We start from the raw sequence: 64,036 nt of genomic DNA on the forward strand, positions 1-64,036 counted from the left end.
TTTGTTGTTTCACCGGAGAAGAACTTTCATTAGGATCCACAGATATAAAGATTCCCCAAATGGAACAACCTGAGACAACATTTAACAGAGAGTAAAATGGAAGTTAGATTCTCCAACATACATGGTTAACAGAGTAATATGTATATATGGAAGCTAGATTTTCCAAAACACGTGATTTTCACATACATACAATTCCCACGGCTTAATGCTGCCAACTATTCAAACCCACTCTTCATCCTCTTTGTCCTGCATGGACTGCTTAGCTTTTCTTCTTGGTCTTCATCTATGAAGTTCTGATCTGATACCTCTGCAACAGTGGAAATAGTCCAATCATTTCGGTACAGGAAAAAGAAAAAAAAAATTAAGCAACAAATTACCACAAATAAAGAGCAATGTAAAACCATTACTCGCCATACTTGTATGCCCAATATGGATGAAAAACCTTAATGTTTTGGTTACTATAGGAGAGCAGATCGATTAAGGAATATCTAGTCCGTAGCATGGTGCACTAACTGCCCTACTGTAGGTAACCCTATTTTGGGACATATAATCTGCCGTTTGGGAGCTGATCCAGTATAGAACTTCACTCCAACAAATATAGGAATATATTTTAGATATCCCAGGACCATACGGGAAAGTCTCCACCTTCTCTAACCTCTTTCCATGAAAATGCTAGGAATCCAATAACCATACAAAACATGGATTAATAAGATCGAATAGCTTTGATGAGACAATAAAGAAGAAGGTAATATAATAGTGGAAAAGAAGTTTCATTGCACCGTTGAACTTTAGTCAATCCCTCGGTATCGATATCACAAAACTTACAGACTGCTTGTAATCTATTGATATCACTGCACAAATGCTTTAGATGTGCTCTGGACCTATGAGATAAGGCTGGCACTTGAGGACCCCTCTGCTCCAACACTGGTTCTGCTCCACCTCCCACTTGGATCAAAGATAATTCATGACTGAAAACCATGCTGATGGGTGACATTTACCATCCACTGAGAAGATAAAAACACATCTATTTTAACCCTGATGGAAAAGGTCAACATCGGGTGGTAATGTGTAGGTAGGTTTGACCCCTTGCATTGATTTCTTAGTTTTGTGTTGTCATTCAAGTGGCGTACCAATTGAATGCTCCAAATGCATGCATACACATCCAATTAATTGTAGGGGCCTTGTAAATTTTTCTTGTCCACACAGAAAATGCCTTTATTCCTTCCCTTTGTTACTGTGTGGCAAACCATGAAACATAGGGAGTTTTTTCTATAACTGGTACCATGCAGTAGATAACTAGATGTGGTAATTTCGATCTGCAACCAAGCCAAAGGTGCGCCACATTAAATCTAAGTTTTATCTATTAGAGCTTTTGAGCTAAAAGAAATCTAACAGGAGACTAAAGTGAAGTCCCGTTTATTCTAGGTTTCCCATCTCAAAGCTATAATGCTATGGGGTCCAATCAACAGAAATAAATGACTATAAACGATACTATGGCTCTATTTGTTAGCCAAATCTTAAGCAAGAGGAAGAACCGAGGGAGAGAAGGACAAAGCTATTTCCCACCAGCATTAGCCAATAAGAAAGAGGGTGTAACTCACCCTAAACCATGAAAGACCTTTGCAATGACTTCTTTGCAGCTTGAATCAGTAAATAATTTTTGTATTTTTACCAAAAAAAGAATCAGTAAATAATAAAATGAAATATTCTGCTTACACAAATATATGGGCATGTTTAACAATTCTATTAACCAACATTAAGAAGGGTGGTTGTCTAAAACGCCCTCATGAAAATAAATAAATAAATGATCACTGAGAATGAAAAGTGACATACAAAAACACCTAGAGATTAGAGAATATTTGATTTTAAACATAGTTCGTATGTAAATAAGAGCAAGTATCCTTATAGTGATAAAAAAAAGCAACTATCCTCATTCCACTAGGCTATTCCAAAGAAAATTTATTAGCAGAGAACGGGAAGGGTCTTCCAATAAGGTAATGGATGTATAAAGAAAAAGGGACCTGATGTGACAATAAACAGAAAACAAATAGAGATTAGAGAAAGTAAACTTTGGATAAATTGGAAATAGACAAGGTAGGATACCTAAAGGCTTCTTGCTTCAGAACAAACTTAAACAGACATACAATAGACATGAATTACCACTGATACAGAAACAATTGTCCAAAGAAGTTTCAATTACAGCATCAGATGAACTTATAAAAATGGTAAATGGTCCAGATAGAGATCTTGTTACAGTTACAGGAAGAACCCTAGGCTTGAAAATTCCAGGTTGCAGCTAAAATGGCTGGAATTTAGCACCAAAAAATGCATTATAAATGTTTACACAGGAAAAGTGGTCTTGCTCATTTCATATGCTAAAATAGCTAGTTAGGTTGTGTTACCCCTTGCTTTTCTTGTTAAAAAAATATCCGTTTCAGTAAAAGCTACTTAGGATTTTCATCATGAAGAGTCTGCAACTAATTCAATAAATGAAGATAAAATCCAGTGAAATTAAAAAAAAAGGAAAAAATCCAGTGAAGAGGGCATTATAAATTTTTATAATCTTTATTTTTAGCTTTGGTGGTTTGAAGTCAGTCCCATAGTTTCTTTCACTTCTATTTTTAGGGAAATTTCCTGATTAGTACCCTGTACTTTGGGTCTAGTACCACATTGGTCCCTGAACTTTAAAACGTGACAATCTAGTACCTGCCATTAACAGACCATCAGTCAGCATGCAAAAAGATGCCATTACCCTTTAGCTTTTCAACACAGGTGATTTAACGATTTAGTAACTCTCCATTGAAGAACTTAGCAAGAAGAACACCTTGACAGCTGGTCATGTTTAGTCAAGCAGGGTTCGATGGTGAAATTCTTGGACAACGATGCCGGAAACGCCTCTAGTTTTGCTTGGACATTCAGGGGTTCAGATGCAGATGACAACGATGCTGTCGAGATTCCAAGTGGACAGGAGAAAACTCAAAAGTTGGGCTGGCAATATGGACATGGGCAGGGAAGACAGTGGGCTGCACTTCAATTGGAAGCTAAAGATCAATGGGGACTGGTGGTTTAGCACAGTTAGAAGGAGGCATTGACAATTGCTCCATGGGTTCTTTCAGCAGGGGGTGCTATGTTGAATATTTGCTTACAACGTCATGGCGGCACCAACAGTTGTGTGGATTGGGTTGCAGAAGCGGATTCGATTGCAAAGGAATGATTGGGAAGGAGAATGGGGGGAGAGAAAGAAGAGGATGGGTTCAATTCAGAGAAGAAGAAGATGGAAAGTGGAGGGTTAGAGAGTATCAGTTTTGGGGGAATGAGAGGAGGGAGTTTCAGATCTGGTTTGCTGGACGGTAATGACAGTGAAGAAGAGAATGAATAAGAGGAGAGAGAGAGAGAGAGAGAGAGAGAGAGAGAGGAGCCGAGATGGATGGAGGAGGGAGGTTGCTACCGCCACTGATTTGAGTTGCAGTGGCAGTGGAGGAACAGGGATGACAAGAAAAGAAAAAAAAAAAGAAAAAAGAAAAGGAAGGAGGGAAGGAGAGGGAAAGAAGATGGGAGAATGAGAGAGAGAGAAGGGGGGGGGGAGACGGAATGGATGGAGGAGGGAGGTTGCTACCACCACTGGTTCGAGTTGCAGCGGCGGTGGTGAAACAGGGGCGCCAAGAAGAAAAGAAAAAGAAAAAAGAAAAAAGAAAAGGAGGGAAGGAGATGGAAAGAGGATGGGAGAATGAGAGAGAGAGAGAGAGAGAAAGAGAGAGAGAGAGAGAAAGGAAAAAAAAATTGAGAGTGAGGGAGTTCACTGCTTTTGTTCGCTGTTGCTCTGTTCCGTGTCTCCTTCATTCGTTCAACCCAAATTGAAGAGAAAAAGAACCCTTTCCCTTTCTTTTAACGTTTAAAAGAAAAGGTTAAAATGGTCCAACTAATACCATAAAGGGTAGTTTTGCCATTTTTAAATTATTTAAACCACACATTATGTCACGTGATGGCCTTGACTGACGGTCTGTTAATGGCAGGTACTGGATTGTTGTGTTTTGAATTTGGGTACTGGATTATCATGTTTTAAAGTTCAGGGACAAAAGTGGCACTAGACCCAAAGTACAGGGTACTAATTGGAAATTTTCCCTTATTTTTATGATATGCTTTTTAGTTTCTTTCATTTATTTCCTTTTTTAATTAGCACAAATTTGGTGTAATAGCTAGCAGGTCAAACCAAAGGCATGGGTGGAGCCAGGAATGTTTCCTTCTTTCTTCTTTTGGGGATTTTTTTAGCGGAGGATAGTAATTATATCAAATTATAAAATTCTATTAAGAACTTATACATTTTTATTCACTTAACTCATCATTCATTTCTACTATGCTTTCTCCTCATTTTTAAACCCAAATAGAATATGTAATAAGATCTATAAATTAACTTTCCCTTTCAAATTCAAGGCCTTACAAGAAAAAGTGTAGTGAAGATGGCTATATAGAAAAAGATAAGAGGATAGAAACTGAAGTTGTACATAACATACAAAGGACTTGCAAAACACATTATTAGAAATACTGATATCATGACTGTGATAATAAATAAAATCTAAGACGATTTTGTAAGATCTATGAAATTAAGAAGTCTCAATTAGATATACTAAAAGAAAATAAAAGGGATGCATGTTAAACATATTGCTATAAAGGAAATCATCTTATTTTTTAGGGTAAGAATATAAAAACCACCCTGAAGTTTTGACAATCATAAAGGCCTCTCAGGTTTCATTTTAACAAAAACCTCCCCTGTAGTTTTGAGAAAAAAAAACTGCAGTTACCTCCCTTCCGTCATTGTCCTAGATGGAAAATGTTGAACTAAGGCATTATTTTTTTGAAAATACCCATTTTGACCTAATGTCTATCAATTTGGATGAGGATTTACTAAAATACCCCCAAAAGAACTTTGAACTAAAAAATTTCCTAGGGTCAAATTGAAAAGAGTAAAGTAACTTTACTATGTAAACTCATCAGGTCGAGTGAAGTCCAGAAGGGCAAATCTGGTATTTTTAATTACGTCAAAAGATGCTCTAACAAGTACTAGGGCAACTTAGTAACTTCCAAGTCTGTGTTACTGGGACAATGATGGAAGGGAGGTAAATGGCGGTTTTTTCAAGAGTACAAGGGAGGTAAATGTGGTTTTTTTCAAACTACAAGGGAGGTTTTTGTTAAAGTGAAACTTCAAGGGAGGTTTTTATATTTTACCCTATGTAAAAGGAATTCAATTCTTGTTGATGGGTTATGTTTATTTTTTATTTCTTTTTTTAAAAGGCTAGTGACTGAAGAAGAGGGCCAAGCCCTACAGAAGGAGTCGTGGTTATCTTAAATGTAGATTGCATTCCGCAGAAATTCTAAAACAGAAAAACATGTCAACTCACTTAACTATAGCCTGCATTGGAGTTATGAGTAATGCAAAGATAAAAAGAGTAAGAGAACATGTTGAACAAATGGAAAGATAAAAACAGCTTTTGATAAAAACAGTAACAACGGTAGAAAGAATATAGAAAGCAAAGATAAGCAACAAATATGTAACAATAATTAACAGTATAATAATTGTTGGTGGTTATAGAATTAATTTACTTTCCTGCGGGGGGGGGGGGGGTTGCTCATATGTTGGACTTTATCATTAGCAACCAAGTTCTGTGATTGTCATTCTTTCATTCTGAAGCTGTTCCATAGGGTTGGTTTAACATAGTTTACTAATGCCTAAAAGAGTATTTTTCATATAGAACCGTAGGATTTCTTCCACACTCTAAATGCAAAACTTTTCATATTGAACTAAATACAGTCATTTATTTTTCTTCCTAGATACATTTTAAAACACTAACTAAAAAATTCCTCCTTGGTTTTGATACCCAAAGGGAAGAAAGGTAATACATGCTTATTTCATTCACTGAAAAGCTTACTTCATATAGCCAAACCTCAAACACCCGGAATATATCTAACCCCCTTCCCCCAAAGAAAAGGAAGGGAAAAGAAAATGGATACTGCAAATTCTACATTTTCATCTCATGGTGATCCATGATCTGACTATTGGTGCATCTAAGATTTAGATGTTGTGTTCAGGTTTCATTGGTCATCCAGTGTTGTTTCAAATACCTAAAGGGAGTTCACTGGGTTCAGAATATTTCTTTGGACCTAAATCATATCACTCCACAAGTCTGCCCCATATTTCAATTTAGTCATATCCAGTTCAAGTTCCACATTTCCACTGACTATTGGTGCATCTAAGATTTAGGTTCTATGTTCAGGTTTCATTGGTGCATTGATAATCTAAGTGTAAATATTTTCTCTGGTTTTACTTCATAATTCTACTTGCATGATTCCATTCCAGATTTTGTAGTGCATCTATGATCTGAATATAAAGTTGGAGCTCCTACTGATTTTACCTCATTAATGATTTCCAAAAACATTATTTTCATACTAAACTTTTCAAAACAATGCAAGTGGCTTTCACATTTATCATTTCATTTTTTTTTATTTGGTAAATAAGTAGGCATAATTTCATGGGACTTGTATGGCATACCATAATACTGGTTTCTCTTTCAAGGAGGGAGCAGTTAGTACTCAAGAAAAAACGCACGGTGCATGCATATTGCATAGAAAGGGTAAACAAAGTGGATATGCATCTTAAGCAGTATGTATAATTACGCTGTGGAAATGGCTAAGAATGGACAGTTACAAAATTACAGTTGATAGCTACCTGTACCGTTCCCAACAGATTCCTGATGAAACAAGTGAAACTGACACACTGACAACTGTTTTGAGCTTGTTGTTTTTCCATGAGACGCTGTGTTGTTGCCTCTTATGCCAACTGCAGAAGTATGCAGTGAACCATTTTGTTGTGAAATGGCTGATGTAACTTCTTGGTGTTTCCCAGCAGAACTGAAATATTGGATCTGTGGAATTTCCAGAAAGCCACAACACTCACCTGCATTCCCTGATTGAGGTTTAGCTCTTTCAAAAAATTTCGTCTGCCATGAGCCATCTTGAAGAACTGTGAACTGGAAAAAATATAAGAAAAATGATAAAATACAATAATAAGACATTAGTAAACCAGGTGAACATATTTACCCATTCCTGGAGAACATAGTATATATAATTATGAAAGAAAAATATATTTTGTACCTTGCCAGAGGATATAGGGGTTTCGGAACTTGATTGTCCTGATGAGTTTCGATCTGGCAGGTTTTCTTTCTGTGGGCACCAACCAAGAAAGTCTATGGAATCATACTTGTGGTCATAAAGGTCTTTAACAAACAATTCTTCCATGAAATTGAGGTACAAACTGTGCTTCTCATCTGTCCAGATGGGCTCTTCCATCTGCAAGTCCACACGTGAAATCCAGCAACGAAAAAAAAAAATCTCAAGAAGGAAAATCACGTTGAGTTCCTATTGACAAAGTGATTAAATCTAGGCAGAACAACCTAGAAACTAATATCACCACTCGATCTGGAATAACAGAGTTTCCCATGTTATAATTCTTTTATTGTTTGAGAAACTTATCAACACCTGCACTAGTCATCTACTTTATCAAACTTTGTCATATTAGACAGAAAGAAAGAAGCTCATCCCTCTGCTAACATAAAAGAGATTGACTGTCATGTTGATCAATATCTTTCAGAAAACCTCATTAAATCTTAGAAGCCCATCAAACTGCAAATATTGTCTATCTAAGAAGTGGTCAATTGAAACAAATATCTTCCGTCAAAAGCAACAACCTTAAGATAAATCAGAATAAGGAACTCTTCTGGAAACCGTCAAAAGCGATTCAAAACCAGCTTTAGTCAGTAAGAATGCACCATGAAAAAAAAAAAAAAACAAAATGAAAATAAGGAACTCTTCTAGAAACAGTGAAGCAAATAAATTAGAACTTCAGGCATAAAAAAGATTCATCTAAGAAATCAGCTCCAGAATCATAAAAGATCAAAAACAAGCAATCCATGTTCAGCCTTCTACAGAAACCCCAAAACTACACTCAGTAATAACAACCAAAAGGAATGAACAAAGTAAAAAAGAAAGAAAGAAAGAAATTACGGGGATCTCAACCTCGACATCTCCAAGGAAATGTCTAGAACTGCGACCGGTTAGTTCCGACAGCTCGGAGCCCGTACTACTCTCCCTCCTGTAACCCTGCATTTCTCGATCAGGCAGTCTCGTCGGTGTCGCTTGGCGGAGATTTCCTTCTATTTTTCCTCGAAGTCTAAGAAAAAACGAAGGAAAGAAAGAATAATATTCTCTAAGTAAATAATTTGAATTTTCTGCTGTGTTTCAGTTGGAGGAGAGATTTGGAAGAGAAGAGGGAGATGAAAAAGAGTATGAAATCAAGAGAGGGAGACAGAGGACGGAATCTGGGGACGGTGCTGCTGTTGGGGACGTAAAACGTTCCACGTGGCTTCGCTTTTACACGTGTCATTAAAATGAAAAGGTCGCCATGTCAGCAACTGCTATTAATATCTAATGCAACTCCACCCAGAATCCCAGCTAATAATGTTCGGGGCGGAGGTATCGGAAAAAAAGGGAAAAGAACGATCCGATTACGTGGCTTGCACTTTACGACCACGTCCACTGCCCCTTCTTGCCAACTATGGAAAAGGATAAATACGCCAACTATGGAAATAAAGTTAACACGTGAACTAATTCTTTTAATTTCCATGGGTTCACCGTCGTATCAGTGCCAGTGCCATATAGGAATTCGCATTTGTATGAAAACTTGTTTGGATTCGGTGTTTATCAGATAAATATTAAAAAACATAAACGTTTGGATTTATATGAGATATTTGGGAAAACGTTAAATTCTTTTTTCTTCAAATGTCTATATATTTTTTTAAATGAAATGGTTACGGATCCAACCAAATAATAGAAACAAAAAACATAATTATTTTAGTAAATATTTAAAGCAATTAACGATTCTTTTATAAATAAAATGAATAAAAACAAGAAAAAAATCTACGGTGCATTGCTTCACATGCAAATATAAGATATGATTAATTGAATGTGTTTATAAATATCATAAAAGTATATTTTATAAAATGTAAATTAATATTAATTAAAAGTACACTTTGTAAAATGTAATTCAATGAAAAGTAAATAAATTTTAACATATTGATATCTGAGTCAAAGTACATCCAATATTAATGAATATACCTAATTAAACTCGGCAAGCAAAAGTAAATTTTGATGCTTCAGCTACTGGGCTATAGCGTGGGCGGTTAGGGAAGTGATTCAAGGAATGGAATAGTTGTACTATTAGTAGTAACTCGTCCTATGCATCCGAAAATTGAAAGATTGAATAATTTTATTTACTGTTAATTAATTGTTAAATTAATAATCAAAATTTATTGTTAATTAATTAAAAGTATCCAATGTTATTGTTAATATTTAAAATTTTAATAATTATATTTTTCATTTAATGTTGATTTACAAAAAATAATTATTGTTAATTTAATATGAATAAATATTTTTTAATAAATTTAATTTTATTAATCCTTTGTAGTAATTTTAATAATTGTTATTATTTTCATTATTTTAAATGAACTTTTGACTGACTTTAAATAAATAAAAATAATTACAAAAGCTAACATTTTTATTAATTTCACTAATAATTAACAATTATATAGGAATGGCAACTATGTAGGATCGAGGCAAGCCACCCCACCCTTGTCCATGCCCCATAGTCAAGGCACACTACCCCATCTCCACCCGTTCCCAGTGTTAGGTGAGTTCAAGGTAAGGCACCTATTCCCCATTAGGGATGGGAAATTCTCAAACTTCCTCGCCTCGTCATTAGTGTCAGGAAAATTTAGGGAAAAGCATCCACTACTCATCAAGGATGGGGGGATCCTTTAATTTCCCCCACCCCATCCCTAGTGTCAAGCGGGTTCAAGGCAAGGCATCCGCTCCCCATCAACCCAATATTCAGCTTGATGACAAAAATGATCAAAAGGATAAACTAAGTATCAATCACATAGTAAATTCCTAAAAGTACACTAAATTGTCTTTAATTTTCAAAAATGTAATTTTATGAAAATTTGGAAAATTTATTACATTTATGCAATTTTGGAAGTTTATTCAAATTTATTTTTAAATTGTTATTAAAGAATTTATTTTCTTTTAAAATGGTTTACTTACAAAATTACACTAATTTGTCTAATATTTTCTAATACAAATTAATTAGTAATTTCCTTTTTCCAATATTATACTAATTTATCTTAATAATTTCTGTAATTATTGTTTTAAATTACAATTTTCCCTTTTCCATATTCATTTATCTTTAATAACTTTCAATAATATACAATGGAAATTACATGATTTTTCAATAATATTCCAAAATCTATCAAATATAATAATTTTTCCTAAAATTTCTAAAATATTCTAATAATTTTTAATAATTATTTAATACATTTTAAATAAACTTTCAAAAATTTTATGTCTTTTAATTTCTAAAGTTTTATTTTATGAAAATGTAGTTTTATGAAAAATTTGTTACATTTGTGTAGTTATGGAGATTTATTGAAAATCATTTTAAATTGTTATTAAAGATTTATTTTTATTAGGTAGTTTACTAACAAAATTACACTAATTTATCTTTTATTTTCATTTTCCAACATTATAATATTTTATTCCCCCATCTGCATTTGGTTATTAACTATAATAATAATGATAACTAAAATTTTATACTTTTTGATAAATGTTAAATATAATTCTCAATTTTATAGAAATTAATTAAAGAGTTTTCAATTTCTATAAAATGTTCTTAATTAACATGAATATTACAATATTTACCCAAAATACTTCAAAAAGTCATGATGAGTTAATTAATGACAATATTTATTAATTTTTGGTAATTTACTAGCCATACTAATAAGAACATTTAATTTTTGTTAATTTATTAATTGTATTTATTAACTTTTGGTAATAACATTATTTAATACTCATTGAATATGGGTTGGATTAAATATTAACAATACTTAACTATTTGTTAATTAATAAGAATATTTTAATGAGAGAGAGTGGATATAGATCGGGAGAGAAATTTTAGAAATTGATTAGGGAGTGGGGTAACATGATTCGTTCCTAATGACTTAGAGGAGATACCTTAGGAGAGAGATTATAGTAATACTTTTAGGTAGTGGAGTTGAGAATGGTGACTTGGCTTAATGGGAGTGATGGGAAGGGGAGAGGATAGAGAGTCAAAGGAGAATATAGTGTGGGGGTAATGGAGCAAGGAGAATATAAAACATATATTAACGTGTTGTTTGGCAAGTCTTTTTTAAAAGATCTTCTACCAGACTTGACATCCAAAAGATGATGTGAGCTTTTGCATTAAGTTCTTAACAGCTTGAAGACCGTTTGGTTAAGGCATGTCTTTTCACACAAAAACGAGTTGAAAAAAAGGCAAAAAGCTCCATTTGGAGCTTCCTAAAAATAGCTCGAAATGGCTTCCCGCATCTTTTCGAAACTACGATTTCGACGACTAGATCTTTTCTCAACCAAATGGTAAAAGACCAAAACGTAGGTTGCCAAGTGGTGAGGGCGAATTTGGGCCTCCAATGACCTTATGACACCTGACAGCCTCTTGACAACTAAGTGCAGCCTCTTAACAACTAGGCAGCTCGCCACAGGCACCTCTGAGGGGATGAGAGATCCATCGTATGGACGCCCAAAACTTGCGGAATTAAGGGGGCGAATTTCAAAAATTTTTCTCTCCCTTCAACTGGGAATCGCATTCCCTATTTAGAAAATCATATTTTCAATGATCAATCTTGAACCATAGACTGAACCAGATTTGAACCAAAAAAAGTAGGAAAGAGGTATACCAAATACAGATAAATATTATCTCTCAATGAAGGTGTTCACGCCCAATTTAGGATCCAAAGACTGCTCCCACTAAAGATGGCGCAGTGTAGGATGGAGCAGAATCAGCAGTGTTCTTCTTCAAAAACTCTGTCCTTCGAAAGAAACAACAGGATGGCACGTGAACACAGCTTCCTATCAATCCTTTCACAAAGAACTGATGTCAAGATTGAATATTGACTTCTCCCACAACTGCAGATCAAACTGTCAAACTTGGGCGGCAAGAACAAGGAGGCGACAAGAAAGAATTCTGCAGGGTTGCTTAATTCTTCTTTCTGTGATTTCAGCTTTAAAGAGGATGTGAGTATCTGTCTAAAGGCCACCACCCTTTCCTTCTTTTGTAACCTTAAAGGGATTAGCTCTTAATCCCAATAGGAGTTGCTGATCCAAATAATATTTGGATCAGACATCCCTTTAGGTGATAAGGGCAAACCCTTATCTTATCTGCAGATTAGATCAGCCTTCTCCTAATCTCATTAGGAGGTTTCTAGATTTGAATCACATGTAGATCTGGACTCTCTGAGTGGATAGGGTTAAGACCCTATCCTATCTGCTAATCCATTCCTAAAATTCACCCTTTATTTGATTGATTAAATTAGCCCAGTTCGAAATGAGCTTTAGGCCCATTAAGGTTATGTGCTCATTTAGCCTTCCTAACTACTACTCAGTTGAGCTTCCTTGTATGGCGTGGGATCCAAACATTGATCTACACATTTGCCACATGGGTTCAGCATAGCCTTTGTTACAAGGCTTGGCCGAATACACTGTTATGGACAGTGCACCCTCTGAAACCCATCATATGGGCTCTATGGGCCCAACACTTACCCTAAGTGGTCCCTGGGCCAAGCCACCTTGTAACACCTAGGGACTATGGGCAGATGCAAGATTAGCCCATCAGGTATTATCCTCAATGGTCTTACACTCAACCTCTCAGCCCATAATGATCAAACACCGCCTGACAAGAGAGGACCTCTCCCTCGGCTACAAGGAACAATGTTGCACTCTCTGCTTATATGGATCCCTGGAATTGAAACCTTTTGCAAACATTTTAGAAGCCATAATATATATATATATATACTTTTATATCTCATATAAAATATATTTTGCAAAACAAATCTCAATGATTTAAATCGGCTACCGGCAGTCTTGGTTTTCATCAGTGAGAGTGCATCCCCGATCATTACCTTTGTCCGACAAAGGGGCTGATCCTGTCACTATGATCATCCACTCAGATGAATTCTCAGACTGTCCCAACATACCCAGGTTTTGACCCCCGCTAAGGATCTCAATGATTGGTACATCAAAGACAGCCCAATCCGACACCTAGTATATATCATAATCAAGTCTAGGGGGCGGGTGTAACTTTCCAGTTTTGCCCATTAATCTCCAAGGTCCAGGGCAATACTGGAAATCTGGTCCAGTTCAAAGATTCAATTAATCCTACACTGTATGTGCCTAAGGTTTCACCCTGGTAGATGAGACAGGCCACCCCAACCGACTTGGTGGCACAACAATGTCAGCCTTATCAGGATATGTCTCCTCAAACTGACCCACTCGCTGTAAACATTCTAAACTAACATAAGTCTCATTAGGTGTCTAGTTTAAGGGTATTACACAGAAACATACCAAGGGAACATGAATAAAATATGTACTTTTATTCATTTACAATAAACCCATAATCTACCTCATTATGATTGAAGCTAAGGGCATACAAAACTGTCTAACAAGCTCACCCTCATGTAGCCTGGCACCTCAAAACAACTAGGTGACACCCGAACGACAACTTGCCTTTGCTAAGTTGGTGGTGTCCCACCAAGCAGCCTGGCACAGGCGCGAGTTGGCAGCCTAGTCCTGGCGCGACCTGGCCTTGGCACGAGCTGGTAGCCTGGCCATGGCATGACTAGGCCCTAGCATGTGCTGGCAGCCTAACCCTGGTGCGACCTGGCCCTGGCACAAGCTGGCAGCCTGGCCCTGGCACAAGCTGGCAGCCTGGCCCAGGCACCGACCTGGCGGCCTGACACAGGCGCCCACTTGACAACCTTGAGGAGCTCACCACCGTACCCCGCATTTTACGGGATTGTGACTTGTAATGACTATATTAGGTCACCCACTCCCCGGTTCTGATGAGAAGGGACAATTTTACCGTTTGATGGCATTTCACCCACCTAACACGCAAGCCAGTCCCATCACAACTTGGATCCAGGAATTGCTCCACCTAACCCATGAAGACTCTAGTATATAAAGACCTCACCCCCTAGGGGCAAGAGTATGATGCGAAATGGGATGGGTAACCTCTGCTCTCTAGCTTTCTCATTCTCTTATCATCTTCAAGCTCTCTACTACTATACTACGCTAACTTAGCCATTGGAGTAACCTCACCGGGTAAACACCTCGGGTTCTCTGATTTAGTTCTCGCAGGTCCCTCAGCTCCTACCGCTTACAAAGATGAACAAATCATCGCCAACAAGGAATAGCCAGTTCAGTTCTCGTTGTTACTAGTAGCCAGATCACCTCCTGCCAGTAGCAGTCGGGTTGCACTACACTAGGGAGCTTGCCATCAAGGTAGCTCACCTCCAGGTGGCTCATCAAGGTAGCTCACCTCCAGGCGGCTCATTAAGGTAACTCACCTCTAGTCAACTCATCAAGGTAGCTCACGTCCAAGCAGCCCATCAAGGTAGTTCCCCACTAGGCAGTTCACCACTAGGGAGCTCCACTTTAACCTCTAAGTCACAAACCACTTGGGAGCAGACGTCACTGATGAGGTACTTAGCCAAAAAAAATGATACATCACGAAAAAATGATACGTGACCGGAACCGGTTACATCAATTGGCGTCGTCTGTAGGAAAACGCTACAAAAGCTAAGTTCTCATCCTACCAAACTTAAGTTCTTATCTTACAAAAAGACTAAGTCCTCTTCTCCCTGAAAGTTAAGTCCTCCCCTTTTTAGATACTGAAGCTCTCGTTTTATAGTTTCCATTTTTTATGAACTCAAAGACTGTGCAGGGAAATAATAGACTGAGTAGCTCTAAGGTGCCCCTCTAGTGGCCTGATGCGGCCTGGCAGCCTGGCCATGGCACTGCCTGGCATGGGCGCCGACCTAGCGGCCTGGCCCAGGCGCAAACTGACGAACTGAAAAGGAACCAGTCTTAGAAACAAGTAAGCAAGCTCTAGCTCTCAGATTATGATTTCTAGCTCGCAGTCTACTATGAGAGTACTGACTTAGCCATCGGAGCAACCTCACCGGGTTAGCCACCCCGAGTCCTTTGACATTTAGTTCCTTGCAGGTCTCTAAGGAGCAACGAAGTCCAGGAGTGGACTACAGGTCCCTCCCAAAGCCTAAGGGCCACAAGAAGACCCAGTCGCCTCTACGGCATGGGCAAAAGTTCAAGAGAAGACTACGGGTCCCTCCCAAAGCCTAAGGGCTACACTAATGCTGAAAGACCTAGTCACCTCTACAGCATGGGCAAAAGTTTAGGAGCAGACTACGAGTCCCTCCCAAAGCCTAAGGGCTACACTACTGTTGAAAGACCCAGTCGCCTCTACAGCATGGACAACACTACTGCACGAGACCCAGCCGCCTCGTCGGCATGGGCAAAGTCAAGGAGAGTGGATTATGAGTTGTTCCCAGAGCCTAAGGGCTAAAGTACCGGACTGGCAGAGACATCAACACCTTACGGGCAGCTCGCTTCCAAGCAGCTCCCAGAGCCTAAGAAACTGAATCAGTGCTTACGAGCTTGTTGACTTATGAACCAAAAGGAGAAATCTACTCCCTTCGCCGAGTTACTTTTAGCTCAGGAGTGGAGGGCAAATGATGAGGGCGGATTTGGCCCTCCAATGACCTTATGACACCTGACAACCTCTTGACAACTAGGTAGCTCGCCACAGGCAGCTCGCTAGAGGCAGCTCACCACAGGTAGCTCGCCACAGGCAGCTCACCCTCATGTAGCCTGGCACCTCAGAACAACTAGGTGACACCAGGACGACACCTTGCTTTTGCTAAGTTGGTAGTGTCCCACCAGGCAGCCTAACACAGGCACGACCTAGCATAGGCGCGAGCTAGCAGCCTGGCCCTAGCACGAGCTGGCAGCCTGGCCCTGGCACGAGCTAGCGGCTTGGCCCAGGCACCGACCTGGCAGCCTGACACAGGCGCCCACCTGACAACCTCGAGGAGCTCACCACCGTACCCTACATTTTATGGGATTGTGACTTGTAACGGCTATATTAGGTCACCCACTCCCCGGTTCTGACGAGAAGAGACAGTTTTATCGTTTGATGGCATTTCACCCACCTAACACACAAGCCAGTCCCATCACAGTTGGGATCCAGGAGCTGCTCCACAAAACCCATGAGGACTCCAGTATATAAAGACCTCACCCTCTAGGGGCAAGAGTATGATGCAAAAAGGGATGGGTAACCTCTGCTCTCTAGCTCTCTCATTCTCTTATCATCTTCAAGCTCTCTACTACTATACTGCTCCAACCTAGCCATCGAAGTAACCTCACTGGGTAAACACCCTCGAGTTCTCTAATTTAGTTCTCGCAGGTCCCTCAGCTCCCGTTGCTTACAAAGATGAGTAGATCATCGCCAGCAGGGAATAGCCAGTTCAGTTCTCGTCTTTGCTGGTAGCCAAATCACCTCCTGCCGGTAGCAGTCAGGTTGCACTACACTAGGGAGCTCGTAATCAAGGTAGCTCACTTCCAGGAGGCTCATCAAGGTAGCTCACCTCCAGGTGGCTCATCAAGGTAGCTCACCTCCAATCAGCTCATCAAGGTAGCTCACCTCCAAGCAGCCCAACAAGGTAGTTCCCCACTAGGCAGTTCACCACCAGGGAGCTCCACTTCAGCCTCTGAGTCATAGGCCACTTGAAAGCAGACATCACTAATGAGGTACTTAGCCAAAAAAATTGATACATCATGAAAAATTGATACGTGACCGGAACCCTTTACATCACCAAGCTTCTAAAAATCCGACAGCCCGCACAAAAAGACATGCCAAACATGGCTTAAGCTAATTAAGTAGAGAAGTTAGGTTGTGAAGGGATGAGAGATCCATTGTATGGATGCCCAAATCTTGCAGAATAAGGTGGGCGGATTTCAAAAATTTCTCTCCCTTCAACTGGGAACCGCATTCCCTATTTTAGAAAATCATATTTTCAAGGATCAATCTTGAACCATAAACTAAACCAGATCTGAATAAAAGTAGTAGAGGAGGATTATACCTGATACGGAGAAAATAATCTCCCAATGAAGGTGTTCACGCCCAAGGAAGGATCCAAAGATTGCTCCCACTAAAGATGGCGCAGTGTAGGATGGAGCAGAATCAACAGTGTTCTCTCCAAGAACCTAATCCTTTGCAAGAAATAGCAGGATGGCACGTGAGCACAGTTTCCTATCAGTCCCTTCACAAGGAACTGATATCAAGATCGAATCTTGATTTCTCCCACTGAACTGGAGATCGAACTAGCAAGTGAGGCGGCAACAGGAAGGAGGCAACAAAAAAGAATTTCACAGGGATGCTTAATTCTTCCTTCTGTGTTTTCAGGTCTGAAGATGATGTGAATATGTGTCTTCTAAAGGCTGCCGCCCCCTCCTTCTTTTGTAACCTTAAAGGGATTAGCTCTTAATCCCATTAGGAGTTGCTGATCCAAATCATATTTGGATTAGACATCCCTTTAGGTGATAAGGGCAAACCCTTATCTTATTTGCAGATTAGATCAACATTCTCCTAATCTCATTAGGAGGTTTCCAGATCTGAATCACATGGCGTGGGACCCAAACATTGATTTACACATCAACCACATGGATTCGGCCTAGCCTTTGTTACAAGGCCTAGCCAAATACACTGTTATGGACAGTGCACCCCCTGAAACCCATCATGGGATCTATGGGCCCAACACTTACCCTAAGTGGTCCCTGGGCCAAGCCACCTTATAACACCCAGGGACTATGGGCAGATGCAAGATTAGCCCATCAGGTATTACCCTCAATGGTATTACACTTAACCTCTCTGCCCATAACGATCAAACACTACCTGACAAGAGAGGACCTCTCCCTTGGTTGCAAGGAACAGTATTGCACTCTCTTCTTATATGGATCACGGGAATTAAAACCTTTTGCAAGAACATCTCCCACTGCTCCTGAGCTCTCTTCATCAAGAACTACTTCCTGACAATGGGTGTCCAGGATGTAATCGGTTTCCAAGAATTGTGCATTTTGGCTGCAGAACACCTTCTGATCACTTGGGTCATAAAATAGGTAACCCACAGAGCCTTTTGGGTAGCCTACAAATAGGCAACGACTGGTCTTGGATTCCAACTTGTCTGCACTTGTTCTTTTAACGTGTGTTGGACAACCCGAAATGTTCAAGTGTCTGACACTTGGTTTCTTTTCAATCCAAAGTTCATATGGAGTGTTCGGAACCGATTTGGTTGGAACCCGATTCAACACGTAAATCGCTGTCTCTAATGCATAACCCCAAAAGGATGTGGGTAGCTCTGAGTGTATGAGAAGTGACCAGACCATATCCAATAAGGTCCTATTCCTCCTCTCTAAAACACCGTTAAGTTGTGGTGTAGCAGGAAGAGCCAATTGTGATACTATCCCATTAGCCTTCAAATAGTCCATGAATTCGTCAGAGAGATACTCGCCACCTCGATCTGATCGAAGGGCTTTAATTTCTCTCCCTAACTGTTTCTCGAACTCTCGTCTGAACTCTTTGAACTTTTCAAAGGATTTAGACTTGTGTCTCATTAGGTACACGTAACCATATCGTGAGAAATCATCTATAAATATGATGAAATACACGTGTTGATTCCATGTCCTAACACTCAGGGGACCATATACATCAGTATGTATAAGGTCAAGTGTGCCTGTACATCTTTCAGGCTTACCGTTAAATGGTCGTTTCGTCATCTTACATTGTAGGCAAGGCTCACAAGTGGGAAGATTTTCTACAATTAAACAATCTGAAGGCTTTATAATGCTAGGACAAGAAAATAAAGTATGCAAATTAATTAAATCTTTGTATGATTTAAAATAAGCTCCCAAACAATAGTATGAAAAATTTGATAATGTGTTAGTAACTAATGGATATAATAGTAATGATTCTGATAGATGCATTTATAGTAAGTTTGTAAATGATAAAGGAGTCATGATCTATTTATATGTTGATGATATGCTAATAATGAGAACAAGTTTGGAGGTAGTAAAAAAAAACAAAACAATTTCTAATGTCCAAATTTGATACCAAGGACTTGGGTGAGGCTGATATAATCTTGGGGATTAAAATCTATAAACAACAAGGAAACTTTATTCTCTCCCAGTCACACTGTAGAGAGTATTTTTAAAAAATTTGGACACTATGATTGCGAACCTATTAAAACACCTCTTGACTATAGTATCCACTTAAGGAAATATATAGGAGAACCTGTTTCACGAAAGGAGTATGCAGGTATAATTGGATATGTGTCTTACTTAATGAACTACACAAGACCAAATATAGCTATAGTTGTTGGAAAATTAAGTCATAGGAGGAAAGCACCATAGAGATTCCCATGCATGTAAGGCCCTTATAGGCCCTCAACAATCAAAGTTTTTCTATACATTTTTTAAAGTTGAAATGTCTATTTTATGTGATGTGACAAGATGCATGTCTAAAAAATTTGCATTAATCAACCAAACTTGATGTGCAAATAGGGTTGGCAATTTTGACCCCGACCATGTGATCCACCCATTCCACTTGGTCGAGGGTACCCATTGGATCATTGTTTTAGATCTAGAGTTGAAAGCAACATTTTCTCCATCGCTTCCTTGAAGGCAATAGCCAAGAAAACTACCATTCAAAGCAGTTTTGTCCAGCCTATCGATAAACAAAACAACCATTGGAAGCGCCTATGTCCAGCCTACCGGTGAATAGAGAACAATTGGTCAACACTTCTGTTTACCTCATTGAATCATCTTCTTCCCCAATTGAACAAATCTCTCTCTCTCTCTCTCTCTCTCTCTCTCTCTCTCTCTCCTGTTACAGACCCAAATAGGGTCGTAACGTAAATTCCGTCTACTTCAAAGGAATCGAACACCTCCAAAGAGATAACTCTTAACTAACAAATGATAATTCTCATAATCTATACTATAAAAAGTACGAATGGCCTAAAAAATATTTCTAGAATTTTTTGAAGACAAAATTTACCCCATCTATATTTAAATTTAATGATAAAAATGAAGGCAAATAGGGTAATCGATTATTAATATTAAATGAGTTGAAAAGAGGTAATTTTAAGATATTCAATGCATTCAATTCCCTCATTAAATCCAACATCTAAGTTATTAACTTGCATTCATGTTGATTGAATCATATATTGAAGTCATTTTTGTTTCTTCTCAAGTTCTCATCATTAAGTTCTATTAATTAAATCCATACTTAATAAATTAATAATTCCAATAACATAAAAGATTATACTTTTAAAATCTACCTAGAAAAAATAGTATTTTCATTTAGGTGGTGGTAAGAAATTAAACCATTTTGGGTCAAATGGGTCAATCCATGTTGCCACGATTAAATAATAAAATTCAAAAATAGATAAAATAAAAAAAAATTAGGAGCATTTTTAACATACATATTAAATAATAATAAGTATGATAAATAAGAAATATTGTTATTATTGATGAAAATGAAATGTAAAATTTAATTGAAAATAAAAATATTTTGCTATTCTCTCATTAAATCCTACATTTAAAATATATTTTTCTCATCATTAAATTCTTGTAATGAAATCCACAATATTAATTTTAATAGTATAAAAATAAATATTTTGAAAAGTAATTTGAAAACAAAACCATTTTCTTCCCTCCCGGTGGTGGGAAAGTAATTCGGCCATTTGAGGGGATTAATAAATAATACCATAATTAATTAATAAAAAAGTATAAAATGTAAGAAGTATTTTATTAATGATGAAAATGGAATGCTAAATTTAAAATATACCTAAAACTGAAATGATGTCATTAGGGGTGAGCAAAAAAGCCCAAAAAAACAAACCGAAAATCTAGTTAACCAAACCGGTTGATTCAGTTTTGGTTCACTATTCTTAAAAAACCACAAGTTTCAGTTGACCTTTTAAAAAATCCGGCGGTTAATCGAACTGACCAGTATATATATACTGGTCAAGCACCAAACCACCAAAACCAAGCCCCAGCTACTCCCTCTCCGGCGACACCTATCATCTCTGCCACCTCTAATTTCAGGTTCAGGTGACAGCAACCAATCCAACATTGACAAATCAGCCACCACTTCAATGTTCATTGTCCAAGTTCGACTTCAGGCCTTCAACTTGTTTAAGGTATTTTTATTTTTATTTTTTGCATAGATATTATTTATAGTGTATTTTTATTTTTTTGTATAAGTATACAAGCCTTCTAGATTTAGCTTGTTCATTGTCCAAGGTTATTACACACACAAAAAAAAAAAAAAAAACTCAAAATACTTCAGTTTTGGTTCAAGTTATTAAGAAACCGACCAAGTTGGTTCAGTTCAAAAAAACCTCACAAACTGAACCGTGAGCACCCCTAGATGTCATAGCCAAATAATAAAATTAAAAAAAATAGAAAATTCAAAGAATCACAAAAAAAAAGGATAGAGAAAATTTTGGGCACATATCTAATGTTATATATTTATAAAAATAAAATAAAATATTGGAGAAGATTGGCAATGACAAAATGTCCATTTTACCCTTATAGATTAGATTTAAAGGGATAGGATTCTTTATAGATCAATTTTCTTCCAACTTTCTTTTCACCACCAAGAGTGAAATATATTGGAGAAGATAACCATTGCAAATCCCAACGATAATTTTTGCATTTAAATCTCGCACGAATGGGTAAGAATTCCTGAAGCTTAGAAATTATCGATGCATTGTGGGTTTTTCACGGAATCACCAACTCACTATTGGGCTCCTTTGTTCCTATAGATTGTACCAGATGTTTTGGACTCCGCTTTTGATGCAGACTTGTAGGTTTCACCAGATCACCATTGGACTACAAAACCCTTTTATTAATGAGTCTGGATCTCCTGCCCATGAGAACTCTGCATATGTTTATCAAAGCCACACATGGAGAACATCTCATCCTCTACATAGTATTATGTAGGGGGAGATGTTCCTAATTCACGGGGAGTAGTGTATTGTGGGTAGGCATGGGCTGAGTTCTCGTGGGCAGGTGATCTTGACTCCCACCAATTATGGATCTCCTACCCACGAGAACTTTGCCCACGCCTATCTACAATACACTACCCCCGTGAATTGGGAACATCTCCCCTACATAGTACTATGTAGAGGATGGGATGTTCTCCATGTGTGGTTGCGATTAATGGGGAACATCTTTATGACTTCTAAAGGCATGGCTGCTACTTTGTTGGGTTTGCACTCCTTATGTCGAGATCGCAGCCGTAACCCCATCGGAAACCACCAGCTCCTAATGTTCTTCAAGAACAAGGTGGATTATTGTCAAATCCACAGTTACGAGTCTTATGACATCTTTTACAACAATTTTCTACTCCACCCCAACCCCAAGACGAATTCATTCTAGGAGAAGATTTGTTGCCGATGAGGGAGATAGAGATAAAGATGTAGTGGACTTAGATAAAAGGGTATTTTAGGAATTTTTAAAAATATATATCAATTACATGATGGCATGTGCGACAAAACGTAACAGAAAGCTAACGGTAAGGGAGATTTTAAATAATTGTGAGAAAGCTTAGAAATACTCTAAATAATCCGTAAACAGTAAGAGGTGATCACTACATTTGTTATCTGCAACCGCAAGAATAAGAGTGTTGTTCATTATTTCATTGTTTAGCAAGTGGAGACAAACCTATTGTGTATCACATACAGTGAATGAACGTTGGCAATGGCTATGAACCAATCCTAACCAGTCTGTTTGTACATTGAGATTGTTACCTCGATGTTAATTTTCGAGTACAATCGTGGGCGAAACTCTGATGAACGGATGATGCCGCAATGTTGGCCTATAAACAGCTGCAACGGAAGTCCAATTTCTGCTACAAACAAGACTTGACCATGTTCTAAAGGTCAAAGGGTATTTTCATCCATAAAGTGTATATTTGGTATTTAGAAAAATTATATAAATTACATGGGCATCAATGTTTTTAACCTTCGTTGATCTGGATGGTTGGACTGTTCGGCTTGAAAATTGTTCAAGCAATCGGTTCTGTTTCACCCCTAACCTATTCTTGGGTAAAAAACCGTTGATTTCGTTAGAAAACCATTAACCCGAGCGGTCAAACCGTCAACTCATTTGACCCAGCCAGCAGTTTGCAATATAAAGTTGCAGAGGGGAGAACTCATATCTGAGATCCAACCTGAGACACGAACTCAGATCTGGGATCTAGCACAAGGAGAAGAAGAAGAAGAAGAAGACTACATGTGTTTTAGAGAAATTGATCTCAGATCTGAGATCCGAGAACTCAGAACTCAGATCTGCATCTGTTGCCAGTTGCCACCGCCTCGTCGTCGCCGTTGCCAGTGAGCATCGAATCCTCCTCTTCCTTCATCTTCCCTCCTTCTCTCCTTTCTTTTTTTCTTTCTCAGCCTCTACTTTCTCAGCCGACAACTCTTTTTTTCTTTCTCCTCTCTCAAATCTGAAATCTCATATAAATTTGCCCTAAAATGCAAACCGTCCAAACCGTTAGACCCGGACGGTTGAACCACTGACCCAGAAACTGGTAGCTAAAACAGTTCCGTTTCCATATCGATTTTTAAAACCTTGCATGGCATCACATGTGAGCAGATTGCAATGATGAATTAGGTCTGCTCATAACAAAAACTATCCCAACACGATTCCAACATGATCTGTGTCCGCACATCTCACCATGAAACTAAGACCCACCATGTCTAATGTGCAAACACAAATCATGGTGGAGTGTGTTAGAACACTTTTTTTTTTCTGTGAGCAGATCCGACCTCTGTATGGTAGGGGAGGATTTTGTAAATTATCAAAAAAAACTTAATACTTGAAAAGGGTTTTTTCAAATAATAGGGGCTTTAAATATTTGATTGGCAACATACTTTTTAGGAGAATTGAGGCTATCCTTAGGCCAAAACCATATCTGATTAGCAGCTGCAATTTTAATCTTTGAGATTTTATATAATGAGTATAGTCTAGACTTTGAGGAATATAGCTCCCGTTAGTCGGGATGCAAGTCTTTTTTCATCAAGGGGTATACACCGGTGTTAGCCGATGCCATGTACCCATAATCCTTTTAGTGCAAGTCAGGTTGAGTTTGGAAGGAGTACAAATACAAATATGTAAAAAAAAACCTTGTATTTTATATGTACTAGTAAATTTGCATATGGTTTGTACATGGCAATTTTAGATGACGAAGATAGTAATATACATCCAAATTATTCTAAACTTTGTATATATTTCTATGTATATAAAATAACTGGATATTAAAAAGGTCACAAATGTTTTCTACAAATATTATGCATTTTTTTGTGTTTTTGTCTTTAATTTTTATTATTTAATGATGACATCATGGCTTGACCCAAGGTTCAAAATATCGATATGCCCGATATGCCAATATGGGTGTATTGGGCGAATCGATATTGTTTTTTTTAGTTTTTTTTCTAAAACCGGTTTAGGTCTCCTCCACACTCTGAACCAGTCAGATCCCCAATACACCCACTATAGGGGCATATCGGAGGGGTCACGGAACAATACATTGTCAGCCAATATGTGTCGATACTTTGAACCTTGGCTTGACCCAAATGGTTGAATTGCTTATCCACTGCCTAGACTGAAGGACAATTTCATTTTTTGGTTCAACTTTGAAAAACAAATAAGATTTATTACTAAAAGTATTGATATTGATCTAATAACTGAATTTATTTGTGAGAAAATATCTTAAATGTATCATTTAATGAGATAGAATAGGCGTTGGCCCCTCAAATATATGAGTTAATAAGAGGGATTTTAATGAGGTGAAAAATAATAGTTCAAATTACACTTTTTTACATTTGTTATATTTCCATGTGCATAAAAATAATTCTTATTTATGACGCTTGTTTTTGTTAATATGATGAATATACAATATTAGAGATGCACCCAAATTTTTTTTAGCTTTTATTGTTTAATTATAACATCAAATATTGGCACATTTGAATTAAAAGTTGAACTATTAATCTGGACCAAATAGGAAATCAATTTCGTTTCTTGGTTGGTTTTAAAATTTGTGTTTTCTTACCACTATCAATATAAACAATTCTTGTTTATTATGATTAATATAAAATATCAAAAAAATGGCCCACATGGATTCACCCAATTGACCCTAGACGGTTGAATTGGCTTAGCCACCACTTGGATGGAAAAATGGTTTCATTTTCTTTTTTTTTTTTGTTAATTTTAGAAAATGATAAATTGTTGAAATCTACCTTGAAGTTTTTGAATGTTGCTAAAATCTCCCTAAAGTTTGGTAATTGCAATCGCTTCCCTTTCTCTCAGAATCCTCTAACAAGAGGCACGCAAATATCCAAAATACCCATGCAGTTACCATTGAGGCTAGTTTTTGCATAGCATAATGCAAACTTTATGAACAAAAAAAAAAAAAGTTTAAAATTGCAACTTTTTGAGGGATTCATATGAAGGGAAAATTTATAAAATAAATCAATTTTAGAAAAGAGGTTGGAAGGGTATGTGGTAGTGATTAACATGAAGGAAAAAAATGGAAAATAAACATTTTAGTCAAAGTAACAAAATGGTTATTTTGGATATTTTCATGCCTTTTGTTAGAGGATTATAAGAGAAGGGGTCTACTTGTAGCTGTTTTAAAAAGTTCAAGGGAGGTGATTGCAATTACCAAATTTCAGGAGAAGTTTCAGCAATAGTTAGAAACTTTAAGGGGGTTTTAGCATTTTTGTCATTTAAAAAACATGGGTTTCATATTGTTAAAAAGTAAAATGTATTTGATAAAGATCTAATTATTAGAATTTATTAAATAAAAAGACCTTAAATACAAAATTTAACGTGAGAGAATGTGAATTAGTTCCTTATATATAATGCTTAATGAGAAGGGAATTAAATAAGGTGAAAATTTGTAAGGGATATTACATTATTAGCCCTTGGAATTAAATTAAAAAATAAGAGTAGTTTAGTAAAAAAGAAAGTTCCACACCCTCATTGAGTTATAGTATAAATAAATATACTATACACAAAAGTATGTGTGTGTGTGTGATATAAAATAGGGTCATTTATTAAAACACCCCCTACAGTTTGTAATCATTTTACTAAATCAACCTTCCATTAGATGAAAGTGGAAAATAACGGTTTTAACCCTAAAATCCATTCAAATAAATTTAATGAAAAAAACTAAAAGCAAATTAGATGTGTGCCCAAAATTGTATATAGTTTTTTATTTTTGTGATTATTTTTATTTTCTATTTTAAAATTTTATTATTTGACTGTGACATCATTTCATTTATAGGTTGATTTTAGATTTAACATTCTATTTTCATCATTAATAAAAATACTTCTTATATTTCATTCTTATTTTTGTTTAGTATAATGAATATACATTATTAAAGATATGCTTAATTCTTTTTGTTTTTCTATATTTTACATTTTATTTATTTTAATTTTTTATTATTAAAGTATGCCATTGTTGATTAACCCATTTAACCCCAAATGGTTGAATTGCTTACCCACCACCAAGAGGGAAATAAAATAGTTTTGTTTTCAAATAATTTTTTAAAATATTTATTTTTATATTAATAAAGTTAATGTTGCGGATTTAATTAGTGGAATTTTATAGGAAAATAGTTTTATTTCAATATAGGATTTAAAGAGAAAATATAACTTAGATATGAGTTTTATAGGAAAATAGTTTTATTTCAAATTGGCTTTATATATATATGATGTTAAAAGTGTTCCAAATTTTTCTTTAATTTCTTTTTTTTTTTTGCACTTTATCTATTTTTGAATTTTATATTATTTAATTGAGGCAACATTATTGTTGTTATTTAATACAACATACTAACTTTTCAACAAGTGGATAATTGGGGCAACATGAGTTGGCCAATTTGACCCAAAATGGTTTAATTTCTTACCACCACCTAGATGAAGATACTTGTTTTTCCATGTAGATTGTAAAAGTATAATTTTTTTTTCTATTGAAATTATTAATTTATTATGTATGGATTTAATTAATAGAATTTAGTGATGAGAATAAAATAAATATGCTTTAAATATATGATTCAATGAGAGTGTATGGGAGTTAGTACCTTAATTGTATGATTTATGAGAGGGAATTGAGTGCATTGAATAATATAATCAAAACTACATTTTCTACCCTCACAATAGAGGGATCATACTTGGGGGCATTTTAGTCAAAAAAATATTCCAAAAAATTTAGAGATTGTTTGTATAGATATAGATTTGTACTAAACCTCGAAATATCCTTCAATGTCTATGACACAAGTTTCAAATTCAAAGGCTTTTGTAGACAGACCCGTAATCATTTAGTGCAAAGTCAGAAAAAGTATCAAAAGTATCCAGTAAACAAGTTCTAACCCTCGATGGACAAGCATTGCTGTCCATAAAGGAGAATGTCATGCCACCATGACCCTATTTGTTAACAGAAGATTATCTATTACATATATCCTTAACATGATAACATCAGTCAGATTATGTACTTATAAAGTTATAATTGAATTAGGAATTTATTACAAACTAGCACAGATCAAAAACGAATTTGCATGTAATCAAGCTTACCTCGAAGAAGAATAAGAAATTATATAACATTTATACAACATATTATAAGGAAAAAATGGTGGTCGAGATTAACTTACCTCGTTAACTGCCATTTTACACTTGTTTACAAAATAATTGAAAGGAAATGAAATGATCGCAATTTCTACAGTAGCTTTACATATCATATATATATATATAAAGAGAATGAAAATACAAACTCGAGTATCATATGAAGATGAAAGAAGTATAGAATTCATGTATCACCACTTGGGTTTGCACTTTCTTGCAGATTCATTTCACCTGCATAGGCATTAAAGAATTTAAATTTCCAACAATGGGTTTATTGTCATTTATGCTACTTTAGGTTATCAAGAAAACATTTTTATAACTTCTAAAGGAATAACGTAATAAAATTATAAACTATTAAAAGTCTCATTAAATTCTTTGAAGTGAACTTAAAATTACAAAATTTTGGAGGCAAATCCTTGTGAATGATAGAAATGCCCTTAACCACTTATATGGAGTTTACCACAATTATCCATGCCAACCTTCTTTTTTTATCAATAAGTCGTAAGTTTCATTAATAAAAAAATTAAATACAAGAGAAAGGGAGATAAAATCTCTTAAAACCCCCACCTTTAGACAAACAGACAAACAATAAAAACAAGACTGTAGTGAGCCCAAAAGATAGAGTCCCTAGACCCTAGTCACCCCTTGTTTGGCTAACCCATCATCAGCAAAGGAGTTAGCACTTCTTTTTACCCAGTTCAGTTTAATTTCGATATCCTTAGTCAAACGCTTAAATTTCCTCTTCCCATTGCTGTAGTTCCAAAAGCTAGCATTATCTTCTTTTAGCCAGCCCACTACCAATTTAGAATCTCCGCCTGTGACCAATTTAGTGATGTTCAGCTCATTAGCCCTTCGAATTTCTTCTAGGACAGATGAGATCTCAGCCCAGAGAGCATCACCCACTCCAATTGGCCCCAAAAACATAGTTATTATCCTACCCTCCTCGTTTCTTAGTAACACCCCCAATACGTGAAGGACCTAGATTTCCAATGCTACTTCCATCAAAATTTTAATTTGAAGAAACCACTGGGAGGAGTCCAAGTACATGCCAACCTTCTTTTGATGTTAGAAAAATTAAATGATACATTATGCCCTTCATTTTTTCAATTTAAGATCAATATTGTTCATTTATTTTTTATCAGCAGATCATATGCATTACGTAAATATAACAATCCTTTGTCAAAGCTATTTAACATTTAAAATTAAAAATAATAACTTCAGGAAAATTAAAATAGGCTAACCATACCAAACAAGGAAACAAGAGATGGTGCCTTTGAAGAACCATCTGATCTCATATCCATACCTGCAATCAACATAGAAGCTAGTGAATACATACACTTTATTGTTACAAGATATGGGGAAACCACTTTCATAATATATGCATACATCATAGGTCATTTCCATTTTGTGTGCAAAGAAATTTCATAGAGTAATTTTCCTTTCCAGAAAGCAGTGAGACATCAGTGGATAGTAATGTATGCCACATAATTTCCTTGGAATAGGAAAAAGAGAAAATCAGGACCATCCAGAAATACAGCCATGCATGTCAACGGCCACAAATTAAAAAATTACTAAAATTACTTTCTTCTGAAGTCCCTCCTTGTGAAAACAAATCGAAAATGCCTGCAGTAAATTTAAAGGAAAGCTAAGCATGCTCAAAAGGGTAGGAAGAGAGATCTACTCTCCATCTTTGCTTTACACCTGTCCATGAAGAAGGTTATGCAATCATTCTCCATATCACATAATATTGCCAGCTAAATTTATATCTTCATGATTTTCCTGATCACCTAAAGTTCTGCTACATTTTGTGGACATCTTAAAAAATCCAATAAGCACAATCCTCTAAGCACAGGTCACATGGTCAACATTCAAATGTGAAACCCAAAAACCAATGACATGCAAGGAAAGAAACCATATAGACATACAATGTTCCAAAAGGAATTTAACATTAGCAAGGGATAATCCGTTGTGACAAGATATGGATATTTATACTTGTTGCAGAAAGTAATTGAAATATAAAATCACAAACCTGAAGTTCCAATGGATTTTATGTCTGACTTCTTGAAAGTAAATCCTAGGAAATTGGCATCTTTTGATGTCAACATCTGCAATATCCAACATGGACAAACATAATTGAAGGTGTATTTCATGTCGCAAATAGCATATTCTTCAATAAGTGGTGTCTATTACAGAAGCCTATCCTTAACAAGAAAGTTGTGAAAGTGGTACGTGAATGCATGAGTTCACATATGCATGTAGAAAAGGGGTGTGGTGGGATAAAAGGGGTCTACCGGCTATACTTCTAAAACTTGTTACAAGCAGCTAATAACTCCTAATTTTTAAGACCATTGGTGCAAGAAACAAGAAAAAGCCATTTGTGTATCCATGACTATTAAGCATATAGCAGATCCAGTGAAAACTCAAACATGGGGATATGGAGAAATTTAAGATATAAGTTGATAAGGAATTTAACATGTTGCAGGTATAAACAATGATCTCAGAACTCAGACAATGAATTGTAGTCTGAGTTCTCTCATATGCATTACTCACAAATCTCCCTTGTATTTAATTTATTCCTCACTTCAAAACACAGATGCATTTTTCAAAGTAGAAAGATGCTGTAACGGAATAGAAAGTAAAGGTAAATTTTATTTGGAGAGAAGTTAAAGAACATAAAAATAAACTTCATTTGGCTACTACAACTAGCAGCAGTCCAACTGTACTGTCAATCAATGATTGGATACTTCATGCACTACAAAGTGAAAACCGTAACAAGTATAATCAAAGAACTACTTAGATTGTTTGGGGTAGGTAAGTCTACAAAGGAATATGGCAAAAGGCTGCTCGGCAAGTCTTTCTAGGTAGATGATTGTTTGGGGTCTTGTCTTTAAAGATCAAGACTGTTTGGTTCATGTTGTGATCTACCACCCAATCAATTACTGCCATGCACTCGTCTTCAGGTCTTTCAGTCTACGCGATAGAAAACGGGAAAAGTCCATTTTTTGGTCTTTTGAGCTTCCTGTAGACCAAAAGACATGCCAAAAAGATGTGCCAAACACCACCTTATGCTATAATGGTTGAGCTATTAGTCTTCTAGCAGAGGCTCAAAATATTGATACTTGATACACAAAATTGGATATTGAGAGTTCTGTTCCACATAAATTCCTTTTTTTTTTTTTTTTGGATGGCATTTTGTTAGTGGAGATGTCACATCACCTATTAACATGGTTAATAATTGAAATCACCTGACTCTATATTTAGTGTATCAATGACCCTGAAAACCGATACATATCAATACTTTGAACCTTGCTTTTAGCAAGGTCTAAAGTTAGCTTCATAGAGGGGTTGAATAGGGATGGTGATAGAAGGTGAGTGCATGGCAGTAATTGATTGGGTGGACTCTGCAGCAGCTGGACCTTGGACACATAAGAGAGGCTAGAGTACTAGTTGCTCACCTTAACACATCATTCAAGTTCGTTCCCAGATACATTAATGCTCTAGTAACTACAATTATTCACTTACCAGAGGAGAGGTAGGAAGGCCGACTCTATTATGGGCAACTCCAGGCCTGGGGTTATGATAACGTATCCAAATCTGATTCATCCCTGGTGTATTTTCTAGTCAGAATATGGGTGTTTTTTTATCTGTTTTTGTTCCCTGATATTAGCTTTTAGCATCAGAGTTTCTTCTTAAAATGAACAAAACCCCCTTAACTATGTTGCTGATGGGGAAAAAATCACTTGTGCTATAATAAAAATTCAGAAATTCAAGAAAAATGAGGACAAATCAAACAATTAAGCACCTTACGCCAGGGTCCCACTCTCGGCAATGCTGATGGTGAACATTCTACCTATAAGGAGCAAAGAATTAACACGAAGATCTTAAAGTGATAGAAAAGAAAAAGATAACACGAAGATCTCAAGTCAAAGAGGTACTCAAGGATCACAAAAGCCAATAACAATTTAATAACAATGACATACATCCACTAATAGGGAATGCCGCAGCATTTACCAGTATTTTGAGTACTTACTTCATCAAACTTCTCAAAATTTTGTGTATCTAATTCTCCATTGACTGTAGGTTTATAGGCAGCTTCCATCTCATACAGCATGTCCCACTGAATGCCTTTAAACCATGGATGTGCCTGAAAACACATTTCAAGAGTGAAGGTCAAAATTTCATTGCCTACTTGCATCAGAAGAAAATATACAAGCACATAGTGCATTTGGCACTTCAGGAGTAAATGTACAATAGAAATCTAGTGTAGTCTTGTTATGCAATTCTCAAGGTTGTTTTATTGTCAGTTCCTTGGTTTCCAAGAACATCAATTGTTAGTTGTGTTGATTTTTGTAAAGTTGATGGAGTACATTTTTAGTAAGTTGGTTATAGGTTGCTTTTCTTGGGTTGGTACTGGGTTTTCAGAATAGGTTACACCTATATAATATATTGGGATGAAAGTTAAGGGCCAATGGTGTGAGTTGTATTCAAAATTATGCTTGGTTTTCTTGAAAGAGTCTTCAATGGGTGAGAAAGAAAGGGAGAAAGGGTGTACAAGGGATTAAAGTTGGTTTTACGGTTAAAACCACAAGAAGTGCTGTATTTTGTTATCTATTAGCTTCCACAGTTAACTTAGTTCAATAGTTCATAACAAAGGAAAATTGAGGATGTCAACCATAGAATTAGAGCAAGATGGGCAAAATGGAGGGATGCATCTAGAGTCTAATGTAATAGGAAAATACCACTTTGGCTAAAAGGAAAATTCTATAAAACAAAGGCCAGCTATGTAATGGAGAAGAGTGTTGGACAGTTAAGAAACAGCACGTCCAAACAATGGGTGTGGCAGAAATATGAGTGCTCAGATGGATGAGTGGTAAAAGTGGAAATGATAGGGTTAGAAATGAAGTCATATGAAAGAACCTAGGATATGAAAGAACCTAGGAGACTCCAATAGGTGATCAAATGAGAGAAAGTAGGCTATGATGGTTTGGTCATGTGCATAGAAAACCATCTATAGCATCTCTTAGAAAAAGTTATCTACAAAAGCTAGGGGCCCAAAAGGACTTCGGTAGTAGTAATAAGAAATTATTTAAGCACCCATATTTTAACTATTTAACCATGAATATGGCACTGAACAGAATAGAATGGTGAAAAAGGATTCATGTAGTTGAACCCATCAATGTTTTCGAATTGTCGTTGACCCGGACGATCAGACTATTTGGCTTGGGAATTGTCTAGGAAACCGGTTCCGTTTTACAAAGACTAAACTGCCCCCACTTAAGTATGGGATAGGAAGTCTCTATTAAAACTGCCACATAAGCACATAACTTAACAGAAATAAAATGACTAATCTACCCTTATTCGGCTAGCTCTAACACTCCCCCTCAAGCTAGAGAATATATGTCATATAATCCCAGCTTGTTACATATATAGTTCACTCTCCCTAAGCTTAAGCCTTTTGTAAACAAATCTACCCATTGATCACCTGAGCCCACATGTTCTATGCTTATCTCTCCGGTAAGGACCTTCTCCCTCACAAAGTGGCAATCAATCTCTATGTGCTTTGTTCTCTCATGAAAAACAGGGTTGGATGAGATGTGGAGTGCAGCTTGATTGTCACAGTACAATTTCATAGGTCTATCCATGGAGAACCCGATTTCTTGTAGGAGATTCCTCAGCCATACTAGTTCACATGTAGTGTGTGTCATGGGTCTGTATTTGGCTTCAACACTGCTCCTTGCCACAACTGTCTGCTTCTTACTCTTCCATGTCACAAGATTTCCTCCAAGAAATGTACAGTAACCTGTAGTAGATCTTCTATCAGACACAGAGCCTGCCCAATCTGCATTTGTATACCCTATTACTTCAAGTTTTCCTCCTGGTTTGTACAATAACCCACAGTTTGGAGCTCCCTTCAAGTACCTTACAATTCTAAGAATTGCATCCTAGTGAGGTATTCGAGGGTTCTACATAAATTAGCTCACACACTGACTGCAAAGGAGATGTCTGGTCTCGTGACAGTCAAATAGTTCAGCTTCCCTACTAGTTGTCTATACCTTCTAGGATCATCAAATATTTCCCCTGTATCACTGCTCAACTTAGCATTTGGCTCCATGGGAGTTTCAACAAGTTTTGCACCTAACAGTCATGTTTCATCCAACAGATCAAAAACGTATTTTCTTTGGCACAGGTTTACACCTTGTCTTGATCTAGCAACTTCTATACCCAAGAAATACTTCAATGTCCCAAGGTCTTTTGTTTGAAAATGATTTTGCAGAAAGGCCTTTAGTTTATCGATTCCCAATTTGTCATTACCAGTTATGACAATATCATCCACATAGACCACTAATAAAATCTTTCCGGCTTCTGAATCATAGTTGAACACTGAGTGGTCAACCTGACATTGTTTCATTCCAAAATTCCTCACCACTTCACTAAACCTCCCAAACCAAGCATGAGGCGATTGTTTCAACCCATAAATTGCTTTTTACAGTTTGCACACCTTACCATCCTCCCCCTGAGCAACAAACTCAGGTGGTTGCTCCATATATACCTCCTCAATAAGGTCACCATAAAGGAAGGCATTTTTAATGTCAAGTTGAAACAAGGGCCAACCATACATAACTGCTGGGGAAATTAAGACACGGGCAAAGCCAATCTTAGCCACTGGAGAGAAGGTCTCCATATAGTCCACCCCATACAACTGTGAATAACCTTTACCAACAAGTCTGGCCTTCAGACGCTCCACAATACCATCTGGCAGGTATACACTTATTTACAACCCACAACATGCTTACAAAGTGGAAGAGTAGTGAACTCCCACGCGTGAATATGCTGAAGGGCAGAGAGTTCCTCCTTCATTGCCTGCCGCCACCCAAGTGAGCTAAGAGCCTCTCGAACATTCTTAGGTATAGAAATAGATGACAACTACGTTTACCTTTTCGTAAAGCAATGGGAAGATCAAGTCCTAAAGGTTTAGGGACAGGAGCAACAACAGGATCCGCAGACAAGGTAAAAGTTGGAGGAAGAGCCGATGTCTGTCGATGAGTATATACGTGCTAGATCGGTGGTTGTTCAGTAGGGATCTGCACTGGAGGAGGTGAATGGTCAACCCCAACTGGAACACCCGGAACGGGATAACTGGCTGGAAGAGGAAGAGGAAGCAAAGGTGGAGACACGGATACTTCAGGTCCCGAGAAGAAGGGGACAGACTCAAAAAAGGTGACATCAGGATAGACAACACTTTCGAGTAATGGGATTGTAACACATGTACCCTTTTTGAGTCCGAGAGTAGCCAAGAAAGACACACTTAATAGAGCGTGCATCTAGCTTGTCTATTCCAAGACTCAGATTGTGAACAAAGTGCACACAGCCAAAGATACGAGGTGTTAATGGAAAGGGAGACAAGGTGGGGAACAAAATAGAGAAGGGAGACCAACCATGAAGAATGAAGGAGGGCATCCGATTAATAAGGAAACACGCAGTAAGTACAGCATCACTCCAAAATCGTTTAGGAGCACTCATATGATGAAGAATAGACCGAGCAATTTCAAGGAGATGACGGTTCTTTCGTTCAGCCACCCCATTTTGTTGAGGAGTGGATGAACATGAAGTTTGATGAATGATGTCATGCTGTTCTAAATACTGTTGAAATGAAGTAAGAAAGTATTCACGACCGTTATCTGAACGAAGAACTTTGATTGGAACACCAAATTGTGTACATATTTCAGTATGGAATTTTTGAAAAATGGAAAATAATTCACTCCTTTCTTTCATTAAATAAATCCATGTCATCCTTGAACAATCATCAATAAAAGTGACAAAATACTTGTAACCATTATAAGACTATTTTAATCGAGCCCCAAACATCTGAATGAACCAAAGCAAAAGGACTCAACATATGACTTTCAACTCTAGGACTGAAGGGAACACGACTCACACTGTAAAGACAACAAATGACTCAAAGACGGAACCAGTATCTTAAGTTCCTTGAGAGATGGATGTCCTGGTTGACAATGCCACTGTAGAGGAGTGAGTGAAGTCTGAAATGCAACTGACGATCCACCACCGTCAAGGTAATACAATCTACCAGCCTCATGCCCCCCACCAATCTTCTTCCTTGTCTTAAAATCCTGAAAAACACAAAAGGAAGGGTAAAATGTAATAGAGCAATTAAGAGTCTTGGTTAATTTACTAACAGACATAAGATTGAATAGAAACTTAGGGACATATAGAACAGATGATAAAGAAAGAGAAATCGTGTCAACATTACCAACACCACAGATGGGAGAAGATGAACCGTTGGCAAAGGTAACAGTTTGAGATGTGGAAGTTTCAGAGAGGGAAGAGAACACACCTGGAGTCCCGGTCATGTGATCAGAGGCTCCAGAGTCAATAATCCAGGGAGAGGGTTTGGATGACAGACAAGTTATACCTGAGTGGGCAAGGGTGGCAGTAGTATGTTGTGAAGTAGTCTGAAGGAACCTCTCATACTCATCACGTAGTACACTCACCATCTCCTTCCCAGAAACAGATGTAGATATGGAATAAGTTAGATCTGTTTGTTGGTTATCACTGATATCAACCCCACCAGGTACTGCATGATTGGCCCATGTAGAAGGAGGGCCATGGAGATCATAACAGAAATTCACCAAATGTCCATCCCTGCCACAATGGGTACACTTCCTTGTAGAGTTACTTTTTCCTTTACCACGGCCTTCCCCTAAGTCACGACCACCACCACGGCCAAATACGAAACCACCACAACCTCCTCGGGAGGCATGTCCTCCCCCTTTAGTACCACGTCCACCTCCTCTGGCTATCACAAATGCTAATCTATCATACTGTGTGGGATTCTCTGTAGGTCCCAAAGAAATTCTACGAAGCCGTGCAAACACTTCCTCAAGTGTAGGAAGAGTAAAGCCCCATAATATTTGGGCCCTAACTGGTTCATATTCTGATTTCAACCCCACTAAGAACCTAGTGACATCTAGTTCCCTTTGTTGTTGCTGAAACTTAACATCTAGAGTGAGGGGATGATAGACATTGAGTTCATTTCTGAGGTTCTTCATACTGGCATAGTACTCTTCTAGGATTTTATTCCCTTGCTGCAGATCAAAATACTCCTAATAAAACTGATATACCCTTGTAGTATTATCCTGCCCAGAATAAAGCTTCTTAGCATGTTCCCGTATGTCCTAAGCTGCATCTAAGAACATAAAGTTGACACTTATTTTGGGTTACATACTATTCCATAACCATGTCATGATTTGAGCATCTTCCTGTTCCCGATCATCAAACCCTGAAGAGTCAACAAGTGGTTTATCTTCCTTCACATGCTTCACTTTCCTCTTTGCCTTGAGAAAAACTTCCACTGATTTGGCCCATGGTACATAGTTCTCACCATTAAGTTTAATTGAAGTCATCTGTGCACCCAGATAGTCAGAGGGAATTACCACACTAGGTTTCTAATCACTACGGCCATCTCCAGTTGCTGTCGTGATGCTCTTCCAATTCTACTTCTAATCTGAATTACCGGTTGCCAACTAAGTACTTCTGTCAGGAGTTTGATGTTCCAGACACTACAGCAGTCCCCAAACACAGTTGATAGGTACAAAAACTTTTGTTCTTGTTCACACCACTACTGATTTCACAAAATCATGGATCACACTAACATTAATTCAGCAACTCACTGACCGCATACAAGCCCTCTTGAAGCTGCTCAATAGAGATTGAGCATCACAAGCACCACCACACAACCATAGCTGTCACACATGGTACAGATCTGTCTGACCTTTCCAGAGGGCACTACAAGTCCATAGAAAACATCAACTACTGCCACTACAGTAACCTGTCAGTCAATTCAGGTCACTTGTGACCAACAAAGGCTTCAAAACAACTATAGACCAACATAAAGGGTCAAACATAGCCTTACACCATTCGGCCACTGTAAACACAACCTGTTCTTAGACCTTTTTCCAAGAACCAAGGCTACAAACAACCCAGTTCTCTAGGTTCTGATCAGTCCCCGCAGATTTTGAAGGCTTTCAACCCAGAAATACCAACAACACACAAAAAAAAAAAGAGGTAACCAACCTTCGATGGAGAGCTTTAGTCGACCATCCACTTCTGAAGTTGTTTTTTTTTTCTTGAAAGCAGTCAAGTTCTGCGCAGAGGAAGAAGGACTGAGGTGTTCTTAGACCTAGGTCGAATTTGTGTTTTTCATTTATTTTCAGCCCAGAAAGAAGAAAAAAAAATGAGGTTACAAACAGAAAGGAGCAGGTCACAAATCTATGAGGAGATTTAGAGAGTGATGTCCTGCTCTGATACTATGTTTGTTCTGTAGCTACAGTAGTTCGAACCAGGAGAAAAGAAGAAGAAGAAGATGAAGAGATCAATCGAACTTGATAGATTAAACCCTATCAGTCGAACCTTAATATGGATTAGCCTCTAATTAGTAGTACAAAGACTAAACTACCCCCACTTAAGTATGGGACAGGAAGTCTCTATTAAAACTGCCACATAAGCACATGACAGAAATAAAATGACTAATCTACCCTTATTCGGCTAGCTCTAACATACCCCAAACCTAGTCCCTGGCCAAAAACCGTTGAATTGGTCAACGGCCCATTGACTCAGGCGGCTGAACTGTCAACTTGTTCAACCCATTAGACGGTTTTGGTCATTTTTTATTTTAATTGTTTTAAATGTTTTGTCAAAGCAAGCTGTCTGTTCGAACCGAACAGTTGAACCATCGACCCGAAAACTGGTGGCTAGAATGGTTCTAGTTTCAAGTCAGTTTTTTTGAACCCATATATTTGGAACCAATATTTTAAATGTGCAGGCGTGATGCAAGGTGTTCCACTACCTAGAGGAGTGAAGCGTAGTTCAAAACATAGGAAGCATAAGCCTTCCTGAACACAAGGTGTAAGCCTCCTTAAGAGGAGGAGTATTAGGAGGAAGAAGAAAGAGGAGGGGGAGGAGGAAGATGAGGAAGGAGGAGCTCATTTTTATTTATTTTTAATAAAAATATTTTATATTAAAAAGAATGGGGGATTTGGTCTTTCCCCTTCTCTTTTCTTCCCTTTTCTTTTCTTTCTTTTCTTCTCTTTCTTTCTTTTTCTTTCCTTTCCCTTTCCTTTACTTTCCTTTCTTTTTTTTTCTTACTCTTTTCTGTCTTTTTATATGATGCGTGTGTGAGGCGCATGAGGCCTATGCCTCTAACACGACTCATGAAAAAGGCATATGAAGCATACACCTCAGAGGTGTCAACACCTCTAGCATACGCCTCAGGGTGTTTTGAGGGCACCTCCCCCCTTGAGGCATGCCTCCAAGCGTATGCCTCCCACACCTTTTAAAACACTGGTTAGAACAAGGCTTAGATGACGATGATATTGATGCTATCTATTATCTTCCATACTAAACAACAGGTTGATATCTCTGTGGACGTGGACACAGGACCAAACCATATAAAAATCTTGTTGTGAAATATGCAAGGTTTAGGTTGAAGCCAATAGGTTTTCAACAAAAGCAGTACATGAAAGGAGATATAGATCAAGTAGCATTTAATAAGTTAATAGATATTGCACAACTATTCATGCATCACGAAAAATGGGAAATCAAATATCATGTTAGCATGGAAAATTGTGAATCTTCTTTGATATAATTTGTTTGAAAAAGTTTAGGTTATTTTTTTGTTATTCTTGTAAAACTGTTCTGCAGTGATGACACCTATCACCTGGATCTCTTGTATCTCTTTTTTTCGCAATAAATTATCAGTTTTATTTATCTTCAAAAAAATCATGTAAAGACATCAAGAAGATGTTTACCTTTATTTCTTCCACTCCTCTGGTCCCCAGCCTTGTTTCAACATCACATAGCAAGTGACAAATCAGATCCTTGGCTTCATCTGAAATTTTTGGTTCCTCGGGGAACTTCAAGCATGTTTTCCAATTAATTATCTGATACGCAACAAAAAAAGTAAATATGTTTTGCATGACAGAGAAGAAAATAAGAAAGGCATAATCCTCGTGACGTACCTAAGAAGCAAAAATGACTTTACCTTCCGACAAGTGATCCTTGGATCTTCAGAACAAAAGGGAGGATAGCCGATAAGCATCTCATACATTATTGCACCCAAAGACCACCTAAAATACACAAAATTTGTAGAAGTTTAGGGAACTAATTATGCCAACGAAAAATCAATTTCATCCACAATGAAGCCTATCAAACAATAAGCTAAAAGCAAGGTTCAAAGTTTCGATACGCATCGGCCGATATGTATTATATTGGGGGCTTCCCGATACGCCCCTGCAGTGGCTGTTTCGGGTTAGACCATGGTTCAAGGGGTAGACAGGCCTTAAACCAACCCCTCTGAACCAGATTGAAAAAAAAAAACTAGAAAAAAAGAAAAGAAAAATGAGCCTCAATACAGACTGATATGCCCCTACCAGTGTATCGGCTGTATCGATATTTTAAACCTTGGCTAAAAGATCCTTTATAGAAACTAGAGCATATTCCATAGAAGTCAATGATGTGAAAAAACAAATTCAACTCACAAAACCTTATCCCAATTATTTGGGTCATCTGCACATTTTGTTTCACCAATACATTATCAAGGAACAATCAGGAAATAGTACATTGAAATGAATATATCAGGAATTTTGGTTGAGGTGAGACGATCACCCCATGCCTGTAGTCTCTGCTTGGGTTCTAGTGAAACAACCACACGCCTATTAATCTCCTGTCTTTTTGCTTTCTTTATTTGGTCTTGGTTCTCTTCTCTCTTTGGGTGCAGGTAGACCCCACCCCTGGGCTTGGTGAGCCTCTTTGATCCAAATTTTTCAGGCAACCAAAGATGTGTGGAAGGGTTACGTGGAGAGCTACAAGAGCAGCTGTGCCTTGGTCAGTTTGAGAGGAAAGAAACAATATGATCTTTAAAGGTGTGGTTAGATCCAAGAAGGAAATTGTAGGTACCGTTAAGGTTATTCATTGGTTGAAAACAATTGATTTGTTTAAAGACTTCTCAGCTGAAGATATATACAGGAATTGGAGTGTTGTGGCAGGTTCTTTCAGGCCTATTGTACAGGAACTTTGTTCCCTGCTAACACAAGAAAGGGTGAAGTTGAACTTTGATGGAAGCTCTATATGCCATACGGGCTCATGGGTATAGGGGGTATTTTCAGAGATGGAAAAGGCAGAATAATTGATATGTATTCAGGACCAATGGGAGTGGGAAATTCTTTGAGAGCGGAGGTCATGGCTTTGCTTCAATGTGTAAGATATGCCAAACAGTTGGGGCTACACCACATTGAGATAGAAGGGGATGCCAAATTGATAACTAGGTGGATGCAGTCAGGTTGTTTGGGAGCCTGGACACAGGGACTACTTAAGGGATATTTTTAGTTTAACAAGGGAGATTAGTGTTTACTTTAAGTGGACAAGAAGATCAGCTAATGGATTTGCTGATACCTTTGCAAAATAAAGGATGGTATGACTAAGTGGAATTATACCAGAAATGATTTTTTCCAAGGGAACTTAATGGTATCACATAAGCAATAAGATAAGATCAAGATGTTTTTTTATGATTTGCAAAGAAAACCAAGAATGTACTAGAGGACTGATTAAGTGCAAGTTAAAAGCTCTTAAAGGACAAAAGAAACCCAAAATGGACCTCTTCAAGTAGGGAGAAGGATTAGACAGCTCATTCTTTAACAGAAGATATGCCCCTACCTAGTGTTGAATGGATGACTGGAATTCATACAGCTCACCAACCTAGGTGCAAGAATATGGATGATGAAAATAATGGCAACTAGAGAAGATTTACCCATGATGAATTCTTCTAATCATTTGATATATGACCTTGTGTGGACCCACAAAAAAATATATCAAACCATTTTACTATCATTCAACACAATAAAGACTATGATATGTCCAAACAATAACACCAGCAGTTGTCACCAAATAAAATCAAGCAGGTATTGATTGGCAAATAATTTTCAGAAGTAGTTCCCACCAGTCACATTCTATTCCATAACCTTTCTTCATCAACACTTCAGGTGCCATATAATCCAGAGTTCCTACAGTAGAATAAGCCTGCAGAACAAAGATGCATAGTAATAAACTCAGTGTAGATAGGATATACATATAAACAACGTAGCTAACAAATCATCAACAGCAACATAGCTAATTATAGTTTCATCATTATTTTAGTAGCACTGAAAGCCACTGACTAAAACAAGAAAAAGAGAATGCCTGGATCATAGAGCAAAGATGTTACCAGTACACGTCGATTGCGTTTCCACTGTTGTAACTGTTCTTTTGGCATCAACCAAGGTGCTCTATCACACACAAAATGTCCTCCAGTTTCAGTTTTTGTGGATTCTTGTAAGCTGACTGCCTCATTTTCCAAAAAAAATGATGAATATTTAAAGTCTAGGGGTTTGCACAAGCCGAAATCTGAGAGTTTCACATGTCCATTTTTGTCCAGTAACAAATTGTCTGGCTTTATGTCTCTGCAGGCAGGAAAAAATGGGAGTTTAAATTCGAAGTCTATTAGAAATATTTGCTCAATTTCGAAAAGGCTAAAGATAAAGCTTTAGGTTTGAAGAAATATGATTAAAATAAAAGCAACATGAGAAATCACCAACAGTGTTGTGGATCAACATAACATCAATAACCATCAGACAATAATGTGGCAGCAAAGGAAAATCCAGGATCATATGAATATTATAGTTTATTGGCATACCTTTATAGGATCTATAATCCATATTCAAAACTGGGAAAATTGGATAATCTTCATTGTTCTGTAATTTTTTCCAGTGGAGGGTTGTGAGTGTGAGCTGAAGGAACCTTTTTTTTTTTTTTGAACTTTTAGTCTATTCATCTTATATGGAGGAAATATTTGCTCTTTCATAGGGATTTATATTTAAAACCTTGTTCACTTATTTTCTGAAGTATTGGATTTGTACTTCTCAAAAAGGCATAATTGTATCAAAATTATATCCAAATATTGTACAACTGTTACTAGGTCAACTCTCAACAAGGTTCAAAGTTTCGATATCGAAACATATCGTAGTGCGTCGTATGATGCGTTGGTTTTCACAGTCATCAATATGCTGAAAAATGAGAGTTAGGTAAATAAGTGTTTTAACTATTAATAATTGATTTGACATGCCTTCTGACATTGTCAGATCAAAAAGTTAAACAAAAAGTATCAACAGAGACAAACTCTCGATAAATCAATTTTGTGCATTGAGATGGCTAAAACATGTTTTGTGGATTTTGTGTGTTTTATTCAGATTTTTTTTTTTATGATTTTGGAGGAACATGAAGTTAACTTCTTTTATATGAATTTGTTTCATGTGTTTTATTTTCAGGTTTAACTTGTTTGGAAAAGGTGTTAGAAATAAGGAGATTCAAGCTTTAATTTTTATTTAAATATGTCTGCTTAATTCTTTTCTTTTCTTATTCACAAATCACAATAAAAATTTCTTTTGACTTTTGAATAAACATGTTTTTTTTTTTGTATAGAAACAACCAAACAACCAGGAACATATTAAACAACCTTAAAGGTTGTTGAAGAAACAAGAATATTTGACTTAAGAAGCTAAGATTGTTGCAGTTCTGCAGATGATGAACCAACTGAAAATAGGCTTATTGTTGGAGGGAGTGAATGTGATATGACATTGCCATGTAGAGAATTCAAATATTTCTATGCACTTGAGAGATGTGATTGTTGATTGAATTCGATATTATTTGTTCATTTCTAATTGTTTGTAAGAACAAATGGAATTAAAGTGGAATGTGAAACAGTTTCTTTGTAGGAATTAAAATGAATTATGTTCATTTGAGCAGTTTTTAAGATTTAAGAATGTGAAACGGTTTCTTTGTAGGTGGTGAACATGTGTTCTAAAACGTAAAAGAAAACCATAGTGAAATCTTTAATAAAAAAGAACAATAAAATAAATCATTTTGTTAGGTAGGGCTTTAGGCTTTTTATAAGGGTCGGGCTCGGGCTCGGGCTTGAAAAAATTCTGTTAATCAAGAGTGAAAGCCCAGCCCGGCCCAGCCCATGGACAAGTCTAATTGTGAGTCATGTGAATTGTCAAAGCATTGTAAAAACTCTTATTCTGCAAGTAATAAAAGATCTACAATTCCTTTCATATTGTTCACTCTGATGTGTGGAGGCCATACCATTTACCTTACATGGGTGGTTATAAATATTGTATTCTACTTATTGATGATTTTTCTCGTTACACATGGCTTTATCTTATGGGTTCCCATGATAAAGTACCCAAACTTGTAAAACAGTTTCATGAATTTGTGCTTACCCAATTTGGTACTCACATCAAGATATTTCAATTAGATAATGCTAAGGAATATTTTGAGAAGTATCTTGTTTCATACTTTGCAAAGTTTAGGGTTATACATCAAAGTTCTAATCCTCGTACTCTAGAACAAAGTGGGGTAGTAGAGGGAAAGAACTAACATATTGTTAAAGTAGCCAAGAGAATCCTTTTTGCTTCTCATGTTCTAAAGAGATTTTGGGGTGATGTAGTGATGACAACTACCTACCTTAATAACCGCATGCCTTCTCAAGTCTCGGCGTTCAAATCTCCCTTTGTTGTCTTGTTTCTTGATAGTGAATCGTTTCCTATTCCTTTGTGTGTCTTTGGGTGCATGTGTTATGTTCATGTCCCTAACTTTCAGAGACCTGAGTTTGAACCCCAAAGCCAGAAGTGTATTTTCTTAGGGTATGCCTCCACACAAAAGGGCTATTGTTGTTTTTATCCCACTAGTGGAACTCGTTTTGTCTCTATGGATTTTACCTTTGCAAAGTCGCTTCCATTTTATGCTTATTCTTCTGAGGGGGAGCATTATGTTGAACTATTTTCTTCACCAATTCCTCTACCTTCTCCTATTGATCTTGAGGTTAAGTCACTTGTGGTTCCTTTTGTTCTAGTGGCAGAGCCTTCTTTTCCCAGTTTTACCATTCCTGCTCCTCCTTCTCCTACTAGTCCTCCAATTTTCATTACTCATCCTATTGTTTAATGGTGGTGCCAGAGAAAAAGGCTACGGCATGATCAGGTTGTTCCCTCATCTACAGTTGAGCCTCAAACACTCTCAACCCCTAAAGGGATGACAGGTTCTTCACCGCCTACTCCAAAACCTCCCTTCCCAAACTTGGACTTACCTATTGTTGTAAAAAAATGTGAGGAAATGTATAGCAGATTGTATTTCCTGAGAGATGAAAGTATCATCTTTAGACCTAGCAACTTCAATTCCCAGGAAATATTTCAGTTCTCCTAAATCCTTAATTTCAAATTCTGAGTTAAGGAATGTCTTGAGTGCCTGAACTTCCTCTATATCACTCTCTATAACGACAGTATCATCAACATAAACAATGAGGAAGGTAACCTAAGGGCTTATCCTCTTCACAAACAGGGTATGGTCGAACTGTGTTCATGTATAGCCAAACTCAACATGTGCAGCTTTGAATCTATCAAACCAAGCTTGTGGGTATTGCTTGAGGCCATAAAGAGATTTCTTCAACTTGCATACCTTGTCCCACATTTCCTTACCATACATATCCGGTGGAAGTGACATATAAACCTTTTCAGTCAAATCTCCATTTAAGAAAGCAATCTTCACATCAAATTGATATAAGGGCCAGTCATAACTCACTGCGAAGGATAACAAAATCTTACTATGGTCATTTTTGCAACTGGTGAGAAAGCCTCCATATAATCAGCTCCATATACTTAAGTATAACCCTTGGCTACTAGTCGAGCGCTATACCTCTCAATGGAGCCATCAACGTGATACTTGATAATGAACACCCACTTACATCCCATTGGTTCCTTCTTATGAGGCAAATCTACAATATCCTAGGTATGGTTTTTATGAAGTGCTTCTGTTTTAGTTCTCATAGCCTCCCTCCATTTTGGCTTAGACAAGACTTTGTAACTGACTTGAGTATAGGTTGGGAAGAAATGGGGGCTAAGAAAGAATAAAAGATGGGGATAACAAATTGTAAGATAGGATGGTGAGCTTTTGGCAGAAAGGAAGTGTTCCAGAGACTTTTAGGGAAGTTGCTATACCTTTGCATGACACGACCAGATATCTCATATGCTATTAGTGTATGCAAGCCCCTAAAAACACACATATGGCTGCTGCAGAACAAGTTTTGTGTTACTCGAAGGGAACTCTAGGAAAGGGTATCCTCTTCTCTAAGCATGGACACATGAAGCTAGAGGCTTACATGGATGCCGATTGGGTTGGTAGTATTGATGATAGAAGATCTGCATTGAGTTATTGTGCCTTGGTTACAGGGAACATTGTCTCCTAGAGGAATAAGAAACAGACAATAGTAGCTACGTCTTCAGCTAAGGTAGAGTGCAAGACAAAACATATTGAAGTTAACTGGCATTTTATAAGAAAAAGGGTAGCTTCCAGAGAAGTTTGCCTTCCTTTTATTGCCTCGGAGCAGCAGTTAGCAGATGTTCTGACTAAGGGTGTCCCCAAGGCAAAGTTACAACATTGTATAAGCAAAACGGGCATGATTGATTTCTATGCTCAGATTGAGGGGGTGTGTAGAGATTATGAACCGAATGAACCTTATTTTCTTTGTTTTTCTTTAAGTTATGTCTATGACTTGTGTTAGCAGGTAGTGGCCCTTAGTTATGGGCTTGTTTTCTCTTCTTCTATTGTTTTTTATTGTTGTCTTTAGTGATGAATGCCCTACTAAGGGCACTCATGTAATTGTCCTTACTTTTTACAACAAAAGAATAAAGAAATCATTGGGGGCTGAAAAGAGGTTTTGAACTACTCTCTCTTCTTATTTTCTTCTATCTTCTTCCTCCATCACTTCTCTCTCTTCAATCTCCTTCTTTTCTCCTGTTTCTTTTCTTTTAATTCAAATAATTGCAAGTGTGATTTACAACTAACTATTGGCAAGCATAGACAAATCTATTTGCAATTAAAAACATCTAGAAACTAAATACCCAAAAAAAAAGAAATTAAAAACATCTAGAAACTATGATGTTAATACCTACACCTTGTGTAATATTAGATCATGTACAGATCAATCACAATACCTATGAACATAGTTATGCTGGTGAATTGAATGAATTGCTAGAATGCTCTCTGCTATGTAAAACCGTGAAACATCTTCAGAAAGAACATCCTTTCTCATCAGAAGAGTCATAAAGTCACCACCAGGTAAATATTCCATTATAAGGTACAAGAAATCTGAGTCCTGGAATGAATAAAAAAGTTTTACAATGCACCGGCTATCAACTTCAGCAAGCAAGTTCCTCTCAGATCTAACATGCTCAACCTGAAATATAGAAGGATATGAGTAAAATGATTGATTAAAATATTGTAACGTAGAAAAACAAATTAAAACTGACAATCTTTTAAGTATTCATTTATCATTTTGCACTTGTAACTAAGACTTGAAAAATGGCTATTCTCACATCTATGAAACCTATGACACTAATCTATTTTTTTTTCAGTAACAGCACAAAATTTAAAAGAAACTATTGCACTTACTAATCTTGGTTTACATACACAAAAAGATATAATACCTCTTTTTACTGGTAAGATACAACTGGGAACACAATATCATGTTTGTAATATAACATCTCAATGAACAGGGCTACAGCCTACAGATCAAGACATTAAGAGAAGACTTAATACTCTTTCAAGTTTGAACTATACATTAGTTGCTAAAATTACCAATATAATGTTATGAACTTACAAAATAAAAATAAATGTCATAAAACACTATTAGTTTTTGATGATATCCTGCAAATCCAACGATGTGCATGCATGGTATGCTAAAATTGCTTGTTAACAAATTATCACTCCTACAGTGCTTTTTCTGTTGTCATTCTGTAAAGTTTAGTGCTGATAATGTTTTTCATGCACAAAAATTATATAACTATAGCTTCAGAAACAAGCTTCTCACTTTCATCAAGTGAATTGATACCGATGCCAAGATAAGTAGGCCATGTGATTTCAAAATAGGATTCTCAAAGAGAAAGGAATGGCATGTACATTGCAACTTAATTCAACTCTATATTTTCTACACTGGGGACCAGTATGAAAATAAAAACTAAGATACAAGCATCAAAATGGATTCAAGTCTTAAAGCCGCAACTTTCTGCTAAGTGTCAGAGGATAGGTCCATATCCAGACCACCCCCCTCTACACAGAAAATAGCCTGGAGTCTCTGGACAACACACTATCAGATTCAACCAGGTTTAAACAAAAACAACCTCAGGGCAAGGTGACATCCATAACCAATTCTAAACAATGGTCTTTACTAAGTAGTCTTATTTATTACTTTCTATACAATAAGCAGTTCAGTCCAACCCAATAGGGTTGCCTGGCTACCAAAATCCTATCCTATAGACTGGGATGATCCAGTTCACATGTGTGAAGAACAGCAAAGGACATGTTCCCAGATTAAACAGTTCAACTAGCAGAGATGACAAAAACTGTTATAGAAAATTAATATTATATAAGTCATGCATTTCTGTAGAGAACACTGATGTGGACCCCACTGATGTGGTCCCCATAGCATTCGTTCGTATGGCGGCAATATTTCTGTTAGATATGTCAGTGTTAGTTGGTAGTTATTTCAGCTTTATTATTATTTATTTCTTATTCTATTTGCCATGTAAGCAATAAGGGCAATTCAGCCCTTTACAGTTATATAAATACTAAGAGTAGGTCGGCAGAAATCATAATCTTCCCTCTCTTTTTCTGAAACTCTCTTCGTATACTTCTTCTCTTCCTCTCTTCTCTTCTTCTTCTCTTCAATTTTTCATCCTTTTTTTCTTTTAAATTCAATATTGATTGTAGTCTGATTAGGCCGACTGCATGAGAACCTCCTAGGTTTGGAAGTTTTTCAACAAGGAAGGAGGATCTGCTGATTCTTGGAGGTTACTGTTAGTGTGCGGCTGCTACTAAAGAGATTGTAAAAGTCTGGGTTCCAGTAGTCGAGAAGAATCAGAAGAAGCTTCGGATCCTCAAGATTAGGGTTTTGCATCAACCAGAAGGTGGCGGCTAGAGATTTTTTCATAAAGTAAGCTTTTTTCTTGTGATTGACTTTAGAAAAGATCATCTTGGTTTAGTCTGAGAGGTGCGGCTGGAAAATCTGTGTTTTCTTTAGGATTTTGAGAGAAAACCCTAAAATTCAGAATTGTTATCTGTTTCAAATCAGAATTTGAACTGGTTTCATTCAGAACTCCGTTTTCTGTGTTCTTCGGAAGACCTAGGCCTGTTGTTATCAGTTGTTTGGGTGTTGTTTCTCCTATTACAATAATTAAAAAAGAGTTTTTTATTAATTCTTGATCAAGAATGGAGTTCAAGAGTCAAGGGGAAGGTGTTTTTGGGACTAGAAATTCTAGCAACATGTCTGAGAATACCTTTCAGATTACAATAGTTAAGTTTGATGGATCAAACTACCTAGAATGGGCTCAATCGGCCATGATGGCCATTGAGGGTAGGGGAAAATTGAGCTACTTGTTAGGAGATGTGAAAGAACCAACTAAGGAGAACCAAACCTATACCAAATGGGTTTAGGAGAACTATTTGGTTATGACATGGCTGTGCAACTCTATGCAGCCACATATCAGCCGGAACTATTTGTGGACAAAAACAGCTAAGGAAATCTGAGATGTCATGAAAGAGACCTACTCCCAACCCCTTAATGTTGCTAGGGCTTATGAACTGAAATGTGAGGTTAATAACCTTAAGCAAGGAGAGAAATCAGTCTCGGTTTACTTCTCTACACTAAAATCCTTGTGGCATGAAATTGACCACCTAGAAACACTTGAGTGGGAAAGCCAGAAGGATGCACAGACTCATAGAATGCAGGTTGAGACTAATAGGGTTTTTGAGTTCCTAACTGGTCTAAATCCTGAGTATGATATTATGAGACAACAACTACTGACAAGAGACAACGTGATCCTATCACAAGCCTACTCCTTAGTGCATAGTGAAGAGACTAGGAGAAAGGTTATGATGCAGCACTAGCCCTTCCCACCAGCCTTGGTAGCAGTCAAACCTAAGTCTAGGGGTGATACAAAGAGGGATATAAAGAAAGAAAACAAGCGGGATCTAGTTATGTGAACATTGCAAGAAACCCAAGCATACTAAAGACACCTGTTGGAAGTTGCACCCTCATTTAGACCCAACAAAACTCAAGAACAAAAGGGGTAATGCTAATATGGTTGTTAATACTGATTGTACCTCCTCATTGGGCACAAAAGGCACACCTCTAGACACCCTAGCTGCTTTCCGGGCTGCCCTGACTCAATTGAAAAAGGAAGGTGGCAATTCAGCTCAATCATCTCAGCCGTCATCAGCTTTTTCTCATTTAGGTACTCGGGCCTCAACTTATCATGCTTCAACTCCAGGTAACACTGAACATTGTTGGGTAATAGACTTGGGTGCATCTAACCATATGACTGGCTTGCCATCACTGTTCACTACCTATCACTTATCTTCTGATAGAGATAAAGTGTCCATTGTTGATGGTTCCCTTGTTCCAATTTTTGGCAAGGGAGACATCAGATTGTCTAATGCCATCTCCTTATCTTCAGTTCTGCATGTTCCTAAGCTTAATACTAATTTGCTTTCAATCAATAGCATTACAAAATATCAGAATTGTTCAGTAACTTTTTTCCCTAACCGATGTGTTTTTCAGGACTTGGAGACAAGGAAGGTGATTGGGACTGGTCGTGAGACGAATGGGATCTATCTACTTGGAGAGAGTTCATATTGGGAAGATAGTGAAGATAGGGAGTCTTTTGTTTCTCAGTCTGTTAGTCAGGTTATGTTTTGGCATAATCAGTTGGGTCATTTATCTTTTTGGTCTTTGAAGAGTTTGTTTCCTGATTTATTTAAGTCTGTTCAGATGTCCAGTTTGAAATGTGAGAGTTGTGAGCTTGCAAAGCATTGTAGAACATCTTATTCATTGAGTAATAAAAGAAGTAATAATCCTTTTGATATTATGCATACCGATTTGGGGTCCTTACCACATCACAGTTATGGAGGGGTACGGATATTTCTTGTTGTTTGTTGATGACTATACCCATTTTTCTTGGGTTTACCTTATGCATTCTCAATATGAGGTTCCTACTTTGACCTGGATCTTTCATCAGATGATTTTAACCCAATTTGGGATCAAAATCAAAATCTTCATATCTGATAATGTGAAAGAATACTTTGCCAACCAATTAGCCTCTTATTTGCTTGACCATGGGATTATTCATCAAAATACTTGTCCTCATTCACCACAGCAGAATGGGGTTGCTGAGAGGAAGAATAGGCACATATTGGAGGTGGCCAGAAGCATCATGTTTAACTCCAATGTGCCTATTCGTTTCTAGGGAGATGCTATTCTTACAGTAGTGTATCTCATTAACCAAGTTCCTTCACGGGTTCTTGACATGAAGCCTCCATTTACACTCATATACCCTGATAAAGACTTGTTTATTGTTCCCCTTAAAACCTTTGGTTGTACTTGCTTTGCTCAGATTCTTGGACCTTATCGTTCCAAATTTGATCCTAAGGCCTCCAAATGTATTTTTCTCGATTATGCACATACTCAAAAGGGATATTGCTGCTATGAACCCACTTCTAGGAGAAGATTTGTCTCTATGGATGTCACTTTCTTCGATGATGTACCCTATTATCCTAAGGTTTCTCCTCAGGGGGAGAGTAGTGAGTGTGGGGTTAACTCATCAGAAGTTCCTTTACCTATTCCATTGAGTGATGAGGGATGTAATAGGGAGGGGTGTCAGAGGTGTCAGGATTTGAGAGTCTATCACAGGCGGTGGAGGCAGGTTGATTTCAGTCATCAGTAGTCCAGGCCGGCCCCAGTTCCTTCTGTGGATCCAGATCCATATACTACAGTCCCTTTATCAAATCCAGGTTCCACTGAGATACCTTCCACTGTTGAGCCTTTACCTCCTTTGGATGACCTTGACCTTCCCATTGCGGTCCGTAAAGGCAAACGGCATTGCACCGCATCCACAACCCATTGCATTTCCTAGTTCTTGTCCTATGATCACCTGTCCCCCTCTTACAGGTCCTTCCTCACATCTATTGGTGATATTCCTATCTCCAGAACAGTGCAGGAGGCTTTATTAGTTCCTGAGTGGAAAGATGCAATGAAGGTTGAAATGGATGCTCTTCTGAGGAATAATACTTAAAAGCTAGTAGACAAACCTAAAGGGAAGAAACCGGTTGAATGTAGATGGGTATTTATTGTGGAACATAATGTCGATGGTTTCATTGAAAGCTATAAGGCTAGATTAGTTGCAAAGGGATTTACTCAGACTTATGGTATAGACTACTTGGAGATTTTTACTCCAATAGCAAAGACGACCACTATGAGGGTTTTGTCCCTTGCAGCCAGTTACTCTTGGCCCTTGTTCCAGATGGATATTAAAAATGCCTTCCTCAATGAAGATTTGCAAGAAGAAGTCTACATATAGTTGCCTCCTAGATTTTATGATGCAGAAACAAGAAAGAAGGTTTGCCGGTTGAATAAAGCCTTGTATGGACTCAAACAGTCCCCCAGAGCTTGGTTTGATAGATTCAAACAAGCCCTTGGCAAATTTGGCTATGTACAAGCCCAGTCAAACCATACATTGTTCATTAAGAGATGGATTCTTCCTTGACCTTGCTTGTTATATATGTGGATGATATTGTAGTGACAATAAATGATAACGGTGAGATTGAGTCTCTCAAACAACTCTTTCATCAAGAATTTGAAGTAAAAGATCTAGGAGAGCTACAATACTTCTTGGGTATTGAAGTAGCTAGATCTAAACATGGGATTTTTGTTTCTCAAAGAAAGTATGTTCTAGATTTGTTGGAAGAAACTGAAAAGTTAGGTGTTAAGCTTGCAGATACACCTATTGAACAGAATCACAAGATCAGTGTAGAGGGTGGAGAGCCACTTGAAGATAAAGCTATATTCTAACAGTTAATTGGAAAACTCCTCTATCTTTGTCTCACATGACTTGATAGCAGTTATGCGGTCAGTGTTGTCAGTCAGTATATGCACTCTCCTAGGACTACTCACTTACTTGCTATTGAGAGGATATTAGCATATTTGAAGAGGTGCCCAGGTAGAGGTATACTATTCAAGAATAATAATCACATGAAAATAGAGGTTTATACAGATGTTGATTGAGCTAGGAGTGTTGATGATAGAAGGTCTATCTCTGGATATTGTGCTTTTATAGGAGGTAACCTAGTCTCCTGGAGGAGTAAGAAGTAGAGTGTTGTTTCTCGTTCTAGTGCAAAAGCTGAATACAGGTCTAGGGCCTATGGTGTGGCTGAAATTCTATGGTTGAGATCACTATTTGAGGAGTTGGGTATTGCTTATGAGAAGCTCTTAATGCTATAATGTGATAATCAGGCTGCTATTAATATAGCTCATAATCCGGTATAACATGACAGAACTAAGCATATTGAAGTAGACCGACATTTTGTCAGAGAAAGGGTTTCATCTCAAGAAGTGTGTCTTCCGTATATCACCTTCAACATGCAGCTTGCAGATCATCTCACCAAGGCGGTTCCGAGGAAGAAGTTAGAGGCAGATCTATGCAAGTTGGGAATGACAAATATCTATTCCCAACTTGAGGGGGAGTGTAGAGAACACTGATGTGGTCCCCATAGTGTCCGTTCGTATGGCAGCAATATTTCTGTTAGATATGACAGTGTTAGTTGGTAGTTATTTCAGCTTTATTATTAGTTATTTCTTATTCTATTTGCCATGTAAGCAATAAGGGCATTTCAGCCATTTTACAGTTATATAAATACTAAGAGTGGGTCAGCAGAAATCATAACCTTCCCTCTCTTTTTCTGAAACCCTCTTCGTGTACTTCTTCTCTTCCTCTCTCCTCTTCTTCTTCTCTTCAATTTTTCATCCTTTTTTTCATTTAAATTCAAGACTGATTGTAGTCTAGATCGACTACTATTTCTATCTCCTAGTTCTGCCAATCAGAAATGGCATGCACAAACATAGTTGACTAGAGGTAATAAAAATTCTTTTAGAAATATCAGACAAGTGATATGCTTCATATTTTTTGTTGGGGACTTGATGCAAGAGAAGAACTAACCAACCAACAGGTCAAACTGATGCAGCCTCCATAATAGATATTAATTATTAAGAAACACTTTAATTATTCTGTAATTAAGGTATGTTTGTTTCCAGTGCAAACTTGATTCAGATACAAATTTTCAGCCAGTTCAGTTTTGCATCTATTTGTATGTAATCATGATTTGTAATCCTATCTGATACAAAATTTGTATTCCTTGTCTCATTTGCACTCACTGGCAATGAAAATTCTGCATATCAAAAACCGATGCAAAATTTGCACCACCATCCTCCCAATGTTTTTCAAAAGTGCAAGGCGAAAAAAAAAAAAAAGCACAATGGCCATTTTGTGCCTGAGGTGCAAGGCAAGGCGCGAGCCTTTTTGAAGCAAGGTGCAAAATTAAAAAAAAAATCAAAAAATGCATATTAATTAAAAAAATCAAATTTTAATTCTAAACTAAATGTTTTAAAAGACCAATTAACTCAAATTAAAATGCATAAGCATAACATAAACACATTCAATGTAAAAAATGCAAAAGTAAAATAAAAGACAGCATACAAAACATATTCAAGCATGTCAAACTTTGAATTTCTTTCTTTGTTTCCCAATTGCATTATTTCAAATAGCTAATGTGATGTTATACATCTTTCATTCCTAATCCTACAAGCCACCTTTGTACCAAGCCCCACGAGCCATGCCCAAACAAATACATGTTAAAGTGTTAAAGTCTTAAATTCTTAATCCCTAAAAAATGGCGTAATAATTTTAGTTTTCTTCTAAATAATTATTAATTCTAAAAATGATTTAATAATTCTACAAGCTACTCCGATTCGCTAGCACTCGCTCACCGAAGCTCTAAGAACCCCCTATTTGCTAATACTGTTTATTCATTTATCCTAATAAAAGATATTTTTAGAAGATAACTAAAATTATTTAATCATTTTTTGTAGGGATTAAGAGTTCAAGACTTTAACATGAACTTGCTTGAGTTTGCCTTGAGGGGCTTGGTTGAGGGCCTGGGGGCGGAGCCATCAGCCTGAGTGCTAGGCTTGAAAAATAGCAAAAAAGCATAATTTTCAAAAAGGCGCACACCTGGGCTGAAGCGCAAGGTGCACCAGGCACACGCCTAGGCATACTAGGTGTGCACATTTTGAAAGTTCTGAGTCTAGGGCCTAGGCGTGCCTTTTAAATCACTGCATCCTCCTACCCCAATGCTCTCTCATATAAAGTGGGGACTGCATCATCTTGCTTCCTACCTCGATCTCAAACAAATAAACCTCTCTTATCTCCATTACCTTTCATGTAAGGTGGGAACTACATCATTTTACTTCTCACACACAAGTAAGATAAAGTCAAATCTGATGCAAAAGCAAACCAGAATTTACACTCAGCCAATGCAAATAAAATTTGCACTACAAACAAACTGAACCTAAGGAGAAATAATACGGTTTATGTTGCGTATAAGAAAATTAAAAGTAAGAAGAACAATGAATCTTGCAGGACTTAGAACTAGAAAGAATTTTAGGTAATTCACTTATAACTCTTGAAGGCATTGCACCTCCAAAATGTTGGCATCTCGAAAACAAAGTATAAAGCTGAAAACATCAATTTTATTTTGTTAGTTCCTTTTGTAGAAAAATCATGAAAGTAAAGACCCCGACAATCTAAAACTTATACCCATAGATAAAAATACTTAGAACTGACTAAAACCTTTAAAAGAATTGTCAAAAATACACTTCTGACCTATTACAAATTTTACCCATGTTTCAAAAAAAATGAAACAATTTCCTATACCACAATCTGCCAAAACAAACCCTAAAGATTGTAAAACGTTTTCAAAAAAATAAATTCTAAATTTAATAAACTCTAAATAAAAAACTCGAACAACTCAAAGGTAGAGAATCTCAAACTTGTTTCCATAAATTGGTAACAATCTGTGTCCAATCATGAAGAAAACCAGCAATCTTAAACTTGTTGTATAAGTAATCAAATAACATTTATATGCTACAAAGTCCAGCTAAATAGGCATGTTTTGACACCTCAAATTTAGGTAACAAGTGCTGTGAATTCGACAGTTCTCTCTCTAGCTTCTGGGTGAGATCCAATAAATTGGCATATTACCTTGAATATTAGCACTAAAATCCCTGCATCAAGAATGTCCCTAAGAAAATTTTTACCCTGTGCATTTCCATGCGTTTTGATATTTTTCAGGAATCTAAATAAAACCAGGTAAAAAATGAATAGGTTACAACCACAGAATGCTAGCTACCAAGATGAGGTTTTGATATCTGCTCATGCGAGAGAGAGATTGTAGAAAGATATTAAAGCAAAGCACCAACCTGAACATCTTATACCTAGGATTCCATTAGGTAACTAGATATAATCGTCATGTTTCAAGTATTTTACAATTCCAAACTCTCAACCTGAGTTCAATGCTTATCTTTTCGTTTTCTGCTTTATTTATTTATATATTTATTTTTATCACTGGGGAGGGGGGAGATGGGGAGAGGCCAGTGGCATAATCACTCACAGTGACATAAATTGGCTAGGCCAAATGTGTATTGGAATGACATGGGAGATCTTAGAGTGGCAGGTTTCCTCAAAATCAGTGTTATTATACCATAAATGAGAAATTCAGATGTGCCTACCATTTTTCCAACTAAAGAAGTGCAGTTCTAAATATGAAATTTCAGGAGTTTAGAACAGAAAAGAGGAAATAGCTGCAATCAGCCAACCATATAGAGCTTCCAAATGAAAGTATTCTCCAACAGTAGTTTCCACATAGCAGATTCTGTTCTATACTATCACATCAATCGCTTTAATTGGGATATTAGCAATTTTCTTGAATGAATTTGGTCGAAGCTATTATGAGACAAGGAGATATAGTAAATGTATCTTCCTGTAAACGGCTTTCAAGGAATACTGCAGGAGTTGTAATAGTTAGAAGGTCATAATAATTTAGTTTGAGAATAATTTACCTGTCCACGACTGAGCATGTCTGATTTCTTCAACTTCTTCATGGCAAAAATTTCTCCAGTGCTTTTAGCACGACAAACCCTTACCTGCATTTTTCGACATTTGTCATCCTTGTGAATGAGAATGACTCAATCTGATCTTTCTATATTTGTGCTTTAAAGCTGTGTTCGATTTGAAACAAAAGTTAGGGAAAGGAAGGGAAAGGTAGGGAAACCTTTCCCTACCTTTTCTTTCAAACCAAATACAGCCTAAAGGGATCATCTAAGCCATGACACTGGAAACTCCTAAACAACCATGCAATTAAACTAGGAGAAACAGAATCTTAAAACTATAGATTCCTCTTCAGGTTTAGCAGTAAGTATAAATATGCACAAAAGAGTATGAGAATTTGAAAATGGCAATGGTAAGGATATGCAGGTAAGCTTCAGATATCAATAGGTGATGCCCCACTTGAAGGGGCAACATTTGCCCAACAAAAAACAGTTGAACAAAATACTTGGAATTTTATTAAAAAAAAAGCCAAAGTAAATTTTCATTTTACTATGTAAAATAGCTCTTTTGGTTGGGCAAGCCAGCTACTTAACCTCAGCTTTCACTAAACAAACAGAGAAGTGAATGAAATGAGAATCCAAAACCTATTTGAGTTAAATATACCATTCACCCAGGGAAAGATATACAGCCCAACTTTTTAATTATTTGTAGGCATTCAGCTTCAAATTGAAATCAAACATCTTGCTATACATCATTTATTGATTATTACAAATTGTCAAAATGGAGATGATTCATTTCAAGTTAATGATTTTTTTTCTTTTCAGAATAAATTCCAGGCCAGAACTTGACCCAAAGAGCTATTCATGCTCTTTTGTCATGCTTAACTCCATTATTTTTCTAGTTAAATGCATCATTCCATAAATTGCATCAAAAGAGAATGTTCAGAGGACCTACTATTATATCCAAAGGTGAAGCTAGAAGATAGTTCCAAATGTAGTTCTTTTTTTTACAAATACCTCACCAAATGCCCCTCTCCCAATTACTGTTAATTGCTCGAAGTCATCAATTCCCACTTTATGTCTTTGCAATCGCATATACTCAGTTTCTTTGCGTTCCAAATTCCTCAGCATCTCTTGTTGTTCTTCATTTGAAATTTGAGCTTCTTGTGCTCTCTTTTGAAGTGCCCAACGTCTGAAACAGATTTATATGAAATTATATTACCATTTATTCTGAGATAGGAAAGGTGAATGGTTGAGATCTTGAAAAGAATACAAGGACAAGTAAAATGGATGACATAGTCCAGGGTGTATAATTATGGCAAATAAAATCTTGTATAGTCCAGGATCTTATCTAGCTTCAGTTTTTCTATCCTAAATTATGAAAATAAAATGGTTAACAACTAATGTGCAAATAGAAGTTTGCTAGTAACATGTATAGTCCAGGATTTAAGCAAGTAGAAGTTTGCTAGTAACATGTATATAAATTCTCATCATCATCCAAGCCTTATCCCAACTATATGTGGTCGGCTACACCTGTTTCGCCAGATCATTCTGTTTAATGCCATATCCATTGTTAAATTATTGGTGCTTAAATCATTTCTTATACTTCTATTCATTTCCTTTTAGGCCTACCCCATACCCTTCTAGTCCATGGTTCAACTTGTAATAAACCAATTCTCCTCATGGGTGCTGCTGATGCGGTTGACTGTCTTCAATGCACATGACCAAACCATCTTAGTCTACTTTATCTCATTTTATCACATATTGGAGCTACTCCTAGGTTGCTTCGGATTACTTCATTAAAATCTTATCATGTCTAGTTTTTCCACTCATCCATCTCATTATATGCATTTCTGCCACACTCATGTCTATAAATTCTAATAAGCAAAAATAAAAGTCGCCAGACACAAGCCAAAACATGGACTTCAAGATATAAATTTTATTCAGAAAAAAAAATGCATATGAAACAAACGACTATATATACCAAACTCTATTCATAATCCATTAGTAACGGGTGCATTGAAATGCCACGTAAAAGTAAATCATCTCATTAAGTTTTTCAATAGAACTTGAGCCACAATGTTCTCATATAAATTGGAGCCATTTCTAGCTGTATCGAAAAACGAAAAGGAATTCATTTCTTGGAAGTTGAAATCCTGAAATGACCTCATTTACAGATTTTCTTAATAACTGGAAATGGCACCATTTTAGTGGTAAAATTGTTCTCTCAAATCAAATGAAATCAGAAACCATAACAAGATCATAAATTCGCCGTTTCAGATGGTGGTCTACAAAAGTGCAAACAACGAAAAAGATAAAAAGATAAATTCAGGTGAATTCAATTGTCACATTACTAAAACACTCTCTTACAGGTTTAAGCAGCTGGAAAGAATCGAACTGTACCTTTCTTTACGATCCTGAAGGCCTTGTAGATAATTCTTATAATGGTTCTCTATGAACTGCTTAGCAGCAGCAGCTTTCTGCCGAGTCACCGGCGAAGAAACAGAAATATCCGGAGAGGGGTCTGTTCTGAATTGTCCAACGCCACTACGATCGAGGCCCCGATCTTCCTTCAACTTCAAGGTCCCCAGCTTCATCCCGGTATCACCAGCCTCCATTTCAAACCAGAAGAAAAGAAACCTCCCTAAATCCAATCAGATCTATACTTCTGATAATAAAACGGTAACCCAATGAATCCAAGCTCGATAACTGCAAAGGAGTTCAAAGTACCTTCTCTATGTTCTGCTTTAGAAAAATCAAAGGTTTTTCAGGAATCCAATTGCGAAAACATGATGAGAATCTGACAGGTATTGAAACTTTCCAGGCTATCAGCACCTGTGATATATTATTTCCGATAACAGATCCAAATGGAACAGCACAGCAGAGAGAGAGGGGAGGGGTTATTTCTCACGAGTCTATTGAAGAAAACGATGGGGTTGAAGGAGAAAATGAACCGTCATTTATACGACTGTAACGCAAACTGTCTCTTTCGATTTATGTCTCGAATTCTTTTGTATTTTATTTCTTTTTTGGTTGGGAGAATGGAGTGAGACCGACGCCATTGTTTCCCTCGCGTTTACTGGATCCTCGGAAGGATCATTTTGTATTTATTTTGGAATTTAAAAATAAGAAAAGCGGGAACCAGATAGATAGACTGCTTTTATTTTCTTTTATACTATAGAATACGGATATAGAATTTAGAGATAGAGGACGGAAATGCTGCTGACTGTCGGCAGTATTCCAGACTCCCGGTCTAAAACCAAGAAAAGAGAAGAAACGAACGTTCGTAGAATGGATCGATTGATTTGAGACGTGGAGGTAGCAAAAAAAGGAAAAGTGAGCAACACCTGATCCAAGTGTAATGTTAGACGGCCGTAGGATTCGAAGAAGATATGTATTGATCTGAGCATTTGCAATTCGCTAGCTTTATTTGTGTTGGACTTCGGAGTTGGGCTTGGCCGCTTTTAGCCGGCCCTAAGGGCTGAGGCCGCTGAGGCTGTCGAGTTCCGAGTCTATACATTTGTTACAATTCACTTACTCTTGAGAGTTGAGATTCTATGATTATCTCACAAGAATAGAATAATAATAAATATTATCAATATTTCTATAGTTGATGGTTCTATCAGAAACTATTTTCTATGTTATATAAAAACGATTCTTAGCTGGACGTTAGCTATTTTCCAATCGCCATAAAAAAATATATACATATTGAAATTTTGTCTGGAAACTGCCATCTTGATAGTCCAAGCAAAAAAGTCATCGCCATCAATGTTGTCACGCTAACGCTCAGACCAGACTGGATAATCGGACCATCGAAACCGGGTATCACGATTTTGTAGTTGAATAGTTAAATGAATCTAATAAAATCTTTTTTTTTTCTGGTAGAGAATCTAACAAAATCAAATTCGATGATGGAACAGTTCATACGGTTGCAACTTGCAAATCGGATATGAAGGTTCTCCGGTCCACTGCACTGGAACTCGGCCCTTGGGCCCAGGCCAAGCCCATTCGAGTATACAAAAGCTAAAACGGTTCAACGTTCAGTCTGATTTCTGAATCGCTGTAGAAGATTCCCAACCAAAGAACATTCTCACAAAATGAGATTAAGTTGAGATAAATATACCGACGTTGATAATAAGCAAGATTATAATAAGGAATAAAACAGAAGTTGGTGATGTATGAATCGTCTTGATAATCTTTCTCATATTTTAAAACAAAAAAAAAAAGTCAACGATGTTTGATTAGAAGATTAGGGCTTAGAAAATAAAATGGTAGCACGGTAGCACCAGGGAAGCAAGATGAAGGGTTTGAGAAGAGCAGTGAAATGCTTAAAATAGGTGAGAGATATCCATAGAATATTGAGGATCCATCCAACCTCAGAGAGTGCCAAGTATCAATGCAAACTCAGCTTTCATAGAGGAGATGCTTATTAGCCAGCTATCCGATCCATTGAGTAGTCTTCTTCACAACTTTCTAATTCTAGGAGTTGTTAGAGGAGCATCTTTCCACCATCCAAACTATCATTCTTTTATTCTGATCATGGGCCCAACTACTGTCCTTAGATCGTGGGGCCCATTTGATCATTTGGGTATCGATCCTCTGAATTAAGCATTGCTTAACTGACAATTTATGGAGCTCCACTCCAGAGTCCATATAGGTTTTTGGGTATAATAGATAAGTTCATTCCATGATGTAAATTTATCATGATTCAGTTTTTCTAGTAGAATAATTTTGACATGATGCAAATTTACCTTAGACTAAATATTATTCTTTTGTTATATGTCATAAAAGGGAAAAAATATTTTAAGATGAAATACTTGAGCTATATTTTACGCTGTGTTTGGTTGCAGTATAATTTTATTTGTATTAGTACAATGTATTGAAATCCAAATGAAAAGAAAAATGCAAAGTTTGGTTTAATTTGTTTTGGGTTTTATTTTATTCTGCCTTGGGTCTCATTTGTACTGTAACCAAACAAAGTAAGATAAAATTTGAAACTAAAGTAAATCAAAAGTTGCACCCAAATCATTTATATTATCATAGTTTTGCATTTGTGCAAATAAATTTAGACTGCAACCAAACACATCTTATGAATTATATCAGAGCAAATTAAAAAATTTCCTGTGAAAAAGACAATAATGGCCCAAGCCCTAAGTATTCTATATAATATAGGAACAATAAACACAGCTGTAGAAAAAATTTGTCTCTACACTAAGTAAAAGATATTATGAAAAAATACATTACACCCCACTGCAGAATTTTAAATTTCACTATAGACTTTAAGACTACAATAATTCAAAATGTCAAACACCCCCACCCTAAACATCAATGCCTGCTAGTGCATTGGCATCAATTCTGACCTTGCACCTAACCCCAACTATATCATGGGGTTAAGAATTCTAACGATGGGCTGAACAGTCATTCTCTCTTTATTAAAAAGGTTGAGATCTGCATTCAGACACTTTGGTACAACTCTTTGCATGTAATTTTAATGCTTCTGAAATTTCAGTGTGACAAAAGAAAAAGAGAGATGAAGCATGGTGTGTACATGGATGCTGTGTCAAAAACCAAAATGTCGGGTGTACAAATTGAGACACCATACTTAACGAATTGTTCCCACATCCATAGTTACATACCCACAAGGCACCACCTACGTGTATTGGAATTTGGAAACGATTTGTGGATAGGACATCCAGAGTGAAATATAAAAGCGAAAATTCCATTTCAATACCCTGAACTTTGGGGTAATGTCTACTGTCTAGTACCCAAACTTTCAAACTGTCATTGCATTACCTAAACATTTAAATAGTGTCAAATTGGTCTCCACCGTTAACTAATCGTTAGTTATCTATTGAAAATATCAAAATTACCCTTCAAAAGAAGACATTGTTCATTGTCTTCTACCTTGAGAATCAATCGGTTGAGCCGTTGAGGTGTTTGAGATTCTAGACTAATGAAGTCATTGTCTTCTATCTTTAGATCTTAAATACATTCTTGTCTAGTTATTTCTTTGCTTTCAGTTATTGTTTCCATCTATCATATTTCATGTTTTTTGTTTTTTCTTTGAAGATAATCAATTTAGTCTCAAGGTAGAAGACAATGGACAGTGTCTTTTTTTGAAAGATAGTTTTGATATTTTCAACAAATAACTAATAGTCGGTTAACGACGGGGATCAACTTGACACTTTTTGAAAGCTTAGATACTGCAATGACATGTACAAAAATTCGGGTACTAACTTGACACTACCCCCAAAATTCAAGATACTAAAGTAGAATTTTCCCAATATAAAATGCCTCTACTTGTGCACATTATGGTTATGTGTTTCACTCAGCCAAGTTACCAATTCGATCTAACTCACAAGTCAAAGGAATCTAAATTAGAAATAACAGAGGGTGCAAAAGAATTATGGTGGCCAATTTGACGATTTATGGGTATTTTACAACATGAATGTTTTGTTTTAATTTGTTTTTTGAATTGCCACCTCAGCCAGAAAATAAAAACATGTTTTTGAATTCTATTTTTGTTTTCAAAGTGAAAAACAAGTTGGTTTTGTTTTTAAAGCAATACATATTTTTGGAATCAATAAAATATTAGATTTTTAAATAAAAACAAATATTCTAATATAAGACTTATATGATTTGTAGAACATAATGTTGAATAATTAGATAAAAATATGTTTTTGAAACCAAATTCAAGAATATAATTTTGGCTCTGGTTTTGAAAACAAAAAACATATACACAACCAAAAACATATTTCTTGTGCATTTGTTTTAAAAAACAATCTATTTTTCGAACAAGATCGTTCTGATTTATTTTTAAAACCAGCAACAAGAAAAAATTAGCAATTAACACCCCTTAATCGACGATCCCGTGATCCACAAGCACTGGCCAAATGGCCATGGACCACTACTCCTTCCAAACTGAGCCTAAAGTCCTCTACCAATTGTAAAGAGTTTATTTTTTTCTCCATTACAAGTTAATATGCAACATTTATGGCCATCTAATTTGTCCTCTACCAATTGTTCCATGTGTCTATCTCCATGAAACAATGAAATAAGTTGGTTGCACTTACTAAAGTAGTAGTGCTTGCCCCATATCAACTTTGTAGTTCAGATTGCAGGCTTGCAGTTGGAATTAAAATTACTGCTCATTACCACTTTCCCTGAATTGTTTTTCTTATTGTCAGTTCCAAAAACAAATGGAAACCACCTAATTTGAAAATAAGTTGTTAAAACAAATATACA

General features: G+C 36.9%; 2 protein-coding genes across 13 annotated transcripts in view; both read right to left on the reverse strand.

Annotated features, from left to right (window-relative positions):
- The window catches only part of LOC148877156 (cold-regulated protein 27-like), an 8,967-nt gene extending 596 nt beyond the window's left edge, over positions 1–8,371 (reverse strand). Inside the window, exons 1-6 of one of the 11 annotated variants that reach the window (XR_016112206.1) lie at positions 8,056–8,320; positions 7,147–7,341; positions 6,950–7,022; positions 6,722–6,832; positions 191–307; positions 1–69 (exon numbers count right to left, since the gene is read on the reverse strand). The exon at positions 1–69 is cut by the window's left edge and continues 347 nt beyond it. Coding sequence is in view for 8 of the 11 variants with exons in the window: in XM_088981931.1 (XP_088838057.1) it covers positions 216–307; positions 6,722–7,022; positions 7,147–7,341; positions 8,056–8,157 (690 nt within the window). In the remaining 3 variants the exon portion in view is untranslated. Of the gene's footprint in view, positions 70–186; positions 308–6,721; positions 7,023–7,146; positions 7,342–8,055 lie in introns of all 11 variants that reach the window. The other 10 variants (XR_016112205.1, XM_088981987.1, XM_088981974.1 and 7 more) reach the window with 10 other exon arrangements.
- A 19,259-nt stretch (positions 8,372–27,630) lies between these two features.
- LOC148877157 (Protein kinase family protein) lies at positions 27,631–60,347 on the reverse strand. Of its 2 annotated transcripts, XM_088982009.1 has the most exons (13): positions 59,195–60,280; positions 57,809–57,983; positions 56,804–56,887; positions 46,794–47,035; positions 41,975–42,209; positions 41,711–41,790; positions 39,758–39,842; positions 39,525–39,656; positions 31,730–31,843; positions 31,502–31,549; positions 29,729–29,804; positions 28,946–29,002; positions 27,631–27,930 (listed from the first exon to the last, which is right to left on the reverse strand). In XM_088982009.1, the coding sequence occupies exons 1-13, from the start codon at positions 59,407–59,409 to the stop codon at positions 27,884–27,886; spliced, it is 1,590 nt and encodes a 529-aa protein (XP_088838135.1). In that variant the 5' UTR covers positions 59,410–60,280; the 3' UTR covers positions 27,631–27,883. The 2 variants fall into 2 exon arrangements, with proteins under 2 accessions (XP_088838135.1, XP_088838143.1); XM_088982017.1 differs by lacking the exon at positions 28,946–29,002 and having other exon boundaries at positions 59,195–60,347.
- Between the last annotated feature and the right edge of the window lie 3,689 nt (positions 60,348–64,036).

The sequence above is a fragment of the Nelumbo lutea genome, chromosome 1 (genome assembly GCF_056320005.1).
Source record: "Nelumbo lutea isolate HS-2025 chromosome 1, American lotus-T2T, whole genome shotgun sequence".
In the NCBI taxonomy this organism is placed as follows: domain Eukaryota; kingdom Viridiplantae; phylum Streptophyta; class Magnoliopsida; order Proteales; family Nelumbonaceae; genus Nelumbo; species Nelumbo lutea.

What these genes read in the sequence shown, in the direction of transcription:
- LOC148877157 (XM_088982009.1), bottom strand. Translation starts at nt 59,409, where the DNA reads ATGGAGGCTGGTGATACCGGGATGAAGCTGGGGACCTTGAAGTTGAAG. An exon ending in CTTCAGGATCGTAAAGAAAG is followed by an intron (nt 57,984 to 59,194) that starts GTACAGTTCGAT and finishes AATCTGTTTCAG; the next exon opens with ACGTTGGGCACTTCAAAAGA. An exon ending in CAGCATAACTATGTTCATAG is followed by an intron (nt 42,210 to 46,793) that starts GTATTGTGATTG and finishes TCCTGCCTGCAG; the next exon opens with AGACATAAAGCCAGACAATT.